At 47.2% G+C, this 71345-nt stretch overlaps 1 protein-coding gene across 2 annotated transcripts; it reads right to left on the reverse strand.

Moving 5' to 3' along the window:
* Positions 1-16690: 16690 nt before the first annotated feature.
* Positions 16691-56605, reverse strand: FHDC1 (FH2 domain containing 1). Of its 2 annotated transcripts, none has more exons than XM_044224857.1 (12): positions 56503-56605; positions 49628-50265; positions 40606-40667; positions 39826-39928; positions 34073-34158; positions 33671-33771; positions 30304-30374; positions 30094-30201; positions 28007-28077; positions 26353-26470; positions 22358-22522; positions 16691-20156 (listed from the first exon to the last, which is right to left on the reverse strand). In XM_044224857.1, exons 2-12 carry the CDS (start codon positions 50126-50128, stop codon positions 18123-18125), a joined length of 3420 nt encoding a protein of 1139 aa, XP_044080792.1. In that variant the 5' UTR covers positions 50129-50265; positions 56503-56605; the 3' UTR covers positions 16691-18122. The 2 variants fall into 2 exon arrangements, with proteins under 2 accessions (XP_044080792.1, XP_044080793.1); XM_044224858.1 differs by lacking the exon at positions 56503-56605 and adding an exon at positions 55024-55356.
* Between the last annotated feature and the right edge of the window lie 14740 nt (positions 56606-71345).

Consider the following 71345-nt stretch of genomic DNA (forward strand, 5'->3'; position numbering starts at 1 on the left):
GCAGGAGAGGAGGTTTCCAGGGAGCCCCCCTCCCCGCTTAAATACAGGCGCTGCTCCTTTTGTGTTTTCAGGTGCATGCTATTCCTGTCTGGTCAAGACAGGAGAACCTCATGCATGGGTGAAATTTCATGACACGACACCTGCTGGAGTCTCCAAGAACCTGGGTCCCAGGCTCCCGGGGCGCTGTGCCCACTTTTCTTTTCTTTTCTTTTTTCTTTTTTTTTTTTTTTTAAATTTTATTTATTTTTTTGACAGAGATCACAAGTAGGCAGAGAAGCAGGCAGAGAGAGGAGGAAGAAGGCTCCCCGCTGAGCAGAGAGCCTGATGCAGGGCTCGATCCCAGGACCCTGAGATCATGACTCGAGCCGAAGGCAGAGGCTTAACCCACTGAGCCACCCAGGTGCCCCCACTGTGCCCACTTTTTAAGTGACATGCTAACCTGTAAATTTTTAAAAAAGAAAGAAACTGTATGAGTCACTGTCCTTTGAGGGAGAGGTAGGTAAAGCTCCTCTCCACTCCTTCCCACCTCTGGTTCTCAAGGGCTAAACTGGTCCTCTCGGCAGAGCAGGATTTTCTTGGTGGAACTTGAACTCAGTTCCCCTTTCGGCCCCGAGAGCACTGGGAAAACCAGATCTGCTGGTCCTGTTGGCAGCAGAGCCGTGCCTAGGGGATTTACTCAGTGTAGCCGAGATGCGACAGGCAGGCTCATCAGCCAGTGGGTGCGCTGCAGCTGGGGGCTTTGGTCCCCCAGGGCCAACAGGCTTCTGCCAGCCTCTGTTTCACAGCCGCCTTCCTCCTCCTCCCACCCCGGGTGTCTCAGCTCTGCCCTGCCCCGTGGTTTATGGCTGCATGAGCCCAGCTATTCAAGGCTTTCAAATTCTGGGGAACCACCTGCCCTTCCTCCCACCTGGGCTCTCAGCAAAGGCCCAGAGGGCACAAAGTCAATTTGAACTTGCACAGAATGCATTGGTTTCAAGGCTGGGTTCCTCTTCCTGCTGTTCTGTGCTTTTTAGACCTTTGACCATTGTTTGATGAAGGATTTTAATAAAGATCTCCCTTGCTAGAGGCTGCAACCCCAGAAGAGGGATTCTGGGAAGACGCAGTCATAGAACAGGGTGCTTGAACTTCCTGTGGGCTCCCTCTACAGAGAGGAGGCGAGCGAGGTGACCTGGCCCAACACCTTCACTGTGCACTGGAGGAAAGTGAAGTCTGCGCCTCGTCCCAGGTCACATGGTGGCTTCTCTGCCAGACGAGAGCTGCCCCCAGCCCCCCTCCCAGGAACGGTCCTGCTCACCCTGTCCTATTTACTATCTGGCTGTGACCAATCTCTCATGCCCACTACATCCCTCTGAACAGTGACACACAGGAGGGCCCCAACAAGTAGCTGTTCACTAATGGATGGGATCGGAGTCTAGTGTCCTTTCCACATGCCTCTAATCTGCCTTGCGTCGCCCCAGGAACTCAGCAGTTGAGAAAAAACCCAAATGCACAGAGACTCACTCAGGTAAATAAAGTGGCTCATCCTTCCTAGACCCTTCACTGACGTGACCTGGGCTAGTCGCCCACTGGACAAATAAGGAGAACAGTGCTGTGACTCACTCTCTTCCCTCCTGCCCTGGCACCAAAGAGGTGACCTCACCCACCGCAAGGCAGGAAAAACCGCTGGATTACTCACCTGCCAGAGAGCCCAGTACCCGGCTGCTAGTTCTCCCTGACTGTGCAGGAGGCGGCGCGGAGACGGCAGAGGTGGCAGAGGTGGCGGTGGGCCAGGCCGGAGCGGGACCCCACCTGCTCAGCGGCTCCGCGTGCAGACTGTGGGCACGCGCAGGGGGACGGCGGGAGCATGCGCGGCTTCCAGTGCCCCGCGCCCAACCACCGCGGATGCCAGGGACAGGATTGGCTTGGGGGCTGGTCCAGAGGGAGGGCAACTCTTACTTTGTCCTGTATAACTTTGTCTAGCGTGATGTATAACCTTGTCTAGCATGATGTTTGAAGTAAGAACAAAATAAGACAAGCAAACAAAAAAAACCACACACACAAAAAACAAACAACAACTACAACAAAAGCAAACTACCGCGGCATAAGGAAAATCCATCTCTTCTCCCCGAGAATCCCAAATAGCCACGCTACAACCTCCTCCTTTCTGCCCTCCTCCTCTCTTGCTGGTCTACAGGGGCTGCGGGCAGATTCGGGAAATCAAAACCCTGGCCTCAACCGTAGCAAAAGAGTTGAATTCAAAGACAGAGAAGAAGGTCTAGGCTTCGAGTATTTAGGGCCCTGAGGAATGAGGTCAAAGGTTCCATTGACCAATGGGCCAAATAGCTCGGTGGGTTCCATGGACACAGATTGCCCCCCAACCCCAAGCAACCACGTGTTTTTTTCCCACCCACTTTCCCAGGCCTTCACTCCCTGGAGACACAGGCCAGGATTTAACATCTAAATGACCCAGCGTGCTCCTAGTGCAAACAGTGCACTCACAATACGCAATAGGGTGGCATTTTGCAGACCTGGTCTCACACCGGAGCCCCCTGGAGAACTTCTGCTGACATTGGCACCCTACTGATCCTTCCTGGGGTTCACCTGCAGCCAGATAGAGTAGGAAGTGAGGGAGAAGAGGAGAAAGAAAAGAACTGGGATTAGCCTAGGTGTCACAGTTGAACTTTTGGTAAAACAAAAACAAAACTGAGGGGATGCCTGGCTGGCTCAGTCAGTAGACCTTTCGAGGCTTGATCCCCAGGTCGTGAGTTTAAGCCCCATGTTGGGTGTACAAACTCAGACAAAAACAAAACTGAATTTATGATTGCTTTATTATTAAAAATCAGCTCCCTGGTGACTTTGAGATCTCCCTAAGAGGAGAGCCACTGCTGTGTGTCCCTGTAGCCAAGCTGGGCTGAAACACATCCCCAGGTCCTGGGTGCATTAAGAGACTGAGGAAACTCAGACTTCCTTCAGGACTGGCCTGAAGGTGCTTGAGGGCTGCAAGAGGGAAGTGAGTGTCAGTGTTGAAATGACATTACAGACCAAGTTTTGGCACCGTTTCTAAGCATGGGGAGCTCGCTTCTGCCAGGAAGCTGGCTGTAGCCTGGGGTTTTCCTAGTTGGAGAGATTTCACGGCCTTTAGAGGGGATCTGGCAGGGCATTGTCTGAGGCGGCTGCTTCTGGAAGCTGGAGGGCAGTGGGGAAGGAGGAATTGCAGAGGCTGCACTGGGTTTTCAACTTGGCCACCTGGCAAGGGATCTGAGGTCAGGGGACAAAGAAGAGATTCAAAGGGAACAAACAAACCAATGGGAGCTGTTGGGGGTTGGGAGGGTGGTTCAGCTGTGAGGAGAGGAAAATAAGGACCTAAAGGCAAAGACACCCCCAAAAACTTTCCCAGAGAACCCCCGAGCCAGAAAGTCCAGTTTGGGAAATGGGTGGAGAGGAAATGAGAATGTCTTTGCAGCAAAATGAACGCCGGAAGTATGCAGAAAGATAATTATTCCTCTCTCAGGTAAGGAGGCTTCCTCAGTATGGCAGCGATGGGATGGTCTTACGGATTTAAAAGGCTGCGTTTTAGGTTTCAGTTTCAGGAAAAAGGAAAGAAACAGCTTCCCGCCATGGCCTATGAGCCTGGGATAAAGAGAAAGTCCCTCCCAGCATCAGGGAGCTGCCCCTGCCTGGGGCCATGCGGGGAGGCGTGTCAGCCGGTCCTCTCCCTGCTCAGAATGGGGACAACCGGGGACACTGGATGGCCTTTCCTAGGGTCTAGGTGGGGCAGGGACATGTCCTTCATCTTCTGGGCAAGGCTGAAGTTTGCCCAGTGGCCTTTCTGGCTTCTGGAAAACAACTTTCCTGGCATGCTTTGCTTTACTGGGCTGGGGACCCCTATTCCATAAGGGAGGCATTTCTCAGGCTCTTTCTGTTTACCCCAGATGCCTCAGCTCTTCTCTGGACCCCCCAGGGACACGCGTTTAGTGGTGCAAATGTGTGGTCTTCTAAAGTGCAGATTTAGTCTGGCTCTTTCCTGCTTATAATTTTTTGATAAATTGTTGTCCCCCAGGATACAATCCACACATCCTTCCTCCCTGAGCTTCATACCTCCTTGGTGTCTCCCTTTTTCCTGCAGCCTCACCTCCCTGCTCCCCAGACTCACCACCTGGCCTCCCCGCCTTGAACCTCGTGCTCTGGAAATAGACACGCACAAGCCCCTGACCATGCAGCATTATTCTGATTCATACGTTTGCAAATGCTACCCCCCCCCCACTGCCCTGGCTCCGACCCTCTTCACCTCCTGCCTTCCTGACAAAATTTTAACCCAACCATCACCTCCTCCATCCTTCTCTGCCTCTGATGTCCCAGGTGGGGACTTGTCCTTATTTTCAAACTCATCTCTCTGCCTTATGATTATTTTCATGCCCCCTCCCCTACTGGGCAGTGACTGTCACAATTTCTCTAGGCCAGATCCTATCCTAGCAGTGTGTTGGGCACACAGAGAAAGGAAAGACAGAAGTAGGAAAGGAAGGTACTACATCAGATGCTAAGTTTGAGGCCAAAAGCTTTTCTAGGGCAAAAATATCTGAGGTCAGGGGTGTCTGGGAGGCTTAGTTGGTCAAGCGTCCAACTTTTGACTTTGGCTCAGGTCAGGATCTCGGGGTCCTGGGATTGAGACCCCCGTGGTTGGGCCCTGTGCTTGGTGGGCGAGTCTGCTTGAGATTCTCTTTCTCCACCTGCGCGCCCTCCCCTCCCCCGCTCGTGCGCTCTCTCTTTCTCAAATAAATAAATAAAATTACCACAAAAAAAGAATATCTGAGGTCAGAGCAGGATCTAGAACAAGGCAAGGGAAACCCTTAATCTCAGATCGTGTTCATTCCGTCAGCAGCTAAAGGACGAGGTCTTCTTAAATTTTTAAATTTTAATCTAGTTTTTTTAAAGATTTTATTTTTACGTCATCTCCATACCCCGTCTGGGGCTCAAACTCACAACCCTGAGATCAAGAGTCGCCTGCTTTATTGACTGAGCCAGCCAGGCATCCCCAAGTTTAATTTAGTTGTAATTTTTTTATTTGAATAGAGTTGACACAAGATCATTTTAAATCCTGCACCTCAGTCCCAGCCTTGGCTCCTGTTCCTTACCACCCAAGTTCCCTCATGACCGGGTAGCTTCTGTGTTCACTACTACCACGCATGAGAAAAAGCAGTAGGCCTGCCCTTGAGGAACTTAGAGTCTGGGAGGAGAGAAGACAATCAACTGGTAAATTAAATCGACTTCAATCACAAACCATTATGCAGGCTCTGGAGCAAGGGGATAGATAAGTGGCTCTCAAAACTGGAGCCCATCAATGAAAGATGTGCCTTCCCTGGAGAACAGAACCTAGAGTCTGTGCCAGACAAGGTGGCCAAGCCATGCTCTTCCTTCTGCAGAATCATCCTGGGCTCTGCATCTCCAGTGCTGTGCAGCTGTCTGCTCGGTCCCCTCCCTGAGGGATGGTGACTATAACATAGACTGTATGAGGTAGCAGTTCCTGAAACCCTCTCTCTGGGCTCTTAAGTAGATGCATATGAAAATGTTTGCTGGGATGCGGTATGGGGTAACAGGACATGTGAGTAACAACAGTGTCTGTCAACAGTGTCTGTCAACAAGTGTCTGTCAACAGAGGAAAGGAGAACAATGTCTATGCATCAGTAAGAATTAAGAAGCTAGGGGCGCCTGGGTGGCTCAGTTGGTTGGGCAACTGCCTTGGGCTCAGGTTGTGGTCTTAGGGTCCCGGGACCAAGCCCCACACTGGGCTCCTTCCTCATCAACGAGCCTGCTTCTGCCTCTCCCTCTGCTTGCCTCTCCACCAGCTTGTGCTCTCTCTCTCTCTGTCAAATAAATTAAAAAATTTTTTAAACATCTTAAAAAAAAAAAGAATTAAAAGCTACATATACACACAGCAACATGGAAAGATCATAAAAACAAAACAACAACAAAAACAGGGTGTAGGGGCGCCTGGGTGGCTCAGTTGTGAAGCCTCTGCCTTCAGCTCAAGTCATGATCTCAGGTTCCTGGGACTTAGCCCGCACACTTCCTGCTCAGTGGGAGGCCTGCTTCTCCCTCTCGCACTCCTCCTTCTTGTGTTCCCTTCCTCGCTGTGTCTTTCTCTGTCCAATAAATAAATAAATAAAGTCTTAAACACACACACACACATACACACACACACACAGGGTGGAGAGTGAAGACACAGAAGGGGATTCATAGGAATGCTATAAATTATGTGAATTACAAATATACCTCCAAAACAATGCTACCTGTTTTACAAGGATAGATACTCACATATCTACAGACACGCATCTGAGAACAGATATCAAGTGCCTTAGGGTGGGAGGCTACTGAAAAGAGGGGGATTGAAAGTGTAGAATAGAGATGAGGGGAAATAAAATAATGTCCAGCATGAACAGTCTTTGCACAGATGGATGATAACTGTGTGCCAAGAACTGAGTGTGGTGAGCTTTATTCTATGCTCCTATGGCCCAACGCAGAATAAGACAATCCAAAACCGACCAACCAGTAGAGCCCTGGCTCAGGACACTTTACGTGGGAATGGTGATTGGGTTCCATTTTTTTTCAGGGGTGATAGGAATGATTCCAGCCAAATTCCCATTTTAAGGTTAAGGAACCCAAGGCCCAGAGAGGGCACGTTAGTTGTCCTAGCTGCACAGCAGATGGAGATTCAAGCCCCTGGCCTGTACTCCGTGTCTCCCTCTCTGTTGGTTGCCTTTTCTGACCGCTCAGCCCAACCTCCCCGCAGTGTTTGTGTAAAGGGCTGGGTCGTGTTTATCTTAGCACAGGGGCGCCCTGTCTGAAGTCATGCACTGGCGTTCACTGGCTGTTCCTGCATAGAGTTCAAGGTGAAAACCTCCCTGGGAGCTGGGAGGCTCACGTTTCATTTTACTTTGTTGTTTTGTGTTTTTTCTCTTTCCAGGACAGCTACTTCAGAGCCCAGATGAGCTCACCGACTCACCTGGGCAGGTAGGTGCAGGACCTGGGCAGTGCTATCATGGGAGCTCGTGGTGTTTGCAGGAAATGATGTCACTGCCGTGCGGAGGGCGGGCACATCGTTAAAGGAAGGACTTGTCTCCCACAGCCCGCTTGGCGTTCAGTCTGCCCATGGCACGTCCAGAAGCCCTGCACGGTGTGGTACAGTGTGTGGATGTCGACAGTCTTGCTGGAACCCACAGACCCATAAAACTGCAAGCAAGAACATTGAACAGGTGTTCATGTGGGTGGTTGGTGGAGGTTTATGACAGTAACTCTCCTGAGAGAGGGGTGTGAACACTATGTCTCAGAGAGCCTCTCCAAGGAGCAGCCTTTGAGATGGGTTTCTACTACTACTACCCCCAAATCCTGCATGGCCCAGTTTTTAATGATTAAAGCATTACACACACACACACACACACACGGAGACTGCATCTATTATAAGGTTGAATTTTCACAAATTCCACATACCTATCTAATCAATTTCTTGATCAGATTGCAGAATATTCCCAGAAACCCCGCAATGTCTCTTCCGGGTCACTGTCCACCCTCCCAAGGGTTGCCGCTGTGCTGACTTCTAACAGCCCAGATGAGTTGTGTGTCCCCTGTTCTAACCCCAGCAGCATCAGAGGCAGTAGACGGCAGCAGGTGAGAAATCGTGTGGTGGTTGATTAAAGTCCTTTTCAAGTATTAGTTCCCTTTACCCCGTTGTTCTCTCATGAGACAGGCAGGTGACAGGCAATGTTCCCCTCCATGAGGCACAGCTGACTTGCTTAGTCACAGAATCCTGCAATAAGTCAGCAGAAACCCAGCCTTTCATCCAGAGCCCCTGGCTGACTCTCAGCTTCCCTGACACCATCTGACCACGGGCATCTTGCCACCGGCTGTAGCTCTTTGCTGAGCCACCTGGGCCCTGCCGGGAGGGCTCCCAGGTTTGAAATGTCACGTAAGTGCCTGTGACAAGCTCCTGGCCCTGGTCCCCAAGAGGCCTCAGTGGGGACAAACTCAGAGCTTCAAAGATGCGCTCGGTTGTGGGAAATAGCCAAATACTGAGGCGTGTGCGGAAAGCGGTGGTCTGGTAGGCTCAAATCACTTCTGGAATTTCTCTTTTAGAAATTCATTTGAAGCCAGATGATAAGCCATAGTCCTCTCATAGTTCTCTGCAGATGTACCATCTTTACAAGGAACAATAAGCACGTGTGACGACCCATCATTTCTCACACACATGCCCACCAGAGCACAGAGCCCCAGCCAGTTGTCTTTAGGCGCACAGGACATAGCCACAAAATAGACTTCCCTAGTAATCGCAGTTGACTTTTTACTGAGCATCTTCTATGCACCAGGATATCATTCTCATTAATGACAGCCACCAAAGAGCCTTCTTCCCATGTATCCCTTTTTACAGAGGAGAAACTGAGCCTCAGATGGCAAGTGGCTTCACCAAGGTAACCAAGTCAGGAATAACAGAGCTGGGATTTGAATCAGGTCTGTCCGGAACCAAAGCCCGTGCTCCCCTGTCAGCCTTCGCAGGTCACTAGGAAGACCAGGAGGGAGGCAACCACTAAGACCAGCAACGGGTGGGCTCTTGGAGCCCCTTCTGAGGAGATGGCTGAAGCCACTGGTGTACGGTGTGAGCCAGTGGAGCAGAGGGGTGGGCTACGGTGGGACTCCCCCGTCCCTCACTCTCTTTCGAGAACTATATTAACATCAAGGAATGTGAGCCCTGATGGGAACTTGGAGGGCATGGAGCCCCGCCTTCTCTGGAGGAATGAGGAGAAGGATATGTAGAGAGGATCTATAACTGGCCCAGAGCCATTCAGAACAGGATGCGGGGTCTCGTAAATGCCAGGGGTCTGCTCCTTTCCTGTCTGCGGGTCTCCTTTCTGCCAGTGTCAGCTGACGCTAGGGCACGGGATGTCTTTCTCCTTTCTGTTCTGCCTTCTTGGCAACCAGCATGGCAGCTTTGATGTGGGGGGAGGACCCCTCGCTCGGGTGGTCACAGGGCAGCAGGTGACCCTACGGCAGAGTCAGGTGCCGGACTGTGGAGGGAGCCTCTCTCTCCCGTCACGCTTCCACTGGGCTGTGTTGACCTGAAGGAGACCCCAGACTTAGTGTGTTCCCTTGGCCTTTCCCTGAACCAGCACCTGCCTGCCATGATGTGGAGGGCACCTCCCCTCCCTGTGAGCATCGGGCAAACGTTTTCCCAGAGAAGGGACACCAGAGTCCCTGGTGGGAGGGAATCTCCTGTAGACTTTGGCCTCCAGGATGAAGTCATGGGCCTTGGAAGTGAATGCATTTTACAGATCCAATAAATTAGATACAACTCACCTATTGAGGTTCCGTCAGGTGTCCTGTAGCCCTGCCTTGCTCAATCCACTGGAGGAGGAAGCAGAAAGAGAAGCAAATCTGGGTTTAGGGAACTGCCTGAGGTCACTCAGCCAGATAGGGACAGAGTCCAGGTAAGGACCCACTACCCTGAGCCAGCAGGCTGCTGTGGGACGTGCTGGCCTCCCTACCTGATTCACATGGGTCTCTGAAGCCTTCTTGGTGGGCCAGCCCATATCACTGGAGGCCCTGAGTCGTCGCCAGGTACAGGCTCTGACCTCAAACAGTGATAACAGCCAACACTGTCTGACCACACTGAGCTATTTAACCCTCTCAGTTGCTCTAAAGCTGCTCAAAGCTACGACTCTCAAGCACAGACGATGGTCAAAGGTCCAAGGTCACATAGCCTTTAAAGAGCAGGGCAGGCTGCCAATACAGGGAGACACCCTGCTACCATGTCTGTATCCCCAGCATCCCCAGAAACAATCCAGGGCCCTTCACAAATCCAAGACGAGGTGCTCAGGTTTGAAATGCCTGGAGGCTGCTTCTGCCAGCCCTCCGTGCCCAGGGGTGTGGCCACGTGGGTCTGGGCAGATGCAGGCAGCCCTGGGGTGGGGTTTTGGCCCCCTTGGGGAGAGCTGCCTTCCAATAGGCCTCTGCAGAGTGGCCATGCGCTTCCCATTCCTCTCAATGTCAAACACAGACCTGGTACCTGCAGCACTCAACACTGTTTTTCTTTGTTTTTGTCCCTCTTCCAGCCTCTAAGGACCCTCTTCTCCCAGAAGCTCCCTGCACCCTCAGTGGGGCCTTCAGCTGGGAGTTCCTGAGGACCACACCATCACCTGTCCAATCCAAGCGTGGGCAGGTGCAGAGACCCGCCAGTGAGGGAGAGGCACTGGGCAGTGGTACTCCTCTTAGGGGCCCCTGGATCCACTCAGCAACTGAGTCTGGGTCAGCCACTTCACAGATTTGAAAAGTCTTCCAGGTGGAAGGAACCGGGAGGGCCTCCAGTCCAGGGAGGTGGACACGTGGCTTTGGCATGAGCTCCTCCTGTACCTGGAGGGTTGCCTCCATTTTGTTCTGGAACAACACAGAATAAGATCAACCCCAGTACCAGATTCTTACTATCCTCTTTCAGTTTAAACAGTCTTGGTGGCTTATCCTCAGCATGGGACCCAACACTTGACTGTCCAGTCATTCTCCTCTGTCGGACTCCAGCTCATCAACGTTCCTCCTGAAAGGTGTCCCAGGGCTATGGACAGGGTCCAGATGTGGACTGAGCAGCCAGAACTCATGCTGGGTGCTGTCGTTCCATGAATGTGACGGAAGACGGGGCTTTAGGTAGCCACGTGAGACCACTGACTCACACACTCCTCTTTCATTTCTCTCAGAATGAATTTCTCCACAGAAACATGCGAATGACAAGTTTCGCCTCCTGCTGGGTCCCAGGGACCGTGGGTGTGTGGTGAGTAACTCGGCAAAGCTGTGAGCTTCTGGGGAGAAAAGTACTAGCCAGACTTCAGTCTGTTATGATCTGGTTGGGGGAAACAGGGGCTTGAGAAAGGGCTGAGAGCATCAGACAACTTAGCCAGGTGATTATCTAGTGACTTCTTTCTATTGTACTGGAGTCAAACCTGACTCTGGGAGTAGGAGGCCCTGTGGGGGCGGGGAGGCTGTTCTGCTGTCTGGCAAGAAGCCTGCCCTGCAGGCAGCCCACCTCTTCTCTCTCCTCCCTAGGGATGAATCAGCAGGTGGGAAGTACTGATGCCCTGGGAAAGAAAAAATACAGCTGACCAGTGAGGCTGACGTCTCTCTGCTCAGCCAGAGCTGAATGGAGGTACTGTTCTTTCTGCTGGGGCAACTTCCAGTGCTGAACCATCATTTTAATCTGAATATAGCTCAGACCCTTCTACTGCATGTGCCCAAACGGGCAAAGTGGCTCTCCCTGAGAGTGGCAAAAATGTCCAGATTCCCCCAGCAAATGTTCCAGGCTGACAGGGAGCCATTTATAGCAAGAAGAGGGAAGAGGTAACTTCTTCTGTACTCACTGCTTTGGAAGGAACCGGGGCCCAGTCCTCCTTCCAGAAAGAGTTTCCACACTGTGAAACAGGGTGAGGGGGGCTATTTTCCCACGCCCCTCCTTCTGCTGGCCTTCTGAACACTGCACGTGTGCACTAGCCTGCCATGCGGCACTGAGTCAGCACCCTGGAGAGCTGCCCCACCCCCTTCCTGACCAGTGAGGTCAGCCCAGATGCCGGCCTGCCCCACCCCAGCACACAGCGAAGAGCAACGGCAGCCACTGGGCAAAGCTCCCAGGACCTGAGTTGCAGTGATGCTCACGAAGGCTGCGGAAAGCTCCAGAACCCAGGAAGAACAGGATTTCGAAGAGTGTGTTTGCTGACAAAATCTCACCGTGGGCACTTATATGGCTGTCGCGTTGTTCCTTGTGCGTTCCCAAATTGCTTCACAGACACTGAATTATAATCTTCCTAAAAGGCAGCCCTTGGCAAGACTTGAGTGAAGTGTCACTTCCTACATTCTTGTGGAGCCATTGTTCCAGAAGCCCTGATATTGCGTCACAGAGAGCTCCAGACTCAAAGGAATGGCCTAGGGTATAATTGAAGGTGCTTTTCTGTCTTAAGATCCAAATCAGACCATCTCCTCAGGGTCTTATAAAGGCTCTCCTCCTAACTGGGCACTGAGCTCAGAATAAGTTTTTTTGCATCAATTGCTCAGGAGAAATCACCTGTATTGCCTGATAAGGCTAAGAGAGGGGCCTGGCCCAGAGAAAACTCATCAGCCCCCTCATCAGGACCCCAGTCTCCGGCCTCTCTCCAGTCCACTAGTTCTCAACAGCAGGCTGAAAAATGGATCCCTGGGGAGTTAAAATGCAATTCTGGGCACCCCACCAGAAAGATTCTGAGCTGGTATAGGTCTAAAGTGGGAGCAGGAATCACCCACCAGCCCCAGTGATTCTGTTGCCCTCCACACTATGGGAGATGGTGTGCCACTGGCCTCTCAGACACCATCAAGGAGGTCACCACCTGCAGCAAACATCCTGCCCTCCTTGAATGACCCACTTGCCCACCTCCCCGTTGTCCTTAGCCACACAAGCAACCGGCCCCATGACCCCTGCCAGCTTCCCATTGGTTATCAGAAGGCAAGGGCATATGGGTGAATCCAGCCTCCCTCCTGGAAAATTGAAAGCAGTAGGGGAACACTTTTCCACTGGACTCACATGCCCTCTATTAGGAAGAACAAACAGAAGGTAGTCTCTGATACAGAAATGGCTCACATTTACCAGAGTCACCTGGAAGATGGACGCCTCTGTGTCTGACCTCCAGAATGGAGAGGACTTTTTTCTGCAGCAGTGGAGAGTGAACATTACTGGTGCCCTCAGGTTGCTGAGACTTAACCTCTGCTTGCTGTCACAAAGCTGGGGAGGGATGTTCCCGGCACCCTGGCATTTCATTTTCCCGGAGGAACTCCACTGCGAGTGAGGTCTTTTGTATGGAAACGTCAATGCCATGGTCCACCCATGGATGAGTTAAATAGGATTTTTTGTGTGAGTTGGCATAGAAACCTACCTACAGTGTGTGACATAGTTGCTCTGGGAAAGTGCATTCTCAACTCCTTGTCATCTACTTGGCAAGCAGGCTCGGGGAATATGACCGGCTTATGACTCAGCCCTTGTGTGTTTCCAGGGAGGTTGGGGGCAAACTCCAGGCCTGATTCTAAAGGCCTGGCATCAATGCATCAATAGGGACCTCAAGCAGATCCTCATTAAAGACCCACGCACCTTCGTGCCACAGGCTGACAGTGAGGTTTTACCTTGCTCCTGGTGGGCCCTGGGTCGAGGGCCCATGAAGAACTGGCCCGTGAGTGCTGCCCGTGGCTGTGACCTCACCTGCAGTGGTGTCCACCTGTCCTACCTACCAACCAGGAAGCCAAAACTTCATTGTAGAGCTATGTCCTGGAAGACAGAAAAGCCATTTTCTTCCACTACAGAAATGTTACTTTTGTCTTTCTGAGGTGATCCAGTGAGCCATAAGGCACTTTACTGGAAGATATTTGCAAATGGAGACCTCCCCCAGGGAAAAAAGCATGTTCTGGGTTATTTTCAAGCATGCCATAAATTCAGTCCAAGCTATGCGAGTTTCCTCCATAGACGCTGAGTAGAGGGACCCCTGCCAACCCACTGGCCTCCATTTTTGTGTGTGTTCACAGCCCAAATAATTTTAAGAAGTATTTAGTGAGTGGAGTCCCTGAGTGGCTCAGTGGGTAGAGTATCTGACTCTTGGTTTTGGCTCAGGTCATGATCTCAGGGTCATGATCTCAGGGTTGTGAAATCAAGTCCGGCATTGGGCGCCACGCTCAGCTAGCAGAGTCTGCTTGAGAGTCTTTCCCCCATGCTTCTCCCCTTGCTCGCTCTCTCTCTCTCTCTCCCTCAAATAAATAAAATCTTTTTTTTAAAGATTTTATTTATTTATTTGACAGAGAGAGATCACAAGTAGACAGAGAGGCAGGCAGTGAGAGAGATAGAGGGAAGCAGGCTCCCCACTGAGCAGAAAGCCCGATGCGGGACTCAATCCCAGGACCCTGAGATCATGACCCGAGCCGAAGGCAGCAGCTTAACCCACTGAGCCACCCAGGCTCCCCAAATAAATAAAATCTTAAAAAATAAAAATACTTAGTGAATAACCAGATGCACTGTCCCTTATTCTAATTTGGTTTGTATGTTTCATGCTTATATGCGTTTGAGGACACATACCAAAAAAAAAAAAACAAAAATCTCTTCATTTTTTTTTTTCACTGTGGGGGCAGGATTGGAACGTGAATCAAAGGTATGAGAATTGAGGCGTGCCTAGCTGTTCAGTCTGGTAGAGCATGCAGCTCTTGATCTTGAGTTCATGAGTTTAAGCCCCACACTGGACATAGAGCGTACTTTAAAAAAAATAAAAATAAAAAGTATATGAATTAAGACTAAAAGTTTAAGCATCAATAGAAAATTCTATGAAATTGCAAAATATCATCATTGCCAGATGGAAGGAGGTAGGATATTATGCCCCTAGAGGCAGAAGTTGGTGAATTTGTACACCTTGGAGAGCTGAATCAATAGTTCCACCCAACTATTCTGGGGCCTCCCACCATAATGCATAAAGAAGCAGTATTTTGAATGAACCTTTGGGAACAACTGTGACCCCTTTAAACTCAACATGTCTCTTCAGGGGAGCTGGAACACAGATTCCTTGTGAAAGCCATAAAATAAAAGGATAAAAAGAAAACTACTTGAGACCCACTGTGAAAATAGTCTTCTTTTTGGTTGATGTCAGTAACCCGATATAACAGGTTGAAGGTGTAGGAAGGGGTCCAATGGCCCAATCATCTTATAACAGGCAAAACCAGGCTCTCAGTGCCTGCAGGGCAGACAGCCACTCACAAGGACATCATCTACTCTTTTTTTTTTTTTTAAATATTTATTTATTTATTTGAGAGAGAGAGCGAGCGAGCGAGAGAGAGCGCGCAAGCAGGGGGAGGGGTTGAGGGAGAGGGAGAATTTCAGGCAGGTTCCATGCTGAGCACAGAGCCCCCATGCGGGGCTTGGGCTCACAAACCTGAGATCATGACTTGAGCCGAAAGCAGGAGTTGGGTGTTTAACCAACTGTGCAACCCAGGTGCCCCTCATTCACGCTTTTGTTGGTGCCTGACCCTGGGATTGTCTAAACTGCTTCAGATGATGTGCAAGGGTAGCCAGGACTGATTCTTGATAGGAAGCCCCGAGGTGTGAGGAGCATCTTCCAAACAATTCCCCTTTCTTCTCCTGGAAGCACCAGCACTGCATTTCAAATAAAATCACTCCTCCCTCCCTCTCTGCGCATTCCTGAGGCAGCCGAAGAAACGAGCTGTGATTTCCCAATACTGTCCCGAGCCAACATGCATGAGGACACATAGGAGCAGATCCAGACTTGCTGGTCCCGCAGAGATTACACAAAGCTTGGCCCCAAACATGGAATAATGCGAGCATGTACGAGGTGAACATTCCATCGATGGCTTGCCTGTCGGATGCATGCTTGCCTTCCCACAGGCCTGGCGCCAGGCCCGCTCTCTAGACCTTCAGTTCAACATGGGTCCCGGGCTACCAAGAAGACACGCACCAACAGCCCAGTTTGGCTCTTGTGCCTTCTGAGGACAAGACCACTGTATCTCAAACCTGCTGTCCCTCCTGCGTCTGGGCTTTTCTGTGTGCAGGAAATTATATATTCTTCCACCAGGACCGATCTCTTTCCCTCTCTCTCTCTCTCACACTCACACACACACACACACACACACACACGTACATCAACAGAGTAAGCTGAGGATAAAACAGAAACTCCCATAAACAGGAACTTTATTAAACTACATGTTACATAAAAGAACATATAAATGGACCTTTAAATACATTCAGTTCATCTTAAACAAATTTATATAGAAATTTATTTACATTTCTCCATTATATACTTAAATTATTTTTCAAAGCTTACTACCAATAAAAGGTAATAGAATGATCACCTGCTCATACAGATGCATACACATAGGGTCCACAGGGCTAAGTAAAACACCGCTTCTCAAGACACTCAGCTTATTAGATTCCAAAGCAACAGCAAGTTCTGAAGGTGCTTTCTTTTGAGTAGGCCTTTGACAGGAGGCCTCTGCTGTGCAGGTGCTGGGGGTCGGTTCCGAAAAGCTGGTCCTGGGGCAGATGGGTCCTTGGTTGTTTAAAATGACTCAAATCTTGAAGCTGGAGGGACCCTTAGAAACCACCACTGAGGCTATGCGCCCACTTCCGAAGACTGGGAAACAGAGGCTGAGGGAGGAGGAGTGATTGACCAAAGTCACATAGCATCAGCGACAGAGCACGGACAGGGTCCTATGTGGGGGTCCTGACCCCATTACTATCCACAAACTTCTATTTTTGTTGTTTAAGACTGATTTACTTTAGGAATGAAGAGAGGGGCAGAGAGGACGAGAGAATTGCAAGTGGACTGTGCTGAGCATGGAGGACAATGCAGGGCTCGTCCCACAACCCTGAGAACTCGACCTGAGCCAAAATCACGAGCCAGTTGCTTAACCAACTGAGCCACCCAGGTGCCCCACTACCCACCAACTTTTGATCTTTCATCCATTTCCACCCACCCACGGGCCCTATGTTTTGGACATTGTTGTCTGCATGGTTAAATACATGATTTCTCAGGCTTTTTGAGATGGTAAAAAACAGTGCAGGATTCCCATAACCATCTTTGCGGGGCCCAGGAAATAGCTACCTAAGGCCATTTTTATAAGAAGTTTTGTGGCCAAGTGCCTTACTTTTTAACCATGAAGTTTACCATTTCAATATAGCCGACGTAAGGAAGCTCAGAGTTTCCATTTATTTGGATGGAAGGCAACATTCTACAGCAGAAGATTATAACATCAAGCACATGGATTCCCTGAAATCCATCTACCACTGTTGGGTCTAAAATAACGTTTCACTAAAGTTTCAATAAGTGGCCAAAAGTGAAAAAAGGCAGGAAGCAACTTTAAATAACAAGAAAGTTTCAAGAATCCCCTCATTCCCTAATTAGTCTCAGAAGGAAGCTGTGAAATGGGCAGTGAGTAGAAACAGTACATATTTTCTTCTTTTGAATAAAGCCTTTTTTTTTTTTCCCAAGATTTTCCTGATTATATAAAATCAGAAAGGGGGGGTTGTTATGTTTTGGTCTGCGATTTGGTTTTTCTCGGGATTTAAAAACCACTTTACAGAAGGAGACATGTCAGCGTTAGGAAGTATCATCAGTGACATAGATACACAGCCTGTCCAGGCTCCACGTCGGGTTAGCAAGGGAAGGAAGGGTTGGCTGCGGGCAGAGAGAGGAGGGAGGGACAAGACTGGGACACAGAAGGGTTTATTCTTCCCTGTAACTAGAGTGAACCCAAGTCCTAGCAGCCTTCACTCAGTTTCAGAACAGATACACAAATGGGAAAACACAGAAGGGAAAGGTGTGCTCAGCTGAAGTGCCCCTGATGCCTCTCCATTAAGATATGGCCCTCCTAAGTTCGGGGAGATCCCGCATTCTGCCAGGGGCTGCTGTTCGTCTGCAGGGAAGGCACTGCCCTGGTGCCCGCCCTGAACACAGGGGAGCATCCGATTTCTATCCACCAGTCTCACTTCCCCTCCTGCTCGCACTCAAACCCTCACCCAGAGTCACACACGGAGAGGTGAGTGAGGCAGAGTGCCTTCAGGGAGACAGTGCCAATCACAGAACACCCAGGGCTTGCAGAGAAGTCCGGCTGCCAGCAATGGACAGGGTGTGGGCAGGTGGAAGGCACCCTGAGACCAGGAAACACAGGAAAATAAAAATGTCTTCTTGTTCAGGGTTTTGTCTCTTTTTCCTAGGAGGCATTTCGTTCTGCAAAAGGAACTAAACTACTTCATTTTTATAATATTTAAAAATAAGCTTGTCATATAAAAACTGGCCAGTTTTTGTTTGTTTGTTTGTTTGTTTGTTTTAACTCTGTAGGGAAGACTGTCAGCTTATACATCTTCATGGAGGGTAGGGGGTTCCTCCAGGGTGTGGGAGGGAGATGCCAGCCATGAAGAGTAGCGGGCAGCCGCCCAGACTTGGGACTTTACAGTAGACGTCAGCGCAGCTGGTGGCGGTCCACAGGCCTCCCGGACCTCACCTCTGGTGACATGAGCGTTAGCCGGCGGCACGCGTGGATCACTTTATGCGGAACAAGGACATGCGGTGCCGTCCCTTCCCAGGAGTAGTCCTCACGATCAGACTTCACTTCCGTAAGGGATCGAGCATTTTCCCTAACGTGGTCCGATCAGAGTTTCTCAGTCTGAGGGAGACCCTTTCCCCAGCCCCCCGGCCCTTCCCAGGGGCCTCTGTGTTGGCACTGGGAGCCCCAGCAGACTCTGGACACTTTTTAGGGGTCCGGGCGCTACTGGCCCGCTGCAGGGTGCTGCTGTCCTTGGGGGCAGCATCCTCAGGGCCACCCTTGGGCCTCAGCTGACGCTGGGAAACCGTCCGAGTGATGCCGGGGGCTTTGGCCACAGGAGAGGAATCTGCTCTCATGAACCGACAGGAGGAGGCAACTGTGTTTCGGGCAAAGCTCGGCACAGGGGGCGGGGCGCGGGGGACGCTGGGGGCTGGCGGGGCCTTGGGCTCCTCTTCAGGGATCCCTTCCTGGGAGTTGGAGCTGCAGGTCTTGTTTTCGTCGGGCTTCTGCCTGGGGACATTCCTGAGGGGCTTGGCGCTGGGCTTCTTGAGAGAGCCCTTCTGCTGCAGGGGGGGGTCCTTCCCCGACCTAGCGCTGCCGGAGCCGCCGCTCACCCTCGCCAGCCTCGGCTCCTCCGACCCCGCCGCTGCCCCCGCCGAGGACCGCTTGGGCGACACATCTGAGGTCCCCCGCACGGAACTCCGGCGCGACCACGGCGCGTCTGCGCTGCTGGGGGTCTCCCGAGGGGGCCGCTTCCAGCCCACCGAGCCGCGGCTCGACCTGGAGATGGGCACGACTTTGCGCATGCTCTCACTCTCAGAGGCGGTCAAGGTCCTCACCGGCTTGGGTGCCGCCCCCTGGGGTCCCTGGCTCCGCCGGACACTGGCGGGCTTCGAGGTCCCCGGAGATGCCTCTTTGACGGAGCTTCTCTTCGGTGCTGTCACATCCTTCCCTTTGGCGGGTCTGTCCTTGGGAAGGCTGTCCTTGCAGGAGGGCTGGCTCTTCCCAGAGACTGGAGCCAAAGCCTCCCCGAGGGGGCTGGAAGTGGGGTGAGAGGAGACCTGGCTGCCCGTCTCCCCAGCGCCAGAGGACAAGGAGCCATCCGCCCCGGGCACCTCCCCCGGCTCCGAGCAGTCCAGGGTCAGTGAGCAGTCGGTGGCATCGGAGATGTAGAACAGAGGCCCAGGGTCTTTGCTGTCAGGGTCACTGCTGCCCACAGATACTACAGCCTTGCTGCTAGGATCCTCAGGGGCAGTCCCGTCCCCTTCCAAGGCTGGGCTGAGACCACCCAGGACACCGGTGTCCACAGGCATCAGGCCATCGTGGCTGGCACGGAGGGACTGCACACTCCCATCCCCCAGAGACGCCAGCTCCACGGGACTGAGGTCATTCAGGGTCAATTGGGGCACCTCCTCTGGGCTCTTGGATCCCTGAAGGTCGAACTGAGCCAGCCCTGTCACCAGCTCGTGCTCCTTAATCCCCAGAGCCAATGGGGAGAGTGGAGGGGACCGGGCCGGGACGAGGCCCACCGGCTCACTATTCCTCTTTCGGAGGATGCCCACCCCACTGCGCCGAACTCGGGGGATAGGGGGTTTGGGGTCCTCAGGCCTGGGGGCCAGGAGCTGCTGGCTCTGCCAAGATGATGGTGGCTCTGGGGTCCCCCGCTGGCCCTCTGAGGCCTGTGGTGTCTGTGCTCCGCTGGGGTCCTGGGCTCTCCGGTCTCGGGGCTCCAACCAGGCCATCGTGGGCCGGGCCTGCCGGGTGCTGCTCCGGGGCAAACTGTTGAATTTGCTGGGCTCCTCGGGGCTGTCGGTGGAACACTCCAGGAAGGTCAGCAGCTCCCGGTCTGCAAACGTGCCCAGGGAAAGGCGGGAGCGACGTGTGTTGGGAGGTCGGTAGGAGGGGCTGACGGGCCTGGGCTGCAGGAAGGGGGACAGGTCTTCCACGCCCTTCTTAGTCAGCTGTTCCACGTCATTCTCACTGCTGCTCCGGCAGAACCCCCCAAGCTCCCCAGTGGCCCAGGAGCGACGCTTCTGCTCCAGCTCCTTCAGCCGCTGCAGCCTCCTCAGCTCCTGCACTGCCCGGTCCTGGTTGTCCTGAGGCAGGGGTAGAGAGAAGCCCCAAAATTCATTAGACCCGTGGGACCTGAGTGCAATTCCACAGTTGCCTGCCTTAAGACCTCAAGAAACAGGTATGGGGGACAGCCTGGGTCCCAAACTTCCCCAAGACAATGGCGTGTTTGCAAGAAGGTGGGTGTGGAGAGGGCTAGCTCTCCCAAGGCTGCCTGGAGAGGACCCCACCAACATAAGGTTCTCATTGGATCCGTGGACCCAACTTACAGCTTTCTGGTCAAGGCACTGTCCCTTAAGTGTGGGCTGTGATTCCACACATGCCTGCCACCTCAACTCCGAGGGAACCCAGCTTGGCTTCTAAGTAGGGCAAGATAACAAAGACTTCCAGGAAAAGGCTATTTAGTCAAGGGCAGAGAGAGAGAGAAAAAAAAAAAAGGAGCCTGAGACCATATCTCCCTGTTGCTTCTGTGTTGAATACAGCTACACATGCACACACATGTGCAGCACATTCTACTTAATGGCTTGGATGTGTAAGTATATACCCAAGATATGAAGAGACACCAGTCAAATCTCTGCTCTCTGAACGCTCCCTGGTAAGGAAACCCCAGAGATGCCAGGATGGCTCTGTCCCTCATGCCCCACCCCGCTCCCACAATCAGACAGGAGGATTTGCTTTACAAATCCTTCCACCACCCTTCGCCCTGCTCCAAGTACCCAGCCCTCCCCCGACAGAGCCAAACCAGAACAAACACACATACTAAAGCACACTTTACCACCTGGTTGTGCACTCTAACTACATTTGTAGGGCACCTGGGTGGCTCAGTTGGTTAAGCGTCTGCCTTTGGCTCAGGTCATGATCCCAGGGTCCTGGGATCGAGCCCCGCATCGGGCTCCTTGCTCCGCTCAGGGGGAGTTGGCTTCTCCCTCCGCCTCTGCCCCTCCATCACTCGTGCATATGTGTGATCTCTTTCTCAAATAAAATATCTTTAGAAAACTTATTAATATATTTGTGTCACCTAAATGTGTGGATCCCACAACCCCAATAGCACTTTTTACTTGAAAATCAGTTTCCTCAAATGGTGGATTTCCTGTTACTGATAGCACTTTTTACTCGAAAATCAGTTTCCTCAAATGGTGGATTTCCCTTCCAAGTTTCTGTGAAGCTCTGGCTGGGGATGCACGGCCCCTCCTTCTTCTCTGGCTTGGCCTTTCCAGTGTCCCAGGTCCCCCAGGTCCTCTCCTCCAAGGCTGCCCGGAGTGGGAGTGGGAGTGGGGCCAGCTCCTGGAGCTCAGGACAGCTGGACCCAAAGAATCACGCAGGTGGCCTCTTGGGCCTGCCGAATTCTGACAGGGAGTGAGAGCCTCAGAAAGAGCCAATTTGGCCTCTGCCTCCCACAACCATCTCCCACTGCTGAGCTCACTGCTTGGACAAGGGAGAGGAAACGTGGCTGCAGGCTTAGCCTCCTTCACTTAACTGCAGAGAGAAAAGAGGGCTTGAGAACTCAAACTCAGCTGTGGGCAAGCCTGCTTTTAAATACAGAAAAAGGAATAAGGCACAAGTATTTAGCTCCTCCTCACCACCTGAAGTGAAGGGATCTTGTTTTGTTTTTAACTGACAGATGAAAAGTTGTACTTGAAAAGCCAAGCAACCCAGAGTTCTCTGGCTCCTACAATGAACTCAGAGACTCCTGGAACTGGAGGTTAAAGGGCAAGAAATGCCGCTGTGTCCCTGTCAGCGGGAGACTCCTAACTACTGGAGAACTTCGAAGCCAGCTCTGGCTGAGGACACAGCATGGTCCCCGTGGTGCCAGCCGCCTGGCAATGGCCGTGGTGCTTGAAACAGGTCAGAGAGGGCCTTCCCATCCTCCCACTGCAACACAGGTCTCCGTGAAAGAGGAAATTCTTTCCTGGGAGCGGTGGGGGTGATGAGGAAGACGTTCAGGGCCTTCAAAGAGATTTGTTAGTATTAGGGCTGCCATCATAAATAAACGTTACTAACACAATGCTTTCAGGGCATGAAAGCCAGTGCTGGTTCGAGCAGTACAGCTGCCGAGGAGGCCAGACGAATCCCAACCGAGACCCTGGCGGTGCGGCCTGCACCAGCCTTCCCTGAAACCGTGGAAGTGCCGAACCGTCTTTCTGCCAAGGGCAGAGGGCTGGGTCTGGAAGAGGAAAACTGAAACTCCACACCACTCAGAAAACACGGGAGATGCCATCAGCCATACCTGAACCGCTTTGTTGAATTTGACACAAAAGTCTCTAAATATCTGAAGGCACTCGTCCAGTTTCATGGTTTCTTTGTCTTCGCAGAAAAAATCAATAAGGGTGTGGGCCTCGTCCTGGAGCTCCTGCTGCCAGCGCTCCAGTTCTGTCAGCTTTTCCACAGCAAACTGCGGGAAAACACAAGCACACGCTGAAGGAAACAGGCAGCCGAGGTGGCGCGGCGCGCGCCGCCTGCGCTCCCGGGTTCAGCTTCAGGTCTCGGGAAAGGGGAGAGTTGACCGCAAGTCTAACGCCCTCCGAGCCAAAAGGAAATTATTTCAACCCAAACAAAGCCCTGGGGAAGCAAGGTGAACTTCTGTGTGAGACCCTGGAGGCCACCCAAAAAACTAAAAAGAGCTTTCCTCTACAGAAGGCCGCTGAAGAAATGGTCACTGAAAAATGACATAGGTGTAAAGAGCTGGTTTGATGGAGGAAAACTCATTCTGCATCTGTTCTTCCTTCTCTGAAAAGTGAGTCTTAGAGACTGGCCTTCGGGATGTCAGAAGGCCCTTGTATGGACAAGCTGTTGAGAGGGAGTTTAAACCTCACCTCAAATGACCTGTGTCAGGGTCAGGATCACCCCCACAGGAGGGAAGCTCCTGCGCCCAGACACATGCCCCAGCCAAAGCTACTTAACTAGGGTGCTTATCCGAGCCAGCTCAGAAGCACTGTCCACAGTTCCTGCTTGTATAGAACTCACGCAATTCAGTATGCCTGAGGTGTAACTACGACTAATATATATTTTTTCAAAGATTTTATTTATCTGACAGAGAGAGACACAGCAAAGAGGGAACACAAGCAGGGGGAGTGGGAGAGAGAGAAGCAGGCTTCCCGCCGAGTAGGGAGCCCGATGTGGGGCTCCATCCCAGGACCCTGGGACCATGACCTGAGCCAAAGGCAGATGCTCAACCACCCGAGACACCCAGGTGCCCCACTACCACTAATATTTTGTTACAACCCCCAGGAGATTCTGAGGAGTCCCGATGGTTAATTACTATTACATCCTACAAGTCCATCCACCTCTCGTGTTCACTTTCTCCTAATCCTTTGAGAACAAAGCTTCCAGTGCCTCCACAGATTAGGGCATCGGGGCACCTGGGAGGCTCAGTCTAAGGTTAAGCATCTGCCTTCGGCTCAGGTCATGATCTCAGGGTCCTGGGATCGAGCCCTGCATCAGGCTCCCTACTCAGCAGGGAGCCTGCTTCTCCCTCTCCCTCTGCTCCTCCCCCTGCTCATGCTCTTTCCCTCTCACTCCTCTCTCTCAAATAAATAAAATCTTTAAAAAAAAAAAATATATTGATTCAGGTACCACCACCACAAGGAAGCAGAAATGAAAGAAGAGTGCTTTCCTCTGGTGGGCTCCCAACCCCTTCAGGCTGGGGAGCTATGAGACGCACAAGGACCCTTCCCCGACAGCAGCGTGTGACATTCACTGTTGAGCTGAAATGAGGCAGCAGCCGCTTCGAGGAGCCACAGGCCCGTGGAGACTGAATATTTAGGATCACACTCGTGTCTCATGTTACTTTCTGTTCCACTGGGGAACAAGGCTTATATGAAGAAGGAATGTGGGAAGTACATAATAAATCACAAATATCACGTTTTTAAAAAGGCTAATATTTGAGAAACTTCCTCCGAGTGGAGGGCTAAGCCTCAGAAATATGAAGTTATGGGCTGCCCAGCCTCAAGGAGTGGAACTGCTGCTGGGACATGCTTGGAGAGTGACGAGCGACTCTGAGACCCATCGCCTCCCTCCCACTCCAGAACACTTTCCCCCTTGCAAGTCCGTTTCTTGCACCAAACACCTTCAAGAGGTAGTAAGAAACCAAAACCATTTAGGAGACCGAATACCAGAGAAAGTAACCATCTGAGTCAGTAGCCCAAGGCGGTGTGTGTTCACGCTCTGTTATTCTTTGTGGAGAGAAGGGCATTCATGAAAGGATAAATCTTTGCCTGTCATTCTTCCACAGGGGGAAAGGTGGATTGCAGCCAAAGATAACTCAACGGCAGAAAAATAGGACTCTTGACAAGAGCCTACATGGGCGCTTAGCTCCACCTCCCTTGTCTCATCTCTAGATCCTGTGGGGATGGAGGGAGAACCAGGAAGGAAGAACTTACAGGCACTGCAGTCACCCTGAGGACTCCGGAAAGTGAGACATTCTGAATGTGGATGTGGAAAATCACCAAGCGCAGAGGGGTTTTTTTGGTTTGTTTTTTCTTTTTCTTTTCTATTTTTTTTTTTCCCAAAGTTAGTTTTCTGCCCAGTCAGGACCCCCAATGACAAAGTCCAAAGCTACATTAGCCAAGTGTGATTGACAGGAGACAAGCAGCTGTGCTAGCAAATTCGACTTTTCACATCTCACTTGCCTGCACCAGACCCAAGTTCCAAACCAATTTATTCCTTCTTTCTTGCCCAGAGGGTCAGATTTACAAAGCTGCGTTCTTGTCTTTTTTACTCCACAAACGACTTCAATCTTTCCCCATAGCTAAGAGCACAGTCCCGTTTTCAGAGCCCTTCATGGCCCGAGCCTACCCTACCTTACAGAATTACACTCCCTCCCCTCTTTAAAAAGGAACTGAATATAAAAAAGAAAAATAAATAGCTGCTTGGGAACATTTCATTTACACAGATAAAAATGACTCCTAGAAAGAAGCATTTAGAGTTAAAACAAGGTTGCCTTGAAAGAGCACTCCGGGGTTGCAGCTAGGACAGAGCTGTTTTCCATCAGATGCCTTTCTGCACGGCTATGTTGCATAAAATATGAATGTTTAATTTAAGAGCCAGGGAAGGAGACATCCAGAATGCTCCCTCACTGTAGGAGGGGCCTTCTCCCTCCGTTTCTTGCTTTCCCTCATGTGTGCTCACTGCTGAGTGCTCTCTTACCTACGGCTAGGTGTTTCTGTGGTGGTGTCTGCTGTGTTGTTTCACTCTGGGAAAAATCTGTGCATGTAAAAGACAGTATCTGTTTGGTGATAGTGGAAAGAGAATACAGAACCCATGTTTGGGAATGAAAATAAGCTCCCACCAGAGCCCAACAAAATGTTTGCCGATGGGAGCTGAACGTGTGATATTTGCTTGCTGTGGCTGAATTACAAGTCAAGGAGTGAAAGCTCGGGTAGGACAGCCTTCGGAGCACACTGTTCCTGCCACCAAAGGCAGCCCCACCACACACGCCACCCCCTCGCAAGGCTCGAAGCGCTGATGTTTAAGGTAGCCTGTCACTTCCCCTGAAGATTGAAAGCATGAAAAGCTGCCACTGGTTTTTTGGTTTTTTTTTTTTTTTTTTTTTTTTTTTAAATAAGGAAGATAAAAGAAGTATGTCAGACTATGTGATTAGTGAGTCACAATGAGCTGTCACAAACATGTCCACTCTGCTGGTTTTTTTGTTGATGTTATTCAGAGCGGCTCCTGACACACCCTGTGGGGCTGATGTATTTGGGGTGTTGATAGGCACAGCTCTCCTGTGTGCTCCCGCTCTCAATAGAAAACATGCCAAAACGTAGCTTGTTTCTTCAATAAAAACAAGTGAGGGAACAAACAAGCCCGAGTTCTCAGGTGTCTACGGTTTCCATGGAACTTCGTTCGGCCGTCCAGAGATTTGATTAGGAGGCAAAAACTCCTACACCATGGCTGAGAAGCCAAACCTGAGTTGCCAGGCATCAGCTGCCAAGTGCTGGCTCCCGAGGCTGCTATCAGTTCCCTGCAGCGCGGTGTGCTGCTGTCGATCACGCGGCGATCAACAGAGGCCAGCCCCTGGTTCACACCACATTCGACAGCCCCTTCTAGAAAGCCAACCGCGCAAAGAATGGGCACTGAAATACAGAGGTCCTTCTACTGACCCAGGGAAAAAAATTATGAATGGGAACCTTCTGCTTCCCCAAAGCTCTGCAGACCGAACCAGCCCTGGCAGGAGCAGCTGGAAGTCAAAATGAGAGAGATGGACTCCGATCGCCCACAAACCTGTAGGAAATCTTCCATCTGCTGACAGAGTTCACCATCCCGCTGAATGTTTTCCCTCAGAGATCTCGTCCTGATGAAGAGCGAGTGCAATTCTGCCTCTGTGTTATCCAGAGATAATCTACAAGAAGAAGGGGGAGAGTGAGCAGGTGGTGCAGGGAAGCCAAACGAACTTTATTTTCACATTATATTTCACAAACTCTATTTCCACACTAGACAGTGTCTAGCTAAACTTCCCTAACTAACTCTTCCCCAGCTAACTCTGACCAGAAATGTCAGCTCAAAAACGTAATGGTTTATTTCTGTATTAGTATATTTCTATACTAGACAGAGAAAAAAACATTACCACACTAATTTCTTCTAGAAATTCAAAACCAGAACAGTTTATATCTTATAAGATGCTCATTCTTTGGGGGAGAAGAGAGAATATGAAATTCTGTAAATGGAAACTATGAACTGTTCACAACTTTGGCCTAATAAGCTCACTTTGGGAAAGACATGTCATCTGTGGTACGATGTTCCCAGTCAATAACACGGAGACACTGGCCAATGACAGGGCTTGGCTTGAAGAGCTATGATTGGTGTATTTCTGCATCGGGTTCATAGCTCTTATAATCAGATATAATCACTCAGATAGCAAGCAAAGGACTGGAAGTGGTTCATTGGAGCCAGCTTGTGAGAGGCCACTGTGGGCGTGGGCACCCCTCCCAACTCCTCACTCAGTGAGGCCACACCAGTGGCTTGAATCTGCCACGGTAGCAGTATGCACACCATGGAAATCAGCAAATGCTACAAACAAGGACTTCTTTCCAGGAAAGCTGGTTATTGAACATATACCACTGGATACAGGGATACGTAGTATAAATTAAAAAACACGGAACTCAAAAGCGCTCGTGTACACAGATTAGAGCCACATTAAAATGCACACCTATACTGGGATCAGCAGCAAATTAAAGTGATGTAAACACAGCCTTACGTCTGGTAGATACTTTCTCTGTGAGGCTGTGTGACTAATTTAAAACGAAATCCTTTCCCAACCCTTGGTATGGTTCCAATTGCAATAGAAAATAAACGTACCATGTTAGATTCTACAAGGAACTGGCCCTCAAGTTTGACTGATGTATACCAACTCCCAAGGTAAGAGGCTGTGCTGTTTGAGCTCTATCTTTGGGTGTGGAGGGATTTGAAGTTCTTAATCCATATTGTTTTTACACTGATGATATTCACTGGAAACGACTACAGTGGTGTTTTTTTAATTAAAAATACAGATTAATTTTTCAAAACCCCCAAATTCCAAAAGTGCACACACACCTCTGTGAGCAAATAAAAGGGAGGTCTGAAAATTCAACAAGACAAAACTCTTTAAGTTATAAAATGTTTTAAAGTTATAAAATATTCACCAGTTTCTTAAAAAGTAGTTTAGGGGCACCTGAGAGGCTCAGTCGGCTATGAGCCTTTGGCTCAGGTCCTGATCTTAGGATCCTGGGATGAAGTCCTATGTCAGGCTCCCTGCTCAGCAGGGAGCCTGCCTCTCCCTCACCCCCACCCCCTCTGCTCATGCTTTTGGCCTCTTTTTCAAATCAATCAATCAATCTAAAAGGTCATTTGAAACAAAACCGTGAATTCTCAGAATTCACTTTCGGTCTTCTTCGCTTACCTAGCAGCCTCCTGAACATGGTGCAATTTTTCAGAAAAGTTTAGAAGAATGGCATCTTTCTTTTGGGCTTCCTAGAATGAAAACAGAATTTTCTCTACTGTATGTGTAAAACTGGAAGGAAACAATTATCCCAAGACTGAAAGGGACTTTAAAGTCCTTGTTTTTATGCTTGATATATTATTCAAAGCAACTCAGTGAAACGTGAACTCTTGTATTCTTACTAACTGTATTCCTCAGTTAGTAAGATTTACCAGAACTCCCCTACTCTCCAGATATATTTAACTTCCCAGAGCAACCGATCCTGACGTGAAATACAACTCATGGGCACACAAACTCAATGGAGGTGGGTGGTGGCTTAGCAGGGCCCATTGTTACTGCGAGAATCCAATACATCCTCCTTAAATACCACCCATACCTGTGAGGGTGCCTTTAAGTGACGAGATGCCTACAGCGGTTAAACCAGTTTGCAAACTGGGTTTAAGCCGATGGTGCACAAGCCACAGAGGCCTTTGGATTCTTCACCTGTTCAGGGGACACAAGGAAGGTGGATACCAAGGGAGCAATTACCAGCTCTGGAAACATCCCCCCATGGGTAGGGACCAAGTGACACAGAGCACCTGGCTCCACGGATCTAAAGGGACTGACAGAGAGCCACCTGGGTGGCTCAGTTGTTAAGCGTCTGCCTTTGGCTCAGGTCATGATCCCATGGTCCTGGGATCGATCCCTGAATTGGGCTCTCTGCTCAGCAGAGAGCCTGCTTCTCCCTCTTCCTGTGCCTGCTACTCTGTCTACTTGTGCTCTCTGTCTCTCTGCCAAATAAATAATAAAATCTTTAAAAAATAAATAAATAAAATAAAGGGACTGACGGAAGACTCGCTGTAAGACCCACGGGATACGGAACACATTTTCTGCTTTCAGTGTCCTGAAAATCAACTTATTAAATGAGTCCTGAGTTCAACATGTCCTTTGTCTTCTGAAGAATGCAGTAATAATTACGTGTGTTATTTATGGAGCACGTACTAGGGGCCGAACACTAAAGCAAGCAGTTTATGGAATTATCCCCTTCAGCCCTCTTGGTTACCTGTTTGGAAGGATCACTAGCCCCATGATTAGAGGAAGAGATTGAGGGTCTTAACATTTAAGGAACTTGCCTGAGGAAGTACAGCTAATAAAAGACAAATCAAAATCCCAGTTCTGTCCTGTCCTGAAGCTCACACTGGAAGCCACCCAGCTTCCTCCCCAGCTTACAGCTACATCTACGTGATGGCTATCAAAACAACAAAGGCGATCCAATGAAGGAAAAACAAAGTGGTACAATTCGTAATTTGAGATAATGTAACAACAGACAGAGTTTTTCACTTTGTAACTGGTTGTTTTGGTATCCCAGAGCCCCAGCCAGAATCGGAGGTGACGGCCAGGGTGAGGACACCAAGCGCATGCTTGTCACAAAGTAGCCCGCCTCAGAGTTCACAAAGGGGAACGGAAGCGATCCTTTTCACTGTTCTGGGCTCCCGCACTCTCTACACATAACCAGTCACAAATCTAGTCAGCCCAACGCTGGGAATGTCTCAGCACCCAGGCCTCTGCCCTCCGTCCCTGTGGCCGAGACTCCAAGTCTCAGCTCTCTCTCTCCAAACCATCAGAGAGCCACCTTCTGCCAAGAGGGGCCCCATTTCCAGTTCTCTCTCCACTCTGGCCTATCCCCCACAGTGCCTTATTTTCCGAAAAACAAAGCCAACCTGGCCAGGCCATTATGCTGGGCTCTGACTTCCACTGGCTCCCCACTGCTAAAGCATGAATCCAGATTCCTCAGTATTTAGGATGTGGATCCTTCCTAATCAGGCCTCACCAACCCTGACCCCTGCCTCCCCCCAACCTCTCTACTTCCCTCCTAGCCTACACCCCCAGGCATTGGGCAGCTCAGCTCAGGAAGTTGCAGGGTGCTTCTGCAAAGAGAACCTCCATGGAGCCCACCTGGTCCTCTCCTGTCTCTGTGGGATGCCACCTAATACCTGGGGAAAAACTCCCCAGCGAGGACTCACACTCATTCTCTCTCTCTCTCTCTCTGAATTCCCACTTCCACATACCTGTGCAACAAAGTGCAGAAGATTCATCCCAGGTTTGTTTGCTTTTGTGTCTGCCAATTTGAGCAAAGAAGACAGTTTAAATCCTACTGCATTGCCAGCATACCCTCCCTAAAGAAGACAAATCAGAAGAAAAAATATATACGTATATCTTCAGACGGGCAAATAAACTTAGAAACACAACATCTTATTTTTTTTCTTAATTTTACTTACTGCATTCATGATGTTCCCTGCCTGTAGCACCAAGTGTAATATTGAATGTAGCTCCTCACACAGCATCAGCTCTGTCAAAAAAGAACACACCACAGGACCTTGAGCTTCAGTGCACAAAGAGAGCCACCACAGCCAAGTTCAAGAGGGCCTGAAGCAAGCTCTGACCCTAAACCACGTATTAAGACCGGAAAAAACAAATCAAGCCGCACATTCTGTGGTATATCTAATGCGTCATTTGCTACTGGCAATCCGTGTCCTAGTCTTTAACTGGGAATTGATAGATATGATGCTTCAGTGTATCACAAAACACTTCAATAAGGAACATTTTCAAGGTGTGGAAAATGCAAAGGCCTTATGAAAAGCAGAGCACTGTGTTATAGGAACAACCTCTTTCTTAGCAATTCTTTTTTTTTTTTCCTTTCTATCCACTAGCCTTCAAGATTATATTTATAGAAGATGGAAACTAACAGAGAGCAACATTTTGCTTAGTCCACGAGCTATGAGGAGATAAAAAAAATAAACAGGCTGGGATGACATGTAAATGACTTGCAAAGTTATTTACCCTTAGGGGCCAGGCACCCAGAGACTCAGTCCACTTTATTCAAATCTACAAATTTCATTTGGATTGGCTTAAGGTCTATAAAGGAGCTTTCATTGTAATATATCTTTAGATTAGTTCTTTAAACATAGCAGCTTTTGTACACACATCTATGCAAATTAACATTATTAAAAATTATTAAGGTATGTCAAAAGCTAAAAGCAAAGTTTGATGATTATTAAAATTAAAGTATATATATAGATAATACAAAGCTACCTATGATTTTGTTAACTTCATATTCTCCATTAAGTGTGGTATTACTTTCAAAAAATTACACTTGGATCACTGCCTATATTACGTTATCTAAGAAGGCCAGTATCTGAAGGTTAACCAGATAAGAAATGTTTCTGCCGTGCCCACAAATTTGCATGGCTCACTACAAGAACTATTCCTTCTCGATGTGCAGGAGGAACGGCCCTTCCAAAGTTGCTGCAATAGCCCTGGTGTGCGTGGGAAGAAATTTTAATAGGCCGCCCTATGGAAAGAAGAACACTCGCCCTGAATTCTGAGACTCCTCTCTAAACTGAAGAAAATACGATGGGCTGAAGAGCAAAACTTTATCTCAATATGGGCCAGAGCAACGGAACAGGAAAATCAAGTAGGAATCAACAGCTCTAGAATGCCTAGAAATCCAGAAAACAACCCAGAGGAAATCGCGCTGGCACTGGACATGGGATGCAGAAGGATGTGAGGGATGGGGAGCACGGGAGACGCTGCCGTGGAGATGAGGGGTGCCCACAACTGGGCTAGGCCTGCTTGCTCAGCGCCATCCATGCCTGAGGGCAAAACCCCATTGCTCTGGAGGGAGGCAGGAAAGCAATTCCAAGAAGTCTACCTGGACAGGCAAGTCATTCAAAGAAATGGAAACGACCCACGCACCCCTCTCAAACACAAATAGCCCACCAGGAGTTAGAGACTTGAGGGGAAGCAGGTGGGAAAAGACGCAGAGCAGAACCATCAGGAACCTGCAGAAGGGTGCACTGGAGATGCCCAGGAGGAGTCAGGAGGAAAGGAGGAATGCTGCTGAAAATGGACACCAGAGGCCGGAGGATGAGGGAGGATGCAGCCGGCCTAAGTGCCCAGGGTTTGTGCGTGCCCGCGTGCGCGCGCGCATACACACACACACACACACACACACACACACAGCATGCACACGGGAAGCTGACCTGGCAGAGGAACAAGAGCTAGCTACAACCAGCAAGGTTTACTCTGAAGCTGGGGATGAAAGAAATCTTCTTTTATGGGAGGTTACTATGCTAATTAATGGATTGGTCAATTAACCAATTAATTAATTAGGGAGGAAAGTAAATGGAAATAAGCCTTAACTGTCTGTCATCCCACGTAATATCTCATTTCCCTTTTTAGGGTGTAGCAGAATTAGGATTTCACATTTCTCATTTTCAACTAAACAGTTTTTTTTAAAAAGAACATGCTATCAGACCGCTGCGGCCACCATGGAAAACAGTACGGAGGTTTCTCAAAAAATTCAAAATAGAATGACCACACGATCCAGTAATTCCACTGCTGGGTATTTACCTCCAAAATATGAAAACACTAACTCAAAGGGATACATGCAGCCCTATGTTTATTGGGGCATTATTTACAGTAACCAAATTATGGAAGCAGCCCAAGTGTCCATCAACGGATGAATGGATAAAGAAGAGGTGGTGTATATACACAGTGGAATCATACTCAGCCATCAGAAAAGAATGAAACCTTGCCACTTGCAGCAATATGGGTGGATCCAGACGGTATAATGCTGAGTAAAATCAGTCAGTCAGAGAAAGAAATTCTATGATTTTGCCCATACGTGGAATTTAAGAAACAAAAACAAAGAAAAAGGACAGACCAAAAAATCAGACTGGACTCTAAAGAACAAACTGGTGGTCACCAGAGGTGAGGTGGATGGGGATGGGAGATGGGGCAAAGAGTGAAGGGGATGGAGAGTACACTTCTCGTGATGAGCACCGAGTGCTGTGGGCAACTGCTGAATCACTGCACTGTACACCTGAGACTAAGAGAGCACTGTATGTGAACTACACTGGCATTAAAAAATAAACTGATTTTAGGGGCGCCTGGGTGCCTCAGTGGGCTACGCAGCTGCCTTTGGCTCAGGTCATGGTCTCAGGGTCCTGGGTTCAAGACCTGCATCCGGCTCTCTGCTCAGCAGGGAGCCTGCTTCCTCCTCTCTCTGCCTGCTTGTGATCTCTCTGTCAAATAAATAAATAAAATCTTAAAAAAAATTTATTTTATTAAGAAATAAATTGATTTTAGAGGAGCCTGGGTGGCTCAGTGGGTTAAAGCCTCTGCCTTCGGCTTGGGTCATGATCTCAGGGTCCTGGATCGAGCCCCACGTTGAGCTCTCTGCTCAGCGGGGAGCCTGCTTCCCCCTCTCTCTCTGCCTGCCTCTCTGTGTACTTGTGATCTCTCTCTCTCTGTCAAATAAATAAATAAAGTCTTTTAAAAAAAAAAACATAAAAAAAAAAAGAAAGGTTTGAAGTGGCGGGGGGTGGGAGGTTGGGGTACCAGGTGGTGGGTATTATAGAGGGCACAGCTTGCATGGAGCACTGGGTGTGGTGAAAAAATAATGAATAATGTTTTTCTGAAAATAAATAAATTGGGGAAAAAAAAAAAAAAGAAAGAAAAAGAAAGAAATTGATTTTAAAAATCAGGAGAAGAAAGCTTACTAAAAAGAACAAAAACTAAAATAAAGTGCTCCAACCAAAATTAATAAAAACAAATTACATGAAGCCTCACGTGGTCACTTACCTTTAGTCGCGGTTCTTAGAATTGTTATGTCTGTGTATAGAGAAGAACACGAAGGTAAAAATTCCTTCTTTAGCACCATGGCTTCAATCCGAAGTGAATAGCTGAAACATAAAAAGTAAAACTGTAGGGGCATCTAGATGGCTCAGTGAGTTAAGTGTCTGCCTTCAGCTCAGGTCACGATCCCAGGGTCCTGAGATCGAGCGCCACATTGGACTCCCTGCTCGGCGGGAAGCCTGCTTCCCCCTCTCCCCCTCCCCCTGCTTGTGTTTGCTCTCTTGCTGTGTCTTCCTCTATCCAATAAATAAATAAAGTCTTGGGGAAAAAAAAAAGTAAAACTGTTGCATTTGAAGTCACTGATTTTAAACCCTTTCTCTGTGAGGAACAGTGATGGACAATCCTTACTTTGGCACCTGAATCAAGTAGTGCAGAAAGGAGTCCGCCAGGGACAGCTTGGACACATCTCCACTAAATGTTTTCAATTTCTTTATCTAAAAGACAAACAGAGAATAGAGAAAAAGAAAATAACTTGTGATTAAAATGTAACATTATTTTAAATTCATCTTAGAATCCCTGTAAGAAAGTAAGATTTCAGGACTAAATTCAAATTAATAAAAATGTAGACCCAAGAAAAGACAGAAAAGGAAATCATCACAATGACTATGTTTTTTGAAAGAAGAGAAACCAGACAAATGAGAAGAAGAGCTGTGTCATGTGTGTGGGTATAAATAACCTCAGTCTGTCTGGAGAATCAGAGACATAGGAGTCCTCAAGGGAAGGGTCAGTTCTAAGGATGGAAATGTTCTGAAAGTTATAATCTGGAAAGGAGATCACTGGGAGGAGGAGGAGGACACTGGGTCGTCATTGTAACGCGGTCCTCTAGGTCCCTAATGAAAAAAAATCTCAATATTTTGAATATTTCGGATATAAAATACTCGGACTGGGGGAGGGCTAACAGACGTTTCTGTGGCTAAATCCTCCCTCCACACAGAACAGCCTTACACCAAGTGGCTGCAAGAACACACAGGCTGTCCAGTGGGAAGAGAAAAAGGAACAGGGCTTAAGCAGCTGAGGGGTCAATGTCAAGATCTCCCCTTTGAAAATGACCAGGTAATAAAACAAGGTACATTCAGATCCCATTTCTAGAAATTTTACAAGAGGCATCCACTGCGACCCCCACTCTCCATACACATACCACAGGTGTGGGGTACTAGACTAGAATGTACTCTCCCTACCTACACAAGGTGATAGGTTTATTATTTTCTTCTGCTGCTCATTTTTGTGTCCTAAAATGTCTATATGAACATGGATTACTCTTGTAAAATTTCAACTCAACTCAAAGTTATCCTTTTAACCGCAGCAAAGAGAAACAAGAGTTCTGACCCAGGAATACAGCCAAACAGCTAGCAGTGGGGGATGGAAGCAAAGAGAAAGTTCTCAAACTGCATCAGAGCAAATCAGCACCTTCATCACGTAGAGAAGTGGACCAGCCCAGTGGTGGGAACTTTTCTACTACTTCCACTGTCGTAGAGCGTCTTGCAACAAGAATACTTTACCGCAACTCGAACCTTGGGACTATGAGTAAAGTAGACAGCCCACCTCTGCAGCTAACTGTTGCCAATGAGCACTCACCATCTTTCATTAGTCTTTTAAAGCTCACTCTCTTCCATCCCTGGGATCATGGTGGGTGCCCATAAAAATAACATGCCTTTTCAGTATCTTGAGAAATAGGAAATGACAGCTCCAAAACACAGACCAGGGAGTATATGCAAAGATCCACAAACTGAAGTGTCTACCTCAACAATCTGAAAATACGAAATGTCACAGGGCCGATGGACACCCTAGACTTAAGTCTGATGCTTAAGACTACATTTTTTAAAAAATGGGCAGAAAATAGCCATTGGTAGAACGGTATCATTTCTTTACCGTTAGGGCCCCAAACTGAATTTCCCATTTTTAGGCTTATTTGACTTAGGGGCAGATGGAATTTTTGGTTGAGCTAAACTCAAGTCAGTACCTAGCTGCTGAATGGAGAAAACCGTAGGAGGTCCTGATCCTTTCTGAACTAGAGTTTAGCAATCACTATATATGGAAAGGGGCAGAGCGAGGTTGTCCCTTTTCTAAGACCATCAACTCAGCATGTGCAAAGCTTCTGAAAAGAAGAGCGCAATTTTCTGTCTAAAGCCTATAGAATAGGTCACACTAAATAAACCTGGTAGGTATTTCTATTAAACATGTGCTCAAGCTGTAACTGAACAATGATTAATCTCCTTCACTTACTTAAAGAGCTAAAAATGTTTATGGATTTCAAGAGCATGGTGATGGAAAGATAGTATTTAATTTAAATGCCATGTACACAGTCGTTAATTCCATTTCAAAATGAGACTCGTTCATTAAGAGGGATTACTGTACCTTCACAGTGGTAGGGAGGTAAAAAAGAGAGGTGAACAAACCCTATAATTATTGTACATTCTCGTCATCATCAAAAAGCATTTATCACACATTGTTAGGCATAATTTTGTTGGCTGAGCTAAGTGAGTCTCGTTATGACCTGGCCGTGCCCGGTGTCTGTCCTAACAGCAGAAAGCATGCTCCTTAAGACGCACACATTCCCAAGGGCAGACCACCTTCGTCCCATCTAATTCCACTCACACGGTCTCGAAATAGCGAGATTTCCCACCAACAGGTTCACCCAAGAGAAGACCCTGGGGTTTCCTCCCTGTCCTTCTCCCCAACAAGGGGCAGAGTGGGTATAGAAGGTTGGGAGGAGGGGATAAAAATGTCAGAGGAGGCAACCAACCTGCTGCCTGAGAGAACAGGAAATTTCTACCCCCTTCCAGCCAGCCCTCTGTCGCTGAAAGTGACACAGGGGTGGGGCCCCACCCCCAAGGGAGGGAAGGACTCCCAGGCTGCATCTGGGCTCCCTTCTGACCATCCACCCCGCTCCTGCACCAGCCTCTCCCTTGTCCCTGCCCACAGGAATACTTTTCAGGGCAAAGAACCCCCTCCCAGGGCTTTTATTTCTGGGCCTGCCTTCTTCCTCTGCAAGTTTTAACCGTGCAAACATTTAGGGCAAAATGAAAAAAAAAACATGCCAGATAAAAGATCTGTGGGGAAGGGCAGAGAAATCCTGAAAACAAATTAACCTTCTCCTGGCTTGTCAGCTGAGAATGCACGACTGAAAAGGGCTGTTTCCGCTCATATTTTTCAACATGCTGATAAGATGACAGTATCACTCAAGCGACACTCGCCCCGGTGCTTGCTCTGGAGCAGGGGCGATGAAAGGGCTGGAGGGAGGCCCACGGTGGTGCGGGGTGGGGTTGTGAGAACCTTTGCCCTTCCTTCCTCAAAGGGATGCGGCAGAGTGCCGCAGAAGGAACCGTGCTGGGGTGAGATGAATCACGTGGAAATCCACTTTCCCCTCTGGCCTGTTGAGTATGGGCCACAGGAGCAGAGTTCCAGCAAACCTGCGCGAGCCTCAGTTTCCCATCTGTACCCTGAGGACTGCCTGACAATGTGGCCGAGAGGATTCAGTGGCAAAGGCACCCCAGATCATCAGCTGCAACAGAGTGACCTTCTACGTGCTAGGCACACTGGACTACACACTTGATCCCATTATCTCGCCCGACTGCATTCTGCCCTGCCCAGTGCCTGGAACACAGGGACACACATGCTCCGTCAATGTTCAGTCCCTTCCTGTGCGAAAAATGAGCACAGAACATGACACCCCAAGCTTAGCGACATGTGGTTACGCAGACACTGGTGCACTTATTAACATATTTCTGCCACATTCCTAAACCTCTCTCATTTGGCCCTGGTTCCCCCTTGGCCCCATCCCTATCCTCCACCCTCTACCCTGGACTTGGGGGTTGGCCTTGGTCCAGGTGGCGCTGGGAACCACGCGGCACTCAGAGCGAGGCCAGTGGGTCCCCGCAGCAGGCATCTGTCAGAAGGTGGCTTCCACGGGCACCGCGATGCCCTCGCAGATCCCCGCAGTGGTTCAGGGAGGGGCGCCAAGAAGCCCTGGAGATGGCCAGGGTGTTCCCGCTGAAGGAAGCTCCCAGCTGAGTGTGTTGGGCGTGGTGAGCTGAAGCCCAGAGTCGGTAATGTAAACAAGAAGTGTGACCAAGCCTGTCGGGTATTCAGGCTAAGGATGACCCTGCGGGGGGCACCTGGGTGGCTCAGTGGGTTAAGCCTCTGTCTTCGGCTCAGGTCATGATCTCAGGGTCCTGGGATCAAGCCCCACAGGGGGCTCTCTGCTCAGCAGGGAGCCTGCTTCCCCCCTCTCTCTCTGCCTGCCTCTCTGCCTACTTGTGATAGATCTCTCTCTCTCTCTGTCAAACAAATAAATAAAATATTAAAAAAAAGATTCTCCCTTTCTCTCTGCCCTTCCTCACCTCTCTCTCTAAAAAAAAAAGGATGATCCTGCAGCAGGAGAGGGGGACAGGAGAAGCAGCTGCCTCTGGCTTGGTGGCAGAGTCTCAGGGCTCTGTCTCGTCCCAGCAGGACGTTGTCTCCGGGGCTGGCTAACTGGTGGGGAGCGAATGCAGCACTCGGGTGGGTTCCAGTCATCTAACTGTTAACACCCCCCCCTTGAATTATGCGCCACCCTCCAGCTCAACAACATGGAGGCTTGACAGCTAAGTTTGCTTCTTTGAAAAATCCCCGAGGCCTCTGCAGCCTTTGCATTCTCTAATCACCCCTGAATTTAAAATTAGAAATGTAGGTATTAGGAAAACCTGTACTTAATCTCCCACCTCTTCACTGCGGCACGAAGCTGGCAGCCTCCCCCAACCCCGCCTAACGTCCCTTTCGTTAGAAATTTAGAGCTTTTTGGAGCATGTCTACACGCGCTCTCAAATGTGACCCTCACTGAAATAAGGCATGAGGTCAGGCAGGAGTAAGCACAGCAGCAAGTTCTAAGGAGGAGGCACGAAAAAAGCCCAAAGGGGAGTAAGATTTCAAGAACAACTCAGTCTTTTTAAAATCCAAATTAATTAAACCCTAGCCATCCTAATTAAAGAACTCTGAAACTCTCATTCTCTACATTAAAAAAGACTAAGGGCTGTTCAGTGTGTAAGATCCAAGGTAAATTATGATTTAACATACCTTTCCCTCAAGACTTTAAGACCCTTTACGGTCATTAATAAATGCTGGTAATTAATCTTGACTTAGGTAAATTACACTTAATTTGCAAACAGAAAAGCTGACACAGAGAGAGAGGTTCAGATTATCAAATACACCTAGAATCCTCAGTTACCTAGTATGACCCTTGAGTTGGCTTTGCAAGTTTATCACAGATTGATGTAAAGAAGTACAGATATATACTCCTCTTGTTATTTATGGCACTAAAGTCAAATGCCATAAATGATGTGTGGGAAGAAGAGTGGGATGGAAGAGAAGAACCAGCAGTGTGGGTAAAAGGGTAACTTAAACTTTTTACTTTGTAAGATTTTACATTATTTAAATGTTTGCAAGCACATATATTCATGTCATTTCTTACTAAAATTTTTCAGGGTTCCCGTCTTCAGAAATAAAAGGCAGCATTACAATTTTGTAAGATTTTACAAAGTTTCCAACCATTCAATGGCTCAGTTAATTCAGTCCCCCCAAAAAGATGATTAACTTTATACTGCAGTACTAAACCGCTATAATAGCAATTTTCCCCCTTTAAGTCAATTACAGAGACAACATTTCTTAGCAGTTTACCTACTTCTCCAAAATTTTAAAGCATCTTTATCCAAAAGTGATTTCCTTTTATTTTTGTGTGTATAAGGTATACATATTTATAAAATAACCTAGATACGGCCTCAGCAAAAACTGTCATTGGTGATGGAAAAGGAAACCAAATTTAATTTTGGTCCCATGAGCCCGGTACCACGCCCAATGCATAACTAAGGGTTTGGCATCCTAGCAAACCCTCACTGTACAGGTGCAGACACTAAGTTCAGCAGAGTTGGGAAATTTGCCCAAGCAAGGGGACATCTGTTCCCTAACTCCACAATTTATGCTTCTCTAAGTCACTTTTTATTACTTGGATATGAGAAGACTCTGGCTCTAGGTAGCAGAGGCCCCTCCCAGGTTGAGTTCTGACACTCTGAAAAATACTGAGCTTTGATCACTCCTACCATCGAAAACTCCTATGCCAAATTCCTCACCTCCTCTGACTCCGGCAAAAGCTTAAGAAATTCTCGCAAGGTCTCTGATCCATAATGCTCACTCTTTCCCTGATGAATATCTTCTACGATGGACTGAGGAGACCTGGAAAAGGTAATTAATTAGATTCCACTTCACGTCTGTTGGAGTGCCAAAGAAACACAAGTCAGTGGAAACTAAAACAAATCACCTTGACCCTTTGCCCATCCCGCCTTCTTCCCAGTCGGAGGGCCGTCCTGTGTCAGCAATCACAGGAGACCCAATGCCAGGGAAAGCGGGGGTCCCGACACACACAGCCCAGAGGCCCCTACACCCAGAAGCCGACCCTTGGGCATCCCAGAAAAGCGGAAAGTGGCAGCAAACCATAGGAGTCTTCTCTGGGAGAAGAAAAGCAATCCCCTTTGGTTTGGAACCCTGGCGAGCCTCTCCTCTCCACTTTGGAACACTGGCATTTCACCACTGTCTTCTGACCAGTCCAGCCTCCGCTGAGGGGCAACACTATAGATGAACTCATAAATTCCCCGGCATGACAGGCTTGAACAGATACCCTCAGGCAACTCTGCCTGTACTTCAAGCCATTAGGTTATGCTTCCATGCGGGAAAAGAGCAGAAAGCGACAGGCACTGGCGCACTCATCACGCCGTGTTTTGAAGGCGGGTAGGCAGGTATGAGGAATGAACTTCGCTCATGTTAGAAGCTGAATTTTCAGCTCGGCCACACCCACAGACTGATGCTGACACCAGGGATATGCCTAAAGTTGCCAATGTGTGCAAAAACCTTACTTCTTAAATTGCTTAAGAAATATCCCAATGTTCATGCTCCGTTTTGCATCCAAGACCGTGATCTGGAAAAGAACAGACACACAGAAGTCTATTACAAATGAGGAGACTTCGGAGGGAAGAAGAGAAGTAAAACCTACCAAAATACAACACTAATTATGAAAGAATAACTTCCAGTGTGTAAATCTGGTTATTAATCGGCATACCTAACACAGTTTTGCAAATCTTAAAATATTATCATCTCCCCAAACTTCCTGCAATGATCTATTTCGTTAACTATACATATCTATTTTAATCTTGCCTAACTTTTTTTTTTTTTTTTGAAAGAGAGTGAGAAGGTGTGTGTGCACAAGCTAGGGGAGGGGCAGGGGAAGAGACAGAGAATCCCAAGAAGGCTCCATGTTCAGTGCAGAGCCTGACTCAGGGCTCGATCTCAGGACCCTGAGATCATGACCTGAGCTGAAACTGAGTCAGACACTTAACTGACTGAACCACCTAGGCGCCCCTTATCTTATATAATTATTAATGAACAATGTATATTAAAATTGTTTAAATTTAGCTATTTCCTCTTAGAATAATATAGCCTTCATTTAAAAGCTCAAATTTGAAAAACAGCTGTGTTAGCATAGCCAGATCATATGAGATTTGAACTAAGAAAGCAAAAAATAACTCAAGCAACTGTAGAGTTCCAAACCCTGCTTTAGGGGTGTAGAAGAACCAGTATTGTTATTTTAAGAAATGTAATAAAATTAATTTTTTCTAAAAGATAAATTTCTTTTCATTGAGAAAGAATATGTGCCCTTCATATATTGTCCTTCGGGGAAGGTAAAAAAGTCTTCTACGTTTTATTTACTCAGAATTTAAAAAGGAAAATTGTTGTGCTGCATTTCACCAAGTCTAACAATGCATATTAACATCACTGGAATCAGGATGTCTGACAATGCACAGCATCTTCGACTTACTGAAATATGGTGCCATTCGAATATACTGTCGAAACCCGGATTTGGGCTACAATAGGTTTTAGCTGTTCAAAATGAAAAATTGGGCAGGGTTTTATCAGACTAGAAATTAGACAGAAACTTTGTTCAGCAGGGGGTGGGGAGGATGTTGCTATTAAAAACAGAAGCCGGGGCATCTGGGTGGCTCAGTTGATTTAAGTGTCTACCTTCGACTCAGGTCATGATCCCGGGTCCAAGAGCCCAGGAGTCCCGGGATCAAGCCCACATCAGGCTCTCTGTTCAGCAGGGAGTCTGCTTCTCCCTCTACCCCTCACCTCCTTTGTGCTCTCTCTCTCTCAAATAAATAAAATCTTTAAAATAAATAAATAAAAACTTTATAAATACAAACATACATACATAAACATTCATACAGAAGCCATTTCTTTCTCTGGAAGGGAACATCCAAGACACATGGAGGAAAAGATCATCTTAACACTGCCACAGGTTTTTTTTTTTTTTCCAACTGTTTTTTGGTAAAGGGAGACTAGCTAAAACAGGAATGTTGTTATGATTCTCTTCCTTTCCAAATGTATGTGATTCATTTGTGAACAAAAGCGAATCAGGTTTCAGATTAAATTCCTGTTCTCTAGGTCTGCTTGTAAGTTTCTAAGCAGCAGCGAGAACTGTTAACCAAATTTAATGGCACTTCCTGGCTATAAGGTTAAATTTTTACGGGAGTGTGGCTGCCTTCTTTTGAAGGCTGATCTTAAACAATCACATTATTTACTATCCTAGGGGTTTATTTCATGTTCTTGCAATCACCTACCAGCCATAAAATAAACTCCCAGGCGCACAGGGCAGGCTCCTTATGGGAAACCTACCCAGGGACAGCAGTTCAAGCTCAGTGTGAAAGGAGGGGAGAAGATGGGCAGAGAATAAAACCTGTCAAACATAACACCCTTTAAAGAGGAAAGTGCATACGAAACAGAGGAATCTAAATTTAGTATGACAGAAAACAAGTGTATATTATAATCCATCAATTAAAAAGCCACAAGTAAGAACACGTATACTGATATAGTAGTATTCGTACCCAAAGGACTCCCTCGGCACTCACCTCTACCCAGAATGAGGAAAAAACTTCTTTCTTATTTCTCTTATTAAATCACCACCTCTTGGTCTATTGGATGGCAGCACCCTCCCCCGCCCCCAGCTCCATGCCCCTCCCCTGACCCCGACACTCCATGCCCCCAACCTAGGTTCATAGCTCCTGCCCCTGGAAAAGGGATGGAGAAATTATTCTTTTTACTCCTATTTGACAGATAAGGAAACCAAGCCGCAGAGATGTCACGTTATCCCTTTCCCAAAGCAACACGAGAACTGAAATGCTAGTCTGGGTCTCTCAGGTTCCTTCTCACTCTAGTTCCTGTGAGTTTGAATATCGCTAGCATACAGGAATAGAGAGAAGGGGCCAGGCTTCCCCCACCCCACCCCGACTGGTACCCACTCCAGGAATGGGGGCAGATCTAAAGAAAGCCACCCCTAGGGCCTGGCCAAGTCCCCTGGCAACTCCAGAGCTGTCTGTGGGAGATGATGGATAGAAATCATATTCTCACAGCTGAGACAGCCTCTAGGAGCTGCCATCACGAATGCCCCTTGACTCGGGGTAGCAGCTACAGCCTGGGGCAGTGGCTACCTCCACCACTTGAAGCAAAGCTTCAGAAACTGGCCAACAGTATAACAGAGGGACACCTAGGTAGCTCAGTCAGTCAAGCGTCTGCCTTCTGCTCAGGTCAGTCCTGCATCTGCACTGGGCTCCTTGCTGAGCCGGGAGCCTGCTTCTCCCTCTCCCTCTGCTGCCCCCCCTGCTTGTGTTCGCTCTCTCTGACAAATAAATAAAATCTTATAAAAAAAATTTTTTTTAAGAGAATTCAGCAATACTCCTAAGGAATAGCCTGGGCTGGCCATCACTGAGCACCTTATAGGGCAAAGAGAGCCCAGAGCCTCATCCAAACAGCAGGAAAACTGAGAGCATTCCAGGGGCAGTCCTGCTCTCTCTCCTGGCATCCTCTGACTTGCCTAGCATGCAAGCTGAGTCTTCCTCACAGGCTGTCACACTGGATCCTTCTAAAGCAGTGTTATACAAGTGTCTGTTAAAGTCTTTTAAAGCAGGTTGTCACCTCACGTGCAAATTAGCTTATCTTACTCCCCAAATGCTTGCCAGCTCAAAGCTGGGCAATTCAGGAACCTCTGTGTGTGGGACCGGGCAGTGTTCTGGAATCCCCCAGAGCACTGGACTGTGCACGTGCCGGTGGCACAGGCCACAATAGACAGCCTCAGGAACAAGGATGGCCTAACCCAGCTCCCTCCCTGCCCACCAGTTCCAATCGACCAGAATCTTCTTTTCTGGACACCGCAGGACAGGGAGGTAGGACCCCCACTGAAATCAGAGCCTGTCACAGCAGGGACAGCCTGAGTACTACAGAGCTCACAGGCTTTCCCGTCAAGGGCCACCGAAGAGTTATGCCAGCCTGGGAGAACAAGGGAACAAAATATAACGTCCTGTGCCCCATTCACATGGTTCTGAGGACTTCCCACTAGGATGGGAGGTGGCCCTGCTGGAGAACCAGTGTCCCCACACACGGCCCAGCTGACCAGGGCTGTCAGGTCTCCCTCTGAAACACTGAGACTAAGGCACTCGGGCAGGGCTCCGATTGGTTCCACCACAACCCTTTAAGCACCCCTCTTTTCTTCTATGATTCCGGAACATTCATCCACAAGCAATCCCCTACACAATCTGCCTCCCATAGTCTTTCAAGGAAGAAGCAGCTTTTGTATTAATCACCTTAACCACTTTTATTTTTTTTAAGTAATCTCTACCCTAATGTGGGGCTCGAACTCACAACTCCGAGATCCAGGAGCGGCATACTCTACCGACTGAGCCAGCCAGGAGCCCCTCTCCTGCACCATTTTTAAATGGTCAGTGTCAGGAAGAGCACTGATATCGTGGTCCAGCCATCACCACCACAAGCCCCCAGAACACTTCCCATCTTACAGCACTGCAGCTCTGTACCCATTAAGTCCTAACTCCCCCTCCTGCCTTCAGCCCCTGCCAACCACCTTTCTGCCTTCCATCTCTCTGAGTCTGACTGTTCTGGGAAACTTCACACCCGTGGAATCATATGGTATTTGTCCTCCTGCGACTGGTTTATTTCACTGAGCATGATGTCCTCAAGGCAGAAGAAATGGTTAAGCCACGTTTCTTTCAATAGGTCAAAGAGGGCTTCCCTTTCTAAGTACCACTAAGTAGTGGTTATTTCAATGCTATGTCAATTTTGGAAAAGCAAAATTTAAAAAAATCTTCCTGGATCCTCTTATATAGACATAGCTTTTGGGTTTTGATGTTTTTGTTTTGTTTTCATTTTCTTTTTCATTTTGGTTGGCTGCCAAGTGGGAAATGTTCCAGCCTGCATCGAGGCTGGGGGGCCGTGGGGGTGGGGATAAAAACCTAGTTGAAGCTTCTTTTTTTCCCCCTCCTTTCAAATGTATTTCAAATACTCGTCTAGTTCTATAGTTCTGGATTGAGCATGTCCCAGAATTCTGGAACATACTGAAAACATCACAAAAGTTGAGAAAGAATAAATTGAGAGTGGGAGAATAAGTTATTACTGTTCAGAAAACTAGAAAAAGCAATCTTCCTTCCATCCTCCCTTCCTCTCTTCTTTGCTTTCTTCTCCTAATAAGGAATTTTAGTTATTTCTCGTAAGGTAAAATTAATTATAAAATTACTATAGACAGCATCTAGAATGATCTCCTGTATTCCAAGGTTTGTGGGTTTTTTCCTTTTTTATTTCAGTTTTATTGAGGTATAATTAACAAATAAAATGTAAGATATTTAGGATGTGCATCACACTTATTTGATATATGTAAACACGGTGAAAGGACTCCCGCTCCCCCCACCTCACGGTCATCTTTGGTTTCTCCTTTTCAGGGAGAACATTTAAGTTCTATTCTCTTAGCAAGTTTCTATTACCCAACACAGTGTTATCAGCTGCAGTTACCTTGTTTTATACTACATCCTCAGGCCTTGCTCATCTTGTGTATTGTCAATCCTGCTTTTGATCATATTGATCTACATACTGATCAACACTCCCTTTGGTCCCTTGGTTCAGTTCTGTCAGCTCAGCTATCTGTAATTTCCTTTAGAGGATATCAACTAGCTAAGACTGTCACTTTTTTTTTTTTTCTTTTAATTTTATTTGAGAGAAAGAGAGCACAAGCAGTGGGGAGGGGTGGAGGGAGAAGCAGACTCCCCACCGAGCAGGGAGCTTGATGTGGAACTCAATCCAAGGACCCTGGGATCATGACCTGAGCCAAAGGCAGATGCTTAACCGACTGAGCTACCCAGGCACCTTGTCCCTTCCTTTAGAGCACTGTAGATTCCAGAGGGAGACATGAGACCCAGCTGACCAGTGTGAGCAATGCTGAAGGGGCTGGGAGCAGTGGGGACAGGCAGACAGAAAACATCTCAGGGAAGAAGTCAGTGAACTCTGCAAAGAAGGTGGAGTTTGAGCTGACTTGGGTTATTACTATCCCCAGTAATACAGTTTTGTTATTTCTAATTATTTTATTACAGTTTAATTATTATTATAACATTTGTAGCCTCCTCAGGTTAATTTTTAGGTAACAAAAACACAAGGTTAGTAATATTTCATAACCTTTCCTCCCCTCCCCCTTACTAAATGTTCTAATTTACTCTCTTGAGTGTTGTTCTTCCTAAATTCAGCCATTCCTGAACCCAGCTCTTCCTTATCTTCCAGCAACTCCTTTGTCTGGAATATAATGAAACTTATTTGTAATGCTTTATAAGCCCTTTCAAGTAGAAGCCAACCACATAATGGCAGGCCATTTTTGCAGGAGGTTATTATGTTTCAAAGGGACATTATCTGATCCCTGAGGTGCTTGAACCTCCAAATCATGGCCTGTGTTTCCAGGCTCAGGATGGGTCCCTCTGCCAAACGTGCTAGTTAGGGTATTTTCCACTCCACGCAGACAGGGAGTGGGAACTATTACTTTCAACCCTAGATCCCATTTATTCCTTCTGAGTAAATTGGGAAACTTATCACTGAACCTTGTGAAACTATCACTCTGCTAAGTTGTAATTTCCTTAGGAGAAGGTCTAATGTGGGCAGAAAATAGCATGTACTGTATTCTTTTACTACAAAATATATTTATACACATATATATTTATTAATTTATATTTTTAATATATATTTTTAAATGAAATACAATATATAATTATGAATTATTTATAAGTATTAACATATTTATAAATATTTTATATATATAATACTTCTAACCATGTTGGGATAGCATGAAAAATTAAAAATAATTCTGGATAACCCTTTGTTATGTGACAATATTGCCTAATACACACTCAAATCCATCCACCTAAACTACTCATCCTACTTGAGTTCTAAAGAGTTGAAAAGTTAGATTATCTTATGACACACGGTCATGGTGGTTTAATTTTTCCTTCTAGCAGCTTCTCTCAGATTAGGACCTACCAGTGTTAAAAAACAGTCACACACCCATATTCATCGTACCATATTCACAATAGCCAAAAGGTGGAGGCCCACATATCCATCAATGGATGACTGGATCAACAAAATGTGGTATATATACAGAGGAATATCACTCAGCCTTAAAATTCTGACACATACTACACGGGTGAACCTTAACGACATTATGTGAACTGAAATGTTCCAGTCGCAAAGAAACAAATACTATATGATCCCACTTACATAAGGCACATAGAGTGGTTAAATTTTTAGAGACAGAAAGCAGAAAGGTGGTTGGTGGGGCTGAATTCAGGAGGGAATGAGGAGACAGGACTTAACGGGTACAGAGCTGCAATTCTGCAAGATGGGAAGAGTTCTGTGGGGGCGTGGTTGGTAACAGTTGGACCACAATGTCAATGAGCTTCCTGACACTGAACGGCACATTTATAAACAGTTAAGATGGTAAATGTAATGTGTATTTTATTCCTGCTACTACGGCACATATATAAACAGTTAAGATGGTAAATGTAATGTGTATTTTATTCCTGCTACTTCCCTCCCTCCCTGAGTGCTTTTACCTGCTCTTGAATTAGCAAACCTAAAGCTGTGAGTTCCAGCAGCCCCTGGAACTATCATTTTCCAAAATAAATTTACTTATATTACATCATATCATATCATATATTATATTGTTATATATTACTTTATATTATAAAAATATTTATAAGGGAGGCCATGCATTCTAACCTAGTAGCTGCCCACTCAGCAGTATTGTGAGCTAGACCCCCTTTTGGTTGTTACAGGTGGTTTCCTGAGAGGTACACTCCATTTCCCGCTGTACCCATCCACTCTTTCCTTCCAAATTCTTTTTTTTTTTTTTTTTAAGATTTTATCTATTTATTTGACAGACAGAGATCACAAGTAGGCAGAGAGGCAGACAGAGAGAGAGGAAGAAGCAGGCTCCCTGCCAAGCAGACAGCCTGATGTGGGGCTCGATCCCAGGACCCTGAGATCACGACCTGAGCCGAAGGCAGAGGCTTTAAGTCACTGAGCCACCCAGGCGCCCCTTCCTTCCAAATTCTCAAAATTCAGTAAGGAGAGCTAGGAAACAATGGTGAGAAATGCCCTACGGTACAGCAAGGAGTCTCTGCTGGAAGCTGGGGCAAAGGCCAGGGTACTAAGGAAGTGACTTCTTGCTCCGTCCAATACTGAAAGGATCCACTAAGAAATAAAAGGGCTCTGCAGAAAGGGAAGAACAGGGAAGGTCGGAGTTCAGCAGGCGAGGGCATGAGGAGCTGTCCTCAAGACTTCCTCTCAGATTTATTTCACAGTTCACATTTAATTCTAATCCTAGCATTCTCTGCATTTTATAGTTCGTAGACTCCTGGCTATCTCAATAAGGGACTATATCACCAATTTCAAGTGAATCCCCCCAAGTGAGCCCATGGAGAAAAGAAGTTAACCTGTTCCTGAGCCAGACAGAGGAAAGAGGTCAATACCGTCAGCTTGAGAATTCAATTATGTAGAGGGGTGCTACTTCATCCTTGAGCCCTGCCCACTCTTACCCGAGTCACTCCATCTTTGACCTATAGCCTCTACTCCTGTAAAACAGATTTTAAAAATGATACATCGTTGCCTGCCCCTCCACTGCACTTTCCATTTTTGGTGTTCAACATTCTTTCCTTTCAATCTCTACTTTCCTCAGTACTTCTGCTAGTAAGCAGAGGTTTCTCAATTTACTTTGTTTCTAAACAGAGTACTTTCAAATGCATGTTTTGACTCAGTTTCCAGAATATATGGTTATTGGCAGCCCTGAAGCCATGCTTTCGAGGTGAACTTCTTATAACCTGCCAGCTTTACTTTGTTCTCAGTGTAAGGCATTTACTGCTTACTAGAAATGTTTCTTAGGAAATCCACCTAAAACCAGCTTTACGCTTCAAACTCTCTGGAAATCTCTATTCCACAATGGCCACAGCTCAATCCAGAGCTCTAAGGAATGAAGGCTCCCTTCTAACACTTAGGGAAGGAAAATTAGAGGGAAAAATACTGATAAAATCTTCAAGACATACATTAGTTAAGGGTGTCTTTAACAAAGGGCATTCTGTCTCAGAAAGTTCCAGTTAATCTCAGTTAGTGGAGCTCAGGAACTCGGGTTTTTGTTTCCACAGAGACTAACAATGTGGACTTCGGCAGAACTGCTCCACCAGGGGAAACCGCAGCAGATGTGCTGGAGACAGGGCAGTGCTGAGAGGCCAAAGAACGATGGCCCCACATAGCATGTTCTCAGCGTGAGGTCATAATCCACCGGGATGTCTGGGAGGATGTGGCATGCGCGCTTCTTACACTTTCCTGCTAGTCAGCTCAAGCTCATCATATAAGGCCTTTTCTATCATTTCCAGAGTACACACACTTGCATTATCTTATTTCTCAGTGATTTAGCAAGTTTAGAAATGTACACACCCTTCCAAACACAAAACAATGCAGTGTGTGCAGGATTATACCAACCCCCGCCCCAACCCAATCCATTCTTACCTCTTCCCTAGCCTCCCTGAAGGATGAATTTAAGGCTCCTCCTCTCCTAGAAAGGGAAGACTTGGTAGAAGTGTCTTCTTGCTGTCCAAAGAGCTCCTCGATGGTCTTTGTGTCAATTTGGTAGTGATGCTGCTGCCTGGCAGCCAAAGTCCAGATGTTGGTTTTGCCACGAACTTGCTCCTCTGGAATGGTCTTCCAAAAAAAGCTTCTCATCCGCTTTTTCTTACCAAGGTGGCTATAGCCATTCAGGTGAGAAGATGGGGGTAGTCCTGGAGGGGGAGGTGGGAGTGGAGGCCCCCCGGGGAGTGGAGGTGGGGGGGGAGGGGGAGGAGAGGGAGGAAAGCCCTCCCCTGAATAGGGACATGATGGAGGTGGAGGGGGGGGAGGAGGAGGAGGAGGAGGCCTCGGCGGTGCTGTTTCCCGGATCATGAAGCCAGCTGCTGTGGTGATCGTCCCATTTTCTTTATCGCTGACCAAGGAGACACAATTCATAACATGCATAGTACTGTTGCCTTCTAAGGAGATAATTTCTTGGCCTTGGGGAAGCAGACACAAACATTAAACTTGTGTCATACTTTTTCACTCACTGGTCGGCTGCCAGAGAAAAAGGCAACAGGGCTGTGTGTCATCTTCCAAACCTACAAAGATAAAACAACCTTAAATTGGTACAAGAAAACATCTGAATGCCAGCTAGTTCCCTCCAGAGCCCAGCGCTGGTCTTCCTGCGGTGGCTGGGTATTACAATCCATGAGAGGCAACACATCCAAAAGAGCATAAAAAGGGACTAATACTTTTCTAAATGTGAACCAGACAAAATTTTACTGCCTGGAAATGCTGCCAAAGCAGCAGCAACAAACCCAACCTGGAAACTTTCCATTCATCAATAAAACACGTATTTATTGAGAACCTGCTATAGGTTCTGCAAGCATCGCTCACTTTATGAATAAACTACTTGTTCACTAACTGGCTTCTCTTCCTTAGGCAATGGATATCCGAGCCCTAGGGGAATTACCCAAACGGCTGAAGCATTAGGTAGTTGTGGATGACCCTGCTTTTCTCCTGTGTGGACGTGTTCCCTACCAGTCACTTGGTCAAAGGGTATCCTCTGCCTTGCAGAGATGAGGCAGGGCATCTGGAAATGATAAAATAGCAACCAAACTCATTCCCCCAGAGTCAGGGCCACCATGTTCCTGCTCGCCACAAACAGAGAAAAGAACACTAGGTGTGAAGATTAAATGTTGTAGCTCAAATCAAACTTTACTGCTTACATTTTAGACAAGTCACTTCACCTCCCTAGACTTCCGTTCTGTCCTTTGTAAAACTAGGAGGCTGGGATCCATTCCATGACCTCTCTCATCGCTGCCAATGCTATCACTTTAGATTCTAGTTAAGCCACTCTGCAGAAACAACCAGAACTTCACACCAATCTCTTTGGCTTCTTCTGTGACACTCTCAGCAGAGAAGACACACACACACAAAGATATGCTGCTTGCATAATCCCCGCCACACATCTATCCCTGAGCCACACAGTCACTGAGTTATATTTCTGGCTTGTGTTTTTACTGGCCTTTAAATGTTTGTTTTTGGCACTGAGTTGTTATGGACCTGATGTGAAAACAGAGGTCAAAACAACTACATTTCTTCAGACTTAAGGATGGGTTAATGGAAAATGTTAAACTGTCTGATAGCACTAATTCAAATATTATGAATACTTTACACAGAACCATGTATAAAATGCAGGACTGCCTTGGGAATAAGAGCAGAGACTCTAGAAATATACCGTTTTTTCCTCAGATCTCGGTTCTGCTCCTTCTTAGATGTGCAGTTTGAGGTAAGGGAGGCCGTTGAACCTATGTCTTAGCATCCTTATTTATAATATAAAAATATATTGTTCCATTGGTTTGCATAAGAATAAATGAGCTAATACATGTACCAAGATACTATTAACAATAACCAGTGTCATATGTACATATGATTTCTCTTCACTTTCACAGGTACTGTATTTTCTTTAAAATATGTATTGAGCGGGGGGCGCCCGGGTGGCTCGGTGGGTTGGGGCCTCTGCCTTCGGCTCAGGTCATGGTCCTGGAGTCCTGGGATTGAGCCCCATATGGGGCTCTCTGCTCTGCGGGGAGCCTGCTTCCTCCTCTCCCTCTTTCTCTGTCTGCCTGCCTCTCTGCCTAGTTGTGGTCTCTGTCAGGTGAATAGATAAAATCTTTAAAAAAAATAAAAAAATAAAAAAAAAGAATAACCATCCTTATTAAAATATATATATATATGTATTGAGTGAAAATAAATAAATTGGAAAAAAAATATGTATTGGGTTCATGGATAAAATATTAAGTTACTCCTGGCTGCTAGAAAAATACCTTTAATAGTCCTATTCTTTGCTTTCTATGTTACTAGCTTTGTCCTTCTTCAAAACTCAGTGATTATATATTATGCTATCTCTAAATTTTAAGAACATGGGTGCCTGCTTGGCTCAGTCACTTAGCATCTGATTCTTGATTTTGGCTCAGGTCATGATCTCAGGATTGTGAGATCGACCCCCGAGTTGGGCTCCGAGTTGGGCTCCATGCTGGGCATGTTGGAGCCTGCTTAAGATTCCCTCTCTGCCCCTCCCCTGCCAAATAAATAAATAAATACATAAATAAATAAATAAAAACAAGCACAAATGTTTTTATGAAATATGAAAATTTAACTTTGAAAACTATGCATGTGTAGGAGACAGTATTGTCAGCTACTAACTGGATTTTTTTTTTTTTTTACCATTTTAACCATTTATAATTGTGTATCAGTGACACTAAGTACATCTGCAGTGCTGTGTAGCCATCCCCGCTGCATAATTTTTTAGAAAGTAAAACTGAAATTATTTATCCAAGCTAACTTCTAGTTCACTTGCGATGCAACTGGCTTTTAAAAGAAGTTTGCATAATTACCATTAGGGGCATAACTAGGCTGTTTTCATAGCTGGCACCCCTTAAGCAATGACTCATTGTCAATTACAGTTTATAGTTACATTTGAACTCTTCTTTTTTCAAGACTGTACAAGTAATCTTGGCTGTTTATCCTTACATAGTTTAAAATACTTCTGTACATAAAACATCTCATGTATTGAAGAGTTGCTAATCCTCCAATTCACCTCCAACTGCAGATATGCTGACTCGTTTACAGATTATTCCCGTTAAGAATGGCGATAATCTTAAAAAGACTCCATCCTAGAAAGCAGGGACTCCCTCCGTGCTGCATAGGTCTATCCACAGATGTGCCATTAAAACTCACAAAGCATATAAGGAGTGTGTGTGTGAGAGAGAGTGAGAAAGGCTCTACACTCAAACCAGCACTAGTTTCTGACACTAAATTAGCTCCAAAGGATGCCAGTCTTTTTGAGTACCACGCATTGCACACAAGAAGTACAAGATAAAGGCTTGTCAAAGTAAAAAGTGACAAGTGTTAGTGAGGCACTGGCTATAAGGCTATAATTCTAACCACAGCCCCATCTAGAGAAAGAATGTTATTTTTAAAAGTCCAAAGAACAAAATGAAATTTACAACACTTTTACTGGTATGTTGTCTGGCTCATTTTTTCCCAGGGTAACAAATAAGGGTCCTAGGCCCCCAGCAGCTTCTAATGAATAAATTCTCCAGCAATGATTAGCTAAGATGCTAATGCTTTTACTACTGGCTTCAATAGGGCTTTGATAGGGCTTTCCCTTTGGGCAGGATTTCCAGTGTCAAAGAGGCACAGGAAAAAGAGAGTGCAGACAGACATTCTAACCCTTTCCACAGTCTCATAACATATTAAAATGGAGGATAAACAAAGAACATTTCATTTACTAGGGTACAGTTCCCAGCAAAGATGCAAACGCATACCCTCCAAGTCTGCTAGCCCACAGGTAATGCTGCAGCCCTGAAAAGCTTGCTGCTTCTCACAGCTGCCAACTGCCAGCAGGGACAATGGAATTAGTCTTGGCTCTGTCTGGAAAATGTCAGGGGTCCCATCCACCTTCCCAGGGCAGCCAGAGACAGGTTTGTATTTAACATCCCACCTATAGGTTGGGGACCTCAGCAGCAGGAAGGACAGCTGCTAAGGCTGACAAATGTTCAGCCCTGAGTAAAACAGAGCCATCACCATAAGGCTCTGAAGATGAGAACTCTTCAAGCCCCGAGTGCTAAACAGGAGCCATCAGGGGTGTGTCTGAGTGACCAACCCTCTAGAGAGGTTTCAGCTCAACAGAGCATCACTGAACTATGTAAATTTTTAATTCACATGCTGGGGCCATGTGTCTAGTCTTTAGCTGATTGGCCAAAATAAGTCTTAGAATGCAAATGTTCCTAAGGGAATTCAAAAAGGACCTCTCACCCAACAGCCAGCACTGCTTTGCTCATGGTGTTAGAAACATGAAGAGAGTGAGTGGCAGGGAAGATGAGCGAATATGTACGTTTCCTTTCTCAGTACATTTAGGAGGAAAGCAAGCTCCTCCTGTAAGTCCGTTCAGAGGTCAGGTTTTCCTGAAAGATGGTTAGTGGGGCCTGACGGCTCAGCTGCCCGCTCACCCTCTAGGTCAACAAAAATCAAAAGTGAACGCCAAGGAAAACCCTCCAGAAAACCTTTCCCCTTCATTTCTGACTTGTGTCACAGATGAGGTGGGGGCAGGAAGGCCTGGCCCACATCCTCCCAACGACAAACGGGGGCAGAACAAGCCAGGTTTGCAAAGCAGACAGCGGACAAAGGAGGGAGGGGAGGGTACAGGCGATTCTAAAATACGGAATTTTTGCCCTCCACTAATTCCCCGGGGGGAAAGCCCCTCCCCGACCGCCTATCTTCAAAACCTTTCTTGATCGTTAAACCCAGAATGTCAATCACATAATCGAACCAGAGCCGGCAGCATCCAACCCTCCTCCTTGGAACTGCACGCGGCAGCGAGAGAACCCCAGACTGTTTCCAGTCAGCGTATTTAAGCCGCAGCACAACAGAAACACTTCACGGATGCCCCCGAGCGCAACACCCAGAGAGTAGAGAGAGAACGCTGGTTTCTGAATGTGCATTTTGTTTCTATCAAGGTCCCCAAACCAAGGTGGGGGGAGCGCACGAGCGCTAGAGGATGCTCTAAAGAGAGGGAAGAAAGCGCCGGCCACTCATTCCAGGAAGACAGCTGTGGGTCAGTTGAAGGGGTCACAGACGGCCGAACACTGGGGGCAATTTCTGTGCAAACAGATGTTTGAAAACTGACTCCAAGGTCCTGAAGAAATTCGGCGTGGGGACACTGGGGGGCACGATTGCTTTCAAGAAGTCTGGACGCCGAGTAGTTTTCCTAGGTCACAGCACTGTCCGGCGATCCGCCGCGTCCTTCCGCCCCCAAGCCCCGGGTCCTGGGTCCCGCCCCAGCCACTCACCCAAACGGCCCCGGATGGGCCGCACAGAAGGCTCGGGGGCGCCGCGTCCGCGCGGGTCCCCAAGAGCGACGCGAGTGGGAGGTCCGGCGGCCGCGCGCGAGCCCCCAGCCGCGTCCTTATCTGCGCCGCGGCAGGAGAGGCGGTGGGGGAGCGGACGCCCGTGCGCCGCCGAGATAGACGCCCACACGGCCGCGCAGGCTCGGCGGCGGCTGCCGCGGCGGGGCGAAGGCGAGCTCCGCGGAGAGGCCGCCGCGGGCAGTGCGGGAACAGGCGGGGCCGAAAGGGCAAACGCCGGGTAAGGAATGGACCCTCCGCCTCCCGCGAGCGCCCCGCGGTCCTGGAGCACCACCGAGCCGAACTGCCTCAGCAGGCGGTCGCCCCTCCCCGGGCCTCTAGGGCGGGCGGGTCTGGGCGTGTCGGAGGGGGTGGGGGGTCGCCCGGCCCCGCCCCCTTGCCCGCAGGACCCAGGCTTAGGGTCCGCCCCCCCACCCGCCAGGCGCGGTTCCTTGGTTACCCGCCCCTCCGACCCGCGGCCGCACGGAGCTCCAGAAGCCGGGTGGGCTGCGGAGGCTAACAAGGGGAGGTTATCTCAGGGTTTGGAAGCCAAAGAGGGGATCTCCTGGTTCGCGGACTTGGGATCTGCCGGGTCCTTGAACGTTCGCGGCGACACCTCCCCCACGTCCGGGGTCTGGGTCCCGGGCGCGGAGGAGAAAGCCTCGCGGCCGCACTGCGGACCAACAGATGGGAGCCAGGGAGAGCGGGCAAAAAAAAAAAAAAAAAAAAAAAAAAAGTAGAGGGGAGACTCCTGGTGTTTGGTTGCAGGATAAAACCCGAGAGCCCGCAGTCCCGGAGCTGGGGGCACCGTGGCTGCTAGAGCTCATCCACCAGCCCACCCGCTTCCTCCCCAAACTTCGACAATGTGAAGATTGGCGAAACTTCCAATCCGAACTTCGCGCGGCCAGGACGAGTTTGCAGTAGCAAGAGCCGCCCTGTCCTCGGTCCCCATCACCCCGACGCGGTCCTCGCCAACCCCGCACCCACTGGAGCGGCAAGTCCTGGCTCCCCGCTGGCCAGTGGCGCGCTCTTGGACCGGGCGGGGATCAAGTGGCGGCGCGGTTTATCCAAATATCTTAGCAGCTAAAGCTCCATTAGCCGACCCTGGTCCGCCCCGAGGCGGCGCGTGACCTAGCTCGTTCTCCGGACGCGGGTGAGAGCCACGCGTCTTGGCCTCAGGAGACCTATCGCTGTCCTCTGCAGTCTGGGTAGTGCAGACACCAAAGTCACCCGAGTGGGTGCGGAGGGAGCGCGCAAACCTCCCCAGCCCTTCCCATGGAGACTCGACAGCAGCCGAGACTTGGCGCCGCAGCCCGGGGTCCAAGCTGATCCCTGCCCTTGGCCCTCTGGAGCCGGGGAGTGTCCGGCTCCCGGTTCCCCCCGAGCGGCGGTCGCCCCGGCCTCGGCCACCCGGCTCCCACTCACCCGCGGCCCGGGCTCCCCGCGCGCGCTCCTGGATCCCCACCGCGGGCTCCCAGTGCCAACGCCTCTGCCGGGTCTCGGCAGCCTGAGCAGGCGGCTCGGGACGGCAAGGGGGCAGGGCGACGCGGGGCGGGGCTCAGCCGCTGCCCCAGGTAACAATGCTGCAGACGAGCCAGCTCCCACAACCTGCCGCAAAGGGCAGCACGCCCTTTCCTGCTCGGCCCCTTCCCTCCTCCCACCCTCCAGCGCCGGCGTCGGCGCCGCGGCGCTTGCCTTCACCTATCCGGGGCCCCAGGAGCTTGGAAGACGCCAGCGGGCACGCTGCTCCCCGCACCCGAAGGCGCCCGAGGGAAGTAGGGGTGGCGGGAAACAGCGAAGTACGAGTGTGAAGAAGAGCCAGGTATCCTCGAGTAACCAGCGAGGGGAGGCGCCAAGCCGCTTCTGAACTTGCAAGTGCTTTCCACCAAGCTGCCTCTGCCGCAACCTCCCCGCCACCCTCCCCTGCGCACACGCACACTCCTGCACGCACACCCTCGGCGCGCGCGCGCACACACGCACACACATAGGCGCGCGCGCCAGGCTACCCTCTGCCGCACGCTGGTTTCTCCCTGGAGTACTAGGCAGGCTTTGGAGGGGGGGAATGTACCAGCTCTTAAAGCCAAATCCCAGCTGAGCGGGAGCTGCCCAAAGCCACCTCTTCTCTGGGTCCTCCCATCTGTAGGTTTCTTACATTTTTTTTTTTTTTAGATTTTATTTATTAATTTGACAGAAATCACAAGTAGACGGAGAGGCAGCCAGAGAGAGAGAGAGAGATAGGGAAGCAGGCTCCCCGCTGAGCAGAGAGCCCGATGCGGGACTCGATCCCAGGACCCTTAGATCATGACCCGAGCCGAAGGCAGCGGCTTAACCCACCGAGCCACCCAGGCGCCCCGGTTTCTTACCTTTTTTTTTTTTTTTTTTTTTTTTTAAACTCTCCTCGGTGATGATGGTAGCAGGGCTCTTTCAATTATATTTAAGCAAAGCAAAGAAAAAAATCCACTGCAAGGCAGACAGCATGAACGGAGGCTGTCCGGAGACTAACAGGAAGAAACGGGGGAACAGTTTAATCGCATCTCCCCCCCCCCACGCCCAAATAATTTGTGAAACCAGGCAGTGAGAAACATAGTCAAAGAAAACCTTTCCTGGGCAAACCAGCCGGTCGGAAATCAGCTGCAGGGGTGGAGAGGCGCCCTGGGTGAGGATGAAGTCATCCTTACCTTTGACTTGGTTAACAGATAACAGACCACAGTTTTCCAGTCTCTGGTGCCGGATGACTTCTGTTTCTCCTCCCCAGGTCTTCAGCCCCTGCACTCCCTCAACTCGTTCTCCATGTGGATGAAAAAAAGTGAAACTATTAGAGCAAAAACAAAAACAAAGCAAATAACAAAAGCAATAAACAAAATTAATGCCAGCCAAGAGCCCATTTACTAGCCATAGACCAGGCTTACATTACACGTGAGGAGTAGATCCAGCCAAGACCAGAGAAAACCTCAAGGAGTGGGAAATGTAATAAAAGAGAAAGATATCCATGCTCAGGAAGTTAATATTAATCCCAAAGGATTATGGATTGCAAAGGCAAAAGTTGAATGAAGAATTTCACAAGTGAGGAGCAGAATGGTATCCTTTCCTTTTCTTTTCTGGAGGGTTGGCCAGATGAAGGGTCTGCACCCACTGCACACTTCCCACTCTTCAGCAGCTCCCACCTCCCCAAACCGGGCTTCCCGCACACTGTACTAAGTATGCACTTTCAAATGAGCCACCTCTTTGAAGAGTCAAATTCAGTGACCCATCGTCAACCCAGTCTTTTTGATCTCCCTGCAGCAGTCTGGCCTACAGGCCTTCTCTCTGCCCCTCTGGCCTCCTCTGCTGAACCCTTTTGTCCTTTGAGGACAGTAACTGGATTCTTCCAACTCTGTCTCCCATAATCCCATGGGTTCCATCTTCTGACTTGAACCTGGAAGGGTCCAGATTTTGTAGGGCCTGAAGCTTGTATAACTCTTGAGGGAGCTTTTTAAAGAAAATCAATAACTTATAAACACACCACTAAGTGTATGTCCTTGGAAGTGTCCAGGAGAGTGAGGGGCAGGAAAACTCTGGCTCTAAGGCAAATCCACTTCTGACTTCACCTCTAGGTCAGTGACTCTCAAATCCACATTGTCTCTGTAATATCTCAGGTCCAAATTCAATGTCCAAAGGTCAATTCATCTTTCTCGTAAAACTAGCACTTATCCTACCCATACCTCTTACTTAAGACCTGATTCTTAGGGGTGCCTGAGTAGCTCAGCTGGTTAAGCGTCTGCCTTCAGCTCACGTCATGATCAGGGTCTTGGGATCGAGTCCCAAATTCGGGTTCCTTGTTTTGTGGGGAGCCTGCTTCTCCCGGGTTTGTACTCGTTCGCTCTCAAATAATAAATAAATAAATAAATAAAATCTTAAAAAAGACCTGATTTTTAAAATTTAAAATCCCGGCTTTCCTCTGGTTCTTTTTGTCTTCTGAATTCCTTATCTCTAAGTATTCTCTGAATTTGTTGCTCTTTCCACAAATCATGTCTCTTACTTCTGTACTTTATATCCACATCTACTCTCCCCAGTTAGAGGATGGGGGAGCTGATATTTATTTGCTGTTGGCCATGGAACAGGCATCGCATGGGATTCTCCTACCAAGCCCAGAAATCCACCGTTCTATATTTTCTAATTTAGAGAATTTAAATTGGGCTCCTGTGTCCACTGCTTTGGTGTCCTTTCTCCTTTTCCCCTCTTCTCCCTGACTCTGCTGTCAGGCCAGTGTTGTTCTGAAAGTCTAATTTGATCACATGAGCTACCCGTTCAAAAGCATCGGTAGGTTCACATATGTGCCTACGGGAAGAAAGTGGCGATCTTCCATTTGACATCGGCTGCATTTTCCCTTCCCCTCCTGTGGTCTGAACTGTTTTGCTGCACCCAAGCAGCACTGCTGGCTGAATGCACCAGCCTTCATCTTTGGCTTTTATTTGACATGTTGTGCCTATTAGGTAGCCGAAAGGTGGCTGAGTAGCACAGGGCACAACTCTCGAATAGAGTCAGTGTCTTCATGGGTATGAATCTAGAAGACTCTTTGGTCTTCATACATTAATACACTGATTGTTAATCTCGTCTCTCCTGAGCTTGTGCTGGGGCCTCAAGGTGAGCCTCTTGTCTGTACCCCAGAAACACCAGCAGCCCTGTCTGGGGGGAAGGCTGGCAAGACTCCTGAAACCAGGCGTGCCCAAAGTCAGCCCAGCCCCTGGAATTTGTGGCTTGGAGGAAGCTGCGGCTGTGACCTCAGGGGTGCCAGAGCAGCGGCCAGTGTGGCCAGTGTGAACTTCTCCTGGCCAGCCGAACCTCTCTGGAGTGCGTTCCTAGCTTCGTGTGGCCCCAGCCATGGGCCCCACAGGTGCCAGCTCCAACACCTGCCCAAGAACTTCTCGGTCTGCAGCTTGTCTTCCCTCTCCCCAGACTGTCCTTTCCAGATTGCTCTTTTTCCCTTTGCCCTGTTCATTTTCTCTCTTCCAGCTTTTCTTCCTCAGCCCTGAGAAGCTTGTGGATTCCTCTACATCAGCATTTCATATTGGAATCTGTCATTAGGAGCTCCTCAACAAAACCATCAACACCAAATCCATCAAATTGCAGAATCCATCCTAAAAAATGCCTTACGGTTCTCAAACAGGCTTCTTTGCTTAAGGAAGAAGTCTAACGCTTGAGCTGGCTTCATGGGCCCTCTAAGAAACTTAGGGTGTCTAGGGACATCCTAAAACAAGTCCCCTCTGGCATAGGATTGAGGCATCAAACTGGTTTTTAAATTCCTGTCTCTCAGGGATGCAGACTGAGACTTACTTAATCTTTGCTCTTCTTAAAACATATCTGATGAAATCAGTTGTTGCGTATTTAGATTATAGGCTGTGCCCTTGCTCTTAAAATTGGAAAACTGCGGAAGAAATCGGAAGAAATGAAGTCTACCAGCTCTGTAGTTAAACAGACTTGGCAGAGAAATGCCAAGACTCACCACTCCTAATAACAGCCATTTCTAAGAGAAATTGCTAGACCTCCTTGTTCCCTTCAAAGGTTGAAAAGTATAAAATAAGGAAAATCAACAGAACTGTTGTCACTATGTATGCAAATTTGCATCAAGTATCTTATTGACAAAAGGCAGACACCAGGGGTGCCCAGGTGGCTCAGTCACTGGGCGTCTGCCTTCTGCCCTGGTCATGACCCAGGATCCCTGGGATGGAGCCCTGCATCCAGCTCTGCTCAGCAGGGAGCCTGCTTCTTCCTCTGCCTGGTGCTCCCCCTTCTTGTGCTCCCTCTCTGGCTGTCTCTCTCTGTCAAATAAATAAATAAAATCTTAAAAAAAAAGAATTCAGGCACTGGACTGCTGTTGTTTTCTAAACAACTCTGAACTGAGAAAATGTTTTCACAGGCTAAGAAATGGAAATAGTAAGTTGCCTTTAAGTACAGTAAATAATAACTAGGCTCTGATCCTTAGAGGGAGAAACTTTTTCTCTGCGTGCTAAGTAGCAATTTCTGAAAATTTTAAATAGAAAATGCTTTCACATGGAGGGGCAGCCGGGTAGTTCAATCGTCTAAGTATCTGGCTCTAGATCTCAGCTCTGGTCTTGGTCTCAGGGTCGTGAGTTCAAGCCCTGTTTTGGGCTCTACATTGGGTGGGGAGGCTACTTTAAAAAAAAAAAAAGTAAGAAAAGAAAAGGAGAAGAAGAAGAAAAGAAAATGCTTTCACATGGGATGCATGTGATGTCGATATCCATGGTGACATCAACAGGCATTTCCTTGGCCAGAAGTAAATACAGGTACTTCGTCAACAGCAGCGCCTGATTTCTTTGAGGGTAAGAGAGATTACGGGCAACGCTTACCAACATATAAGAATGAGGCGATTAGACAGCCGATGACCTCTAGCCTGCCATCTATGTCCTCTTAGAGCCCAATGTTCATTTGCTCCCTTTTAAGGTGTGTGTGTGTGTGTATGTGTGTGTGTGCACATATGTGTGCGTGTGTGTGTTTTGGGGGTAGGGATGGAAGTGGAGACGGATACAGGAGAAATACTGTACACATCAATGAGGTTCTCACCCAGAAAATCCTCAGCTCAGCAACCCCCCCCTTTTTTTTTTAGTTTATAACTTCTACAGTGCTTATAGAACTGATCAGTATGAATGACCAGTATTGGGTCTGGCTGTTGTAACATTCAAATTTTGAGGAGAAAAATACCTTTGAAATATAACATGAAAGTGTATCACTTCTTTCCGCCTTCCATCATCAAAAACAAGTATGTGCGTCTCCCTTAGAGGAATTAAGTTAAAGAGGACTTCAGATGCCAATTTCTTTTTTTTCTTTTTTTTTTTTTTAAGATTTTATTTATTTATTTGCCAGAAAGTGAGAGGACAAACAGAGGAAATGACAGCAGAGGGAGAGAAAGAAGCAGGCTCCCGTTGAGCAGAGAGTCCGATATGGGACTCGATCCCAGGACCTTGAGACCATGACCTGAGCTGAAAGCAGAGGCTTAACCCTCTGAGCCACCCAGGCGCCCCCAGATGCCAATTTCTTTTGCTGCTGGTTTTAACTGTTTCAAATTGTTTACCCTTTGAAGAAGCGATCCCCAGCCGGAGCAAACAGTAATTTGAAACATAACACTCACTGGACAGGCGGTCAGCAAACAGAAACCCAGGGAATCAACAATTTCGGTATGTGGTGGTGGTAGGGTGTGTGTGTGTGTGTGTGTGTGTGTGTGTGTTTCCCTGAGGAAATAATGCATGTGCATATTGTACAAGGCTTTGTAGGGCATTTAAAGGGGGGCAAAAGGACGTATTGGGGACTTAGCGATTTGTAAAGCCCTTTTTACTCTTCCTGGACATTGAATTTGTGCTTAGTGTAAGGACCATTATAAACATATTTTTGCACTAAGCTTCTATTTTTAAGAAGGCAAATACTTTCCATGTGATAGCAACTCATCAAACCAGCCTGTAACAATTAGCATCTTAGTATTTCTCAAGCCAGATATATAGAAATAACTTAAATGGACCAATTTTGGAGAAGCAGGGTAAGCCTTTCGGTGAAAATGCTGTTATTCAAGTTTTGACAGCCTTGGCCACAAAGAGGATCCCTGTCAAAACACTCAACATCACAATTAGCTCACAGTTTGCATCCCTCTGTGGGCCTGACCAGGCTAACTCTGAACAGGGCTGCCTGGGGTGAAACCCTGGACCTCTCTTTTCATCTTCACTCCTAACCACTGGCCCCTTCTTGAAGAAAGGGTGCTGTCAAACATTCAGCCAGCCACTTGCACTTTAAAATAAATGAAAGACGTTACCCTCCCATTTCTAAGTTCCTTTTATCTGCTGTTTCTGTGCATATGATCAACTTCCGTGTGTCGAATTGTACATTAAGCAGTAACATGGAGTAGGACATCGACACCGAGTATTTTGCTGTAAGTGGTGAATTCTCAGGACCAGGATCCAGAAAAGAGCAAATTCCTTGTCATTTTTCTTGAAATGTGGCTGATTTCCAAGGTAAAACCCTGGGTTCTCTCCACCATATCCCTTTGTAGATGGTACAGGTATGAGAATTTCTGAGTTTTTTGAGTTCCGAACTGTCCTCAGGCTTCCCATGGGGTGATCTACGGGTGATGTCTCTCCGGGTGTCCGTTTTACAGAGAGGGAGAGGGAATGTAGGGCAAGCACACCACTGAACACAGGACTTTGATTTACACTGTACAGTGGAATTATCTTTATGCTGGAACTAACCACCCCCTGGCCCCAGCCCCCAAAAGGGACAATTTCTCTTCCCAGGGAAATTGCATACCATCTCACTGTGGATTCTTATTTACCCCAAGTTTGGGGTCACAAAAGACACATCGTGTTTGTAATTTTAAAAGGAGTATAAATAAGGGAAAGCAGAGAAAATGCTAGATGTTTGCACATCTTCATTTCCCTTCCTCACCCTCCATCCTTACCAAAGATTTGGACGTATCTGCTAGCTTTGCATTCTCTCCTTTACAAGCATGCCCTCTTCACAGTCGGTCTCAATAAGGAGACTAATTTCCAAGGGCGCCTACTTGCCTGCTGGGCATAATCAGGTTAAGCCTTGTCTACTGGAGGGGAGGGCAGAGGGAGGAAATGCACCCCAGCAGCTTCACTGAACCAGAGCTTATAAAAAAGGGGCCCCTTGTAATCCTCACGCTCATGGTACAGAGTCTACAGAAGTCACCTGATGGCTCAAAGACCTTTGTCCTGTATGACGGGCTGGGGAGTTGCCATAACGAAATCAGAGGGGCTAATTCAGAAGGCTGGAGCAGGGTTGGGGGCTGGGGGTGCAGAAGGGGATAAGAGAGAGCAATGAAGATTATGACTCACTCCCAAATTTCTGTTGGCATCCAGGTTTCTAATAATTTTTTTAAATTAATTTTTAAAGTATCTCGGCACCCAACATGGGCCTTGAACTCACCACCCCAAGATCAGGAGATAAATGCTCCACCGACTGAGCCAACCACGTGCCATGGCTTCCAGGTTTGTTTGTTTGTTTTTTTTTAAAGATTTTAATTATTTATTTGACAGACAGATCACAAGTAGGCAGAGAAGCAGGCAGAGAGAGGGGGGAGGAAGCAGGATCCCTGCTGAGCAGAGATCCCGATACAGGGCTCAATCCCAAGACTCTGGGATCATGACCTGAGCCGAAGGCAGAGGCTTTAACCCACTGAGCCACCCAGGCGCCCGGCTTCCAGGTTTTTAACAAAAGTCACATGTTCTGCTTTAGCCAAAGCTTTTGAGATTACCCACAAAGACATTTTTTACATGTGTCTTCCCTTCCCTGTCAAAATAAGCTGACTTCTTCACCAGGTTGCAATAATTGAAACTGCAATAAAGGACTTTACCAGGGGCGCCTGGGTGGCTCAGTGGGTTAAGCCGCTGCCTTCGGCTCAGGTCATGATCTCAGGGTCCCGGGATCGAGTCCCGCATCCGGCTCTCTGCTCAGCAGGGCGCCTGCTTCTCTCTCTCTCTCTGCCTGCCTCTCCATCTACTTGTGATTTCTCTCTGTCAAATAAATAAATAAATAAATAAATAAGGACTTTACCAGGATCGTATTCAAATTCCCAGAAAGCCACTTTTGCAGATTCAACTCCCCTTCCCTGTGACTACGAAACAGTCATGCACCCCAGTCCTTGTGATGCCTACTTCTAACCCACACATTTGAGCGCTAGGAGGCTAGTTATTAGTTTACTAATTCTTTTCCTTCTCAAAATGAGATCATGCAGGTTGACTTCCCGAAGGTCATACCATAAGGCCATGTATTAAATGGCTAAATCTTCTGACCAACAGTTCTCCCCTGAGAACGTGGACGAAGCAGGTAAATTCTGCCTCTTTGTCCAAATACACTAGTTGGTAAAAAAAATAAGAATGGGGGGGGGCGCCTGCGTGGCTCAGTGGTTGGAGTCTCTGCCTTCCACTCAGACCATGATCTCAGAGTCCTGGGATCGAGCCCCACATCGGGCTCCTTGCTCAGCGGGGAGCCTGTTCCCCCTCTCTCTCTGCCTGCCTCTCTGCCTACTTGTGATCTCTCTTTGTCAAATAAATAAATAAAATCTTTAAAAAAAAAAAGAATCGGACTTTCTTTTAAATGACTGGTAGGGAAAAAAGAAGGGTTAAGATTCAAAGCCTACAAAAAAATAATATTGTACTAATATTTAGGACTTGATTTATGTGAGGTTTAGATTAGACCATTTCCAATGACCGAGTGGCAATGGCAGAGTGGTAAACTTCATTCTTCTGCATCCAATACACACACATGCACAAGACATTCCAATGTGGAGCTGAAGACCGTCTGCTTGCACACTCCACCGCAAAGAGCGTGTCGGGCGTACAGGTTCCTGCCCTCTCCCACCATGCAATCCCAGGATTTGCATCGACTTTCTCCCCATTAAATCAGAAAGTTTGAGGGCAGGGCTGTTGTATCAATCTCATAGTAGGGACCATCAGGACTCTTTTTTTCTTTTACAGATTTTACTTATTTGACAGAAAGAGAGAAGTGACAGAGGGAACACAAGCAGGGGGAGTGGGAGAGGAAGAAGCAGGCTTCTCAGCCGAGCAGGCAGCCCTACGAGGGGCTCATCCCAGGAATTTGAGATCATGACCTGAGCGGAAGGCAGACACTTAACCTACTGAGCCACCCAGGCACCCCATGTCAGGACTCTTAACAATAGTTGTTAGTCATGGTGTCTGCCAACTGAACTTTGTCCTCATCACCAGCAGATGGTACCCAGTGGCCCTCATCCTTCAAAGCTAGAGGCTCAGGTGATGAGAATCATCACTCTTAACAATAGTGAATACCTTTTGTGTGTAAGGCACAGGGAGAGCTACACAAATGCTCAAAACAGTTCTGCCTTCAAGAGGCTTGTAGAATCCAGAAGGGAATCAACTAGAGGAGACTCAAGCTCTTTGAGGCAGAACGTAAGGGCATATGAAGACAAGGGCCAGACATCATACCATTTTATGGTGAACTGAGGAAATGGAAGTTTATGCAGGCCAGTCAAGGGAAACTTCAGGAGACATGATGGCGGTGGACAGGAAGCCATACAGCTTGGGCCCTACTGGAAAACCACTCTAGCTTTGACACCGTTTGGGAAGACTGATTGGGATCGCGTTCTCACTTCTGAAATTTGATACAGAGGACCAAGATTCAAAGTGCATAGCTTCGGTCCTCTCCTTCTCTCAGGGCTGGATCCCTGTTTTCAAATGACAAGAGAATCGCGAGCTGGGTAAGCTTGGCTAGAAGGCTTCCATGGGCTAGTTGTACCAGCTCACAAAGGGGCTACTTACTGTAAGGATAAGGCATACTAAAGTAATGAAAAGTCAACGCACTGGAAATTTAGTTAATCATGACTTTCTTAATTAATTGGGTGATCTCAGTCTACTACGAGCGAACAGAAAGTCACATAAAAATGAGCTAAAAGGACTAAACAGAAAGAGCTCTTCCTAGAATAAGTCAAGGTCAGTGTTAAGGTCACTGGCAAGGAAGTCTGGAGTGGCTTGAACTGAAGCTACTTGTGTCTTGGGGAAAAAAGAGTTGTTTTCATTGCTCTAGTCATGAGCACAAATAGTGACTCCAAAAGCTTGAAAAGCCAAAGACATCACAACGAACTCTTATTATGACATTGTATTTTTTTTTTTTTAAAGGACAAAGAGGCAAGTTAAGACCAGAGCCTGCTATGAAGCTTTTATATTTTCCCTTCTCTTGGGAGTTTGGGCAAGGTCTCTCTTTAAACATATGACACACACATACGCACACATGTATGCATATATATATGTATATATGTATACATATGTACGTAATTAGAGTTGTAGCTGTTTATTTGCGATTTCTAATTAATTTCTCTTAGTTCATGGATGGCTTAATTGAAGGAAAATGTTAACTGAAATTTACAAAGAAAATACAGGGAACTTTTTAAGATAAAGTTTAGAGAATATAAGAGCAGATTTTTTTTTTTTTTTTTTTAAGGCCATCCCATAGGAAATCTAAATGGTAGATAGAGGTCTGGCCTTGTCAATGGCTGGCCAACACCAATGAAGAAAAAATTGTTAGATCCACTTCAGGGACCATCTGAACTTCTTGAGGTGTTAGTGGAATCAGGTAAGAAAAAGTAAACATGGGTAAGCAGACTAGTCATTCAGCAAATACTCATGACTGTTTAAACTTACAGATTTTTTTTCAATTCACTTGATTGTACCAGTGATTAAACAGTAACCATTGCTACAGTAAAAACTCAATTCTCAAAACATCATCTGTGCTTCTTGCTCCTATTATTGATGTAAACTAGTTCAAAAAAAAATTTTTTTTTTTTAAAGATTTTATTTTATTTATTTGAGAGAGAGAGACAGTGAGAGAGAGAATGAGCGAGGAGAAGGTCAGAGAGCGAAGCAGACTCCCCATGGAGCTGGGAACTAGTTCAAAAATTTTAATCCACAACATTTCTCTTGTTCTCACCTAAGGTAGGGATGAGGGCACAGGAAACAGAATTTGAGAACAATGTCAACATCCATTATTTATTTGGGGAATTCTTTAAAGATTTAAGTTATGTTATTAATTTAAGAAGAGTGCATTAGGGAAAATTTGGCCAGTTCTTAAGATACCTTTTCAAATTGAAAATAAGTTATTAAAAATCATCAATGTACAATTTATTTTAAGCTTTCTAAATGGTTATAATAAATGAACTATAAGCAGCTAAGTTTTAAGAAATCCAAATTAGTAGTATGGACTAGAGTAGTAAATGCTTATTTATGAGAAGAGGAGGAAAAAATTGAGGCAGAAGAAACCATTGGTATCAAGTTTAAAAGAAGTGTTTTATTTGGAGCTTAATTTCTCTTACAGTTTCAAGCAGCTGTTTAGAAAGTTGAGGAGAAAAAAGAGAGGAAAAAAATCTAGTTTAGTAAAATGCATGTTTTCCTGCATGATTTCTTTTTCTAACTAGTTTTATAGCCTAGCCTAGTTTTGTTTCTTCAGTTGCCCTGTTTCTGTAATTCTTACTAACAGGAAATTGTTCAACTTTATACTTTCTTGCATTTCTATGTTTCCAGGTACAAACCAGTTTCTTTGACATGCTAGACTAGGAATTCTGTTATTTGCAGAGGTAAAGCCAGTGGTGTCATTGACTCTACCCAAAAAAAAAAAAAAAAAAAAATCCCCTGATTGCCACCCTGGTACCAGCAAGAGGGAAAACACTTCTGGACAAAATATCCTAATAAAAAATTTTTTTTATTATGAAGAATTAAAAAAGGGAAGAGTTAAAAGACTAGTACAAAGAAACCCCCCACACCCACCTATTTCAATTGCTAACAAATTGCCATATTTAAAACATTTCTCTCCTTTATTTTTTTCTCTCTCCAGCTTTCTTTCTATATATGTGAGTCCATGTGAATGTGTATATTTTTGCTGAACCATTTATTAAAAGTAAATTGCAGGCATCATGCCAGTTCACCTTTATTTTGATTTTATTTTTAAAATTTTGTTTATTTATTTGACAGACACAGTGAGAGAGGGAACACAGCAGAGGGAGTGGAAGAGGGAGAAGCAGGCTCCCCGCTGAGCAAGGAACCCTATGTGGGGCTCAGATCCCAGGACCCTGGGATCGTGACCTGAGCTGAAGGCAGAGGCTTAACAACTGCGCCATCCAAGCACCCCGCCACACGTTTAAATACTTAAGGCATGAAACTCCTATAAGGTCATTTGCTTATGTTTCCACAATAGAATAACATACCTAAGAAAACTAAGAAACACACATTTGAATTGTTCAGTGGTTTCTTGAATATTTTCTACGGTTATTTTTTGAACCCATGATCTAAAGTCTCTTATATTTTATAACAGTATTTCTAATTTATTTATTTATTTATTTTGTGGCTGATGTTTTGGAGAAACCAAGCTAATTATCTTCTAGAATATCCCAGATTCTGGAATTGTCCAGTTGATTTCTCATAGTGTCACTTAAACTTGTATTTAACCCCTGTATTTTCTATACGCTGGAAATAAAGGCAAAAGTCTTGAGTAGATTCAGGATAAACAGGAGTATTCCAGCAGGAGTATCTCTGGAGTGATGTTGTATAATTTATATTGTCTTGTATCTGGAGGCACACGATTGTCAGGTTATTAGCGACCCTAACTTTGATCACTTGAGTTGGATGGTAAGCACAAATCTTGGATTTTTTTTTAAAGATTTTATTTTTTAAGTAATCTCTACACCCGATGGGGGCTTGAACTTACAACCCCAAGAGGAAAGCAAGCGTTGCATGCTCTACCAACTGAGCCAGCCAGGTGGCCCAGCACAAATCCTTTATTAATGGTACATTTTCCCTTTTCAAATTGAGTAATATGTGTATTATGACATAATCTGTTTTTTCTTCAATCTCTAATGATTTTAGCTTTCATTGGTGATCCCCGTGTGCATCAATATTTCAGTGGGGGCTGCAAAATGATAATTTTTCTAATTTTTCCAATCTTTTTACATTTTTTAAACTCACTATTGTTCTATAAATATCCCAGTATCTGAAGTAACACCTTGACATTGATTTAGAAAAAGTTATAAGTGTACCACCTTTGTTACTCATTCACATGAAATGACAGTGCAACCACCAAATGTTTTTCTGCATTTGAATTTTGTATCAAAAAAAACTGAACACATTTTTATTATATGGCTCCTCTCAAGAATTATGCATGGAGGGGCATAAGCATCTGAAGGCAGATGCTTAACTGACAGAGCATGGGTGGCTGGGTCAGTTAAGCATCTGCCTTCAGCTCAGGTCACGATCTCAGGGTCCTGGGATCGAGCCCCACATCGGGCTCCCTGCTCAGCACGGAGCCTGCTTCTCCCTCTGCCTGCTGTTCCCCCTGCTTGTGCGCTCACTCTCTCTCTCTGTGAAGTAAATACAATCTTTTTAAAAGAAGAATTATGCATGGAGTTGGGGATACAAGGTGAATAAGAAATCACGCACTGTGTCTTCCTTAAGAGATTAGAGTCTAGAATTCTTTCAAAGGAAAGAATTGTAATTATTTGCCTAAAACTTTAGGTAGTTTTTCATTAAGAGCTTCCTAGCACAGAATTAGAAATCGTTTAGGGGAAAGACAAAAGTAAAGTCACATTCTATAAATAATCTGAGCATGTTGTTATACTAAAACTTTCATTTTTTTAAAAGACTTTATTTATTTGACAGATCACAAGTAGGCAAAGAGGCAGGCAGAGAGAGAGAGGAGGAAGCAGATCCCCTGCTGAGCAGAGAGCCCAATGTGGGGCTTGATCCCAGGACTCTGGGATCAGGACCTGAGCAGAAGGCAGAGGCTTTTTTTTTTTTTTTTTTTTTAAGATTTTATTTATTTATTTGACAGAGAGAGGTCACAAGTAGGCAGAGAGGCAGGCAGAGAGAGAGGAGGAAGCTGGCTCCCCGCTGAGCAGAGACCGCGATGCGGGACTCGATCCCAGGACCCTGAGATCATGACCTAAGCCGAAGGCAGCGGCTCAACCTACTGAGCCACCCAGGCGCCCCGAAGGCAGAGGCTTTAACCCACTGAGCCATCCAGGTGCCCCTAAAACTTTCATGTTTTAAAACCAAGGACAGCAGGGTTAAAGTTACCTATCCTCTCCTTACCACAGAAAAGCTTCTGCTCATTGAAAAATATTTTTTTTCTTTTTACAGTGAAAGCTTGCATTTCCCTTAGAACTTCTGTAATTAAATCTCTGCAATAAAGACCAATATGGTTTACATTTTTCTTGCATATGTGTCCCCATGCCAGCACTGTACACATTCCATCCCTACAATAAAAACACGTACACCTTTGCTTTGCAGAAACAAAGTGATATGAAAGTCCAAGTAACACAAAGTTACTTTTGTCTAAGATCAACAGAATGGTATCTTGTCTCTTTCACCGTCCTTATGAATCATCAATTCATGATAAACCGCAGTTGCAGAAACCTCAAGTTCTTTGACAGAGAATGCTTGTGGCAAAGCCTACAAAAATAAAAAAAATTTTTTTTTTTTTTAAGATTTTATTTTATTTATTTGAGAGAGAGAGACAGTGAGAGAGAGCATGAGCGAGGAGAAGGTCAGAGGGAGAAGCAGACTCCCCATGGAGCTGGGAGCCCGATGTGGGACTCGATCCCGGGACTCCAGGATCACGCCCTGAGCCGGAGGCAGTCGTTTAACTGCCACCCAGGCGTCCCGTAAAAAAAAAAAAAAAAAAAAAAAAAATTTTTAATGGAAGTTTCATTGGTAAAAATGTCATGTAATTCCTAGCTCTGATAA

Source organism: Neovison vison, chromosome 11, assembly GCF_020171115.1.
Source record: "Neovison vison isolate M4711 chromosome 11, ASM_NN_V1, whole genome shotgun sequence".
In the NCBI taxonomy this organism is placed as follows: Eukaryota; Metazoa; Chordata; class Mammalia; order Carnivora; family Mustelidae; genus Neogale; species Neogale vison.

Bases quoted from the DNA above. Each gene is read 5' to 3' on its own strand.
- FHDC1 (XM_044224857.1), bottom strand. From the start codon at position 50,128: ATGCATGTTATGAATTGTGTCTCCTTGGTCAGCGATAAAGAAAATGGG. The intron at 33,772-34,072 runs GTAAGGATTGTC...TTTATGTTTCAG, and splicing joins TACTTGATTCAGGTGCCAAA to CTATTCACTTCGGATTGAAG. The intron at 22,523-26,352 runs GTTTGTGGGCGA...GTTTTCCCGCAG, and splicing joins AGATGGAAGATTTCCTACAG to TTTGCTGTGGAAAAGCTGAC.